Genomic DNA, 66,917 nt, shown 5'->3' on the forward strand with positions numbered 1-66,917 from the left:
AATGCAGTCTACACCATTCCCCAAAATAACCCCCTACACCTTCCATCATGTCAGGTATTCGTCATCATTTCTCAGTGTTGTCATTCTTAATGAACAGATCCGCCATGGATTCCCCAATAACTGCCCAGCTGGATGTGTCTTGTCGTCTCTCCCATAAGATTCCTGTCACACTCACAATGCGACACAAAACACAGTGAACACAAAGCTCAAACCGTCTGATCCACAACAGCCGACAAGTTGTGACCAGTGCGAAGGAGCTTTCATTTTCTATATCCTTCCTATGTTTCCACCTCCTTCACAGATATCAGATTTGATTACTGGAAATCAGCACCTGCTGTGCTTAGATATGTCTTGACGAGTGTCGCTGTTACTGTGCTCGAGCTCGAGTGGATGCGGTAGCTCGTCTTCTACTATCCAGTGATGTACCAGCAAGCATCAGAATGAATACCCGGAGCCAGATGTCTGTCCCCCCTCGCCTGTGTTTGGATACAATGATCCAGTTTTTTTCTCTTGTGAGGTTCTTGGACTGCCTTGTATGTGATTCTCCCTGTCGCTTCTGTCTGTCCACTAACCAGACAAACACCTCTCCTCCTCCTCTGTCCCCTTCCTCCCGCCTCTTTCTCTGTCTCTTATATCATTCGAGCTACCGCAGCCCGATGTGGCTGTCCTGCTTGGCACTCTGTCCTTCTTACATGCGTCTCCTCTGACACTCTGATCCACACCCTTCCACACTTCAACCACCCCATTCATGAACCTCCTTTATCCTGGCCGTTTCACTCGTTGGGCTGGTCTCCTTGGTTCCTCCCGTGTGTCTGTGCTGCGTGGTCGTGTACCCCCGCGTGTCTCCGTGTTCCCGCCCCCCCCTCTGCACTGTTGGCCCCCGCTATGCTTCAGTCTCCTCGCTCCCATGTCTTGTCTCTTTCCTCTTCCCACCCCCGTTTTCCGTATTCCTGGCTCTCACTTCCTTTATGTTTGCCACCTCTCCTCATATTGATTCTTGTCCAACCTTCTTCCTTCTCAGTCTACAAACCACACAGTGAAGTGATGTCACATGTGTTCCATCCACCACAGCTACTAGACATGCAGTCTATTGGCTTTTTTTGACATTGATGCTACAAAGCCGTTAGCTTTCTGAGGCCCAAACATACCCTGGACGTCGTTCATGACCTGACAATGTTTGAATGTGCGCCTCATGTTCCTTCTTTTCATTCATTAGTCAGGGATTATATATGTATAGCGTCTTATATTAGATCATCTATATTCAGGCGCCTGCTGTGCTGTGTTTCACGCTTTCCATTGTGCAAATGTCGCTGTTTGAACCGGTTTGTTATAGCACGCAGTAAGATTTGAGACCTAAGAAGTACCGTATCAGTTGCGCATAACGTTCTTTCTGCAAAACGTCCAGATGAACAGCAATCAACCTTTTGTGGCCAGCCAGCAATGCCCAGCCATCATTGTTGTTCAGGCTTCAGTTAGGTTTTTGCATTGGAATGCAATGCCCCTGACCAGAAACCGCTGCATTATAAGCCCTCCAACGATACCATATACCCAGATGGAGTTCCCAAGCTGCCATTTCTGAAGTTAAATCTCTCAAAGAACAGTAAGGATCGCGTTCATACGGCTCTGACGGTTTTCTTCAAAGAACTGCCACAACACCCGCCCGGTCGCACGCCCCTCATTAGACGACCATCATGTCTCGGACATTTGTTGAGGAACTTCCTTATATCCACTCAAGAACACAAACGTCACACAGATCCAAAACAAGACAGTTCTCCATGACTTGCAGTTGTATAGTGCTAAAAAAGTCTACATTGCCTTATTGCCTCCTTACCACAGGACGTGCGCTGTGGCCACCACTCGATTGTCGATGCAGTGTTCTCTGATGATCTGATTGCTTTACTGTGATGATAACGTGCGTACTCCCATGAATCTGTGATCAGACAGTTGTTGAAGATTTTAACAGAGTCATTTGTTAACTTTCAATTTCTTTTCTCTATGCTTCTGACCTTCGGATCTGCACTCGCTCACACCTGACGAGACCGCCGTGCGTCTACACTCTCTTCTTTCCCCTATTTCTCCCCCCGTGAGGCACAGAAAACCTATCGTTACTCCCATATATCGCTTTGACCGATACTTGGTCTAATCACGCCCCCCTCCTCCCTCCGTGCACCCTTCACTGTCCTCGGAGAACCGCTGCAGCTCTGATGAAGCGTGAGCAAGACATCCCACCGGACCCCCAAGACATGCAGCTGGCACTTATTCTAACAACCTGTAGCAGAGCTGATCTATGTTAGAGGATCTATCACAGCAGCTGAAGCCAAAGTCCAACACTGGATACCAGCTGAGCCTGTGCTGAGTGTAGTGTTACAGGAAAAGGGCAGAAACACTGGTAGCTCCCAGTGATGCTGACTGGGGCACAGAGCTGAATGATGCAGCATCAGGACACTGTTTCAGTCTGACTGACAGAGAAACCTGTAGCTGTATCTACATGTGAGGCAGAGGCCACACAAGCAGCTTTCTATGTTTCACAGTGACTGAGATCTTCAGTGGGGGTGGACATGCTCCTGTACAGACCTCTGAGGAGAACCAAGGTGCAGTCAAAGAGTCCAGTCTGTCCTCACAGATGTGAACATGTGCTTTCATCAGGTCTGCTGTCAGCTAGCAGGCTCACATCAGAATCACTGTTCCTGAAAAACACAGTCTGTGTGACATCATCAGTCAGCTGATGGTCCCAGATCTGAATGGTTTCTGTCTCTACTGAGGAAGTCAGAGAATATCACTGAGGTGTAGATCACGTCTGAGTGAGCTGTGGAGGGACAGCTTTAAACAGTCCACAGGTCTCACGTCCTGCTCAGTCTGGTAGCAGATACCTCGTATTGTTCCAGATGTGCTGACATCAGCAGCAGCACAGCTGTGTGATACCATGAATCTCAGTTATTGATCCAACACACAGTAAATACAAAGATCAGGATTTCTGAGAGTAATCATTATGAGTCTGAACACATGATCACTGAATGTTAGTCTCCACAATAATAAGCTAACACAAGCAAACACAGCTTTCAGCTCTTATTTTGAAACTGGCTTATTTAGAGAGCTGTGATGTGAGCGTGCCTGGCTCTGAGGCACTTGGGTCAGCCTCTGTTGTTTAGAAGTGTTACAGACTGTGAATGACACAGACCTGTCAGTTTCCATGTTTGTCTGTAACACAGCTCAGGGCTCCATGCTGAACGCATCCATCCAGTGTTATTGATCCAGGACTGATACCAGCATTGGGATCAATACTACAACACACAATCACATGTGTCCACGTGATGTGTTTGACCAGCTTTATTCATTTAAATGATCCAACCATGAAAATGACATCAGTCTGTTGCGGGTTCAAATATTGAGAAGGGACACAGAAACAACACTGATCCAGGAGGGTTAGGTCAAACGATGATTTTAATGAACACACACGTGGAGAGATGAACACTGTTAACAATCAGCATCGATCTCTGCCTAGCAATACACAAGCAGATATTTTATACCATCAGGGTTTATTTTCATGACACCCCCTCATACGTCAAACAGATACAATATATGCATAAGTTTCAAAACCACAAACGTTCCGTTAACGACTTTAAAAAAGTTTAAAAGAGCATCTTCTTCGCCTCCGCGCCAGGTGCTTCCGGTTCATCTCGCTCTCGCTTCTCCAAAACCTCGGGCCATGCTCTGCAACAAACTAGCAATTCTGCACGCACAAAAATAACAAAATATGTCTGAACTCTCACCTAGAACATAAGCCTACCTACAGTGTGTGCAGGTGTGTGTGTGCAGGTGTGTGTGTCCTGACCTCAATTGGCACTCTGTGTCACCTCTCACCCACTAACGCTCACAACCAGACAGAGGCCACTCTCAGATGTGTAGCAGTTTACTAAAACTATATATATGTAATATATTGAATAAATGCTGTAAATAAACGCCACTACTCAAAGCTTAATAAAAAGGATATAAATGAATAAAAGATAACAATGAATAACCTGGTTATTCAAATAGCATCCTCCCAACAGCTCCTCAAAGTAACTTAGACTCTGCTTTAGTTTCACTTTCACAAGCACGCTCTGCAAAAGCCTGGGCGTCCTGTCTACTTTGGCACAGAGTGTACTCAGAGTTAGGCCTTTCTTTTATAATGCAATATAATCTGCATATAAACATTTAAGATTATGAAAAGCATTCAAGATTATAGATTTAACTCAACAGTGTAAAGTGGTTATAACTGCACCTGTAATAAAACTTAATTGGGTGCCAATATGTTTAAACATCTGAATACAATATCAATGCTGTAGATTATGTTATTAATGTTATTAATGCAATGGTAATGATGATGACCATGAACAATAGCAGCAAAATATTTTCATGTTTAATCATCTAGTAATGTAACCCCGCCTCCTCCGCCGCGTACTTGGTATTACCCAACCAGCTTTCTTTACCAAACCTTCACTGTTTGCTGTATGTTTGTTAGCACAGTCGCTGGTGCCAGAGACTGCCAGTGTGAGGGTTTGAAGTTTCCATGTCTGTGTGATGTGTGGTGTGAAGGCTGCTGGTTAAACTGGGACTCACTGTTTAAAGCACTGAGTGCTCATAGAGAGATGCTCCATGAGTCCCAGTACAGACTACAAACATGGTGGAAACTTAGCTTTGATATCCACACACTCTGCACGTCTGTGAGTAACTGTGATGAAGATGTGCAGAGATCTGTGTCCAAACAGGAGAAAGACTGTAAAGACTCTGTGCTTCTAACAGCCTCTGTTAACATATGTGAGGCTGTTTGTTGTTGTTGCCATGGAGCTTTTCACTGTTTGTGTCAGCAGGTCATGTGATCAGGTTTGTTCTGTGAAAGCTGGACGATGGTTCAGTGTCAGGGTTTGTTTGCATTCATCAATAAATGTCTAAATCGATCAAAGACTCCATGTTTGTTCTTTCATCATGTGACCTCTGCTCATCCATCTCTGTGTGTATCAGGATACATTTAGTTCATAATACACAGAAAAATCAGAGTTATTACCTGTAATAAATGTGAAAGTAAAGATTCCTGCAGTGATAACCAGGCAGGACTGAAACACATCCAAGCTGTCACCACGGTAACAGCACCGTCCATCCACAGGTGAGGGGAGGAGCAAAAAGAGGGACTTTCACCATACATACATATATACACCACAGTTGACAGGTAACCCTATTGGAGTCGCCAATAGTGACCAGAGATGGCACGATACCGCTTTTTTATGTCCAATACCGATATCATAAATTTGGATATCTGCCGATACCGATATCAATCTTATATAGTGTATTTTAATCAATAAAACTGTTTTTTAATATCTTGCTGCATTTTGTATAAGTTCATACTCAAGTTTAAATAAACAACAACACTAAAGCTATTCTGTTATACCTATATGCAAAAGAATATTTCATAGTTCAGCAACACTGATCAATCTAATAAACTTAAATCTGCACCATCCTCCCTATTCTGGTATTTTAAAGAGTACTTAGCGTAAATATTAAGCAACCTGACTAACAGGCTTCCAACTCCCAGTAACAAAAAAATAAATAAAAATAGGGAACCACCCCCCACCTCATGATGCTTAATCGACGTAATCAACCTTAATTTGATGCAGTGTGGGGAAAAAATGCACAGAAATAAATTATTTTTCAAGAATAATAAAATAGATTCAACATCTTTCTTCAACAGAACTGCAGACTGCACAGATGGTTTGCATATGGTAGTGATAGGATGTGCGATCCTTAATTGTCTGCAAAAGCTTTACGTGCATTCCAGAGTGCTCTGGCATTCACACCCACATCCTGGGAGCATGGGAGAGGTTGTACCTTGTCTTATTGTTTTACGGTAGGATTAACGTAGCTATGTCAGTTTTAGTCTAAGTGCCCTTTGTTACATATAGATGAACTGTTGGATTTTCCAGACCAGCAGGTTAAGGGAAGTCGTTTATGGGGTCACACTCTGACACACACACATACATATTCATCTCCACATTCCAATGTAAGGAACAAACACCCACTGATGTATAAATAAAGACCAGGGCAGTCTCTCAGTGCGAGTCTCTGAGCCTCACTCTTGTGCGTGCGCTCTGGTGACTGCCCTTGCTAGCAAGAAAATGTGTGTTTCTCTGATTCTCAGCTGAAGAAGTGTTTTAGAATACATCTCTTGACATTATTTATTAGTAGGACAGGGATAGCTCAGTAGGTAGAGTGGTGGCCCCATGATCGGAAGGTCGGGGGTTTGACTCCACTGAACGGCTACCCTGAGGTACCCCTGAGCAAGGTACCGTCCCTACACACTGCTCCCCGGGCGCTGCATTGGTGGCTGCCCACTGGGTGAATGGGTTAAATGCAGAGGAGCTATTTCCCTATGGGGACTAACACATACACATTATTATATTGGTCCTTCGTAGCCGGATCAGAAAATATCAGAACTGTTATCTGTGACTCTGGTCCAGGATCCAGCACTGATTCCTGACGCCGTGTGGAGCCAGCACCGAAGCCTGTGCACAGCCCTCTTAGACGAGAGCCCCAGGACGTGAATTCGGGTCTGGGCCGGTGGCATGGTCCACGGCGGTGGGATTCAGTCTGATGATCCGAACCATCAGTGAGATGTCCGAGGGCGAGAAACACTATTTTGGTATATAAAACGGCCGCAAAGGTTTAAAGTAACGTGATAAAATAGGTTTAAGTTTGCCTAGTCTAGAAGCCTCGGTGGGAAAAAGTAAACAAAGCTGGGGCATAGAAGCAGAACCGAGAACGTGTGGACGTAGCCTAAATCTAACTGAGGCTACGTCCACACGTACCCGGGTATTTTTGAAAACGCAGATTTTTCTATGCGTTTGCACCTTTCGTCCACACGTAAACGGCGTTTTCGGTCACTGAAAACTGAGATTTTTAAAAACTCCGGCCAGGGTGGATATTTTTGAAAACTCTGTTTACGTGTGGACGAGAAAAACGGAGAAAACGCAGCGTCAAAGGTGTGCGCCTTTTTTGACGTCACACTGTGCGCCACGTTATTGTTTCGGTGAATGAATTTCTACAATACTGTTACTGTTAATTCTACTCTCTGCAGTGTTTAAATGCTTACATATACACACAGTTACTGTCCGTCCACACATACCACTCGGTTCTGCTTCTACGCCCCATCCTTGTTTACTTTTTCCCACCGAGGCTTCTAGACTTCTGATTGGCCAACATTTCTACAGGTTAGGAATATATCGCCACCTGTTGCTTTGGCATGTTCCTGGCAGCGTTTTCCTTCATTTCTACGTTTATGTGTGGACGGGATTATTTTTTAAAACGAAAACGGAAAATCTCTGTTTTCAAAATTACCCGTGTACGAGTGGACGTAGCCTCAGACCTTCCCAAAGTGTGGGGCCCGTCCCCTGGGGAGCAATTGCAGGGGGCGCGGTAAGAAAAGGAAAAAAACAAAACGCTTGGACACTGCTAGCATGGCGCCCACACAAAGGCAAAGCAGGAGATGAAGCATCGCTGAATATGTTTCCAAACCAACTTCATTCTAAGCCAAAGACTAGAAAATATGATGAAGCAAATCTGCCCTTTGGCTTCACCTGCACAAGTGCCGAGGTAGGTCTCCCTGCAGGATTGGTTTTCCCTCCGTCGGGAGCAGCGCTGGGCTGTTTAAATCACGGACAAACAGGATCCCACATTCTTGATTTTTAGTTCACAAACACTTGTTGTAATGACTAACTACTGCTGACATGTTGGAGATATACATACTATACTGTACTTTATACAGTAAAGTTACAGCGGGATACAAATAACATCAGGCTGATCCTGCCACGATTTGTTCCTCCTGTTCAAATCACAGACAAACAGGATCCCACAGCTGTTTATGTTTTTAAACCCATTTTGCACAGAGAGGCATTTTTTGACTAATGTATTGATGCAATATTGAACATTATTACACAGGAAAAAACAACCACATGTAAAATAATGACACCGTGACGCCTCTGCCTTTGTAAATGGAGGGACAGTAACTGCGTGTAAAACCTGCAGACAGTCAGATTAACAGTATTTTGTCTCTATCTGCCATTCTGCCATTCATCTCATGTAAACAATAACGTGGCCACAGCGTGACGTGAAAAAAGGCACATACCTTTGACATTGCGTGATGAACTCTGGCTGTGTCCCAATTAAGAGACTGCACGCTTGAAGTACGCGCACTACGCGTACTACGTACGGTGCGTACTATAAGTACGAGAAGTGCGGAAGTGAGGGGCTTGTGAAATGGGACGGTATACGCATAGTCGCGCTGTTCAGGTTGCCTAGCAACCATGATACTAACCGCGAGACACGTTACATACAGCTTTGTTTGACAGAAATGAAGGAGAAAAATGTGTTGTTGGTCATTCATTTTTGTCATGACATCACTTTGATTAGTTGAGTATCTGAGGCTGAGACCACAGGACTGTAAACATGATAGTTGGGCTTCATTTCTGTGCTGAACAGTCATTTAAGATTAGTTAGTAAATAACAATTAGTTAATGTTGTTCATGAGACTAAAGTCAATGTAAATATAATATGGCCAATATTATAATATTTGGCCATATAATTTATATATATATATATATATATATATATATATATATATATATATCTAGTACCGTATTTTCACGACCATAAGGCGCACTGTGCTAAAAGGCGCAGTCTCAGTTATGTGTGCCATTACTGTATTTAACACACACATAAGGCGCACTGGATCATAGGGCGCATACAAGTACCGTATGCGTATTTAAAAATAAAGCAGGAGCAAAACAAAGTTTGGTACTCACATTTTTATCACCAATCAAACCCATCGAAGTCCTCATCCTCTGTGTCTGAATTGAACAGCTGCGCTAAATCTCCATCACACATGCCAGGTTCACTGTCTTCACCGTCAGAGTCACTTTCCGTGCCGTGCGGCTCCTCGGAAACGATGCCGGCTTTTGCGAAAGCTCGAACAACAGTGCCAGCAGACATGTTAGCCCAAGCATCTACAATCCATTGGCAAATTGTGGCGTAACTCGCCCGGCGCTGCCTTCCACTCTTAGTGAAACTGTGGTCTCCACCGGTCATCCATCGCTCCCAGGCCGCTCGCAGCCTTACTTTGAACGGGCGGTTCACACCGATGTCCAGCGGTTGGAGTTCCTTTGTCAGGCCTCCCGGAATGACAGCAAGCTCACAGTTCATTTGCTTCACAAGTTTTTTCACATCGGCTGTGAGATGGGCACGCATAGAGTCACAGATCAACAGCGATGGTGATGCGTGGAAAAAACCACCTGGTCTCCTTACATACACCTCCCTCAGCCAGTCTTTCATCATTTCCTCATCCATCCAGCCCTTTTCATTTGCCTTAATGATGATTTCTGCTGGAAACTTCTCTTTAGGCAAAGTCTTTCTCTTAAAAATCACCATAGGCGGCAGTTTCTGTCCATTAGCATGGCAGCCAAGCACAACAGTAAAAGAAGACTTTTCATACCCCGTTGTGCGTATCGCTACCGTGCTGGTCCCCTTCTTCTCCACAGTGTGACTCACCGGGATGTCAAAAGTGAGCGGGACCTCGTCCATGTTTGTGATGTGGCTGGGCTGGATGTTTTTGTCGCCGATGTGTTTGCTGCAGTAGGAGCGGAAGATGGCCAGCTTTTCCTTATAATCCGCTGGAAGTTGCTGCGCTACCGTAGTCCTGGTCCGGATGGAAAAATGGCACCGTTTCATAAAAAGTGAAAGTGAAACTGCTTTTAGCCGAATGGTGACCGTCGAAACGCTTCTCCCGCTCGCTCTTTGCTCGATGATCCACCGCTCGAGTCTTTCCTCCAACTCGGGCCACCTCGCCTTATGTCCGCGGAAACTCAGCTGCGTCTTCTTGACCTGCCGGAGCTTGTTTTCCAGCTTCCTCCATTTGCGAACCATCAATTCGTTAATCTTAAATTCTCTCGCCGCTGCTCGATTTCCATGTTCCTCCGCGTAGCTGATGGCCTTCAGTTTAAACTGCTTCGTAAGCGTGTCTCTTTGCCATTTTCAGGGTTGTTAAAACAACGATGTCCTGCATAATGCACATACCTGTTCTTTTATACAGGTATGTGCGATTGTCCCGGTATATACGATCAACGCCCACACTTCACCCTTTAACGTTCTCATGGTGTTCTCTACTACGTCCTCCTTACAACACATAGGGCGCACCGCGCTATAGGGCGCGCCGCACTTTTTGAAGAAAATCTAAGACTTTTAAGTGCGCCTTATGGTCGTGAAAATACGGTATATATATATATATATATATATATAGATATATTAGGGGTGCAACGATACTCGTATCGATATTGAACCGTTCGATACAGTGCTTTCGGTTCGGTACGCATATGTATCGAACAATACAACATTTGTAATTTATTTTATCAACTTTCCTTCTGACGATGCTGTCTGTGTTGAGCGCTCAGTGGATCTGCGTTCGACTACTCCGCCTAGGCTGCACTGTCGAGCGCAGATCCACTGAGCGCAGCACAAGCTAGCAAGACAGAAGTTAAGCTCTCCTTGCAACATGGCAAACTGAACCTCCCCCACCCTCATTCAGATCTGGCGTTTGGAATTATTTTGGTTTTCATGTGACGTATGACCCTGAAGGTAAGCGCGTCATGGACTAAAGTAAAACAGTATGTTGGATGTGCCACGCAATGCTCAATTACATGGTGGGAACTAGTGTGTTAGCGCAGTTAGCTCGTTAACGTGTTGGCCGTCTAGCCCCACGCACGGGGCGATCAGGGGTAGCTCGGAGATTTGCCGTGTTGTGGCGTTAACGTCATTTCAACGAGATCAACGCTGACAGCACTAGTGGGAACACAACGAATATGACTGCACATTTACGCCGACATCATCCTAGTGCAAAGACAAGTGGAAGCAGACAAAATCAACAAGCACGCATGCTACAAACTTTACCCGAGTCATTTAGACAGCCGTTAGCACATGATTCTCCTTATGGGGACCTGATATGTTTAATATTGTGGCGAGCTCAGACAAGGTGGAGACGGAGGTGTCGTTTGGTCTTGCTTCCCGTGAGCTAGCCAGGGAGCACAGCCGTTCATTGACATCTGCAGAAGAACACTGCCGCTAGCTAACTGCTCAGCGCGGCAACCGCACAGCAACAACAACACCACACAGGGCGCCCTCTGACCCCGGAAGGACACACCGTCGGAGCGAGAGGGCGTCACCCGTCACTATGGCAACATAAACAAAACATAACTGTACAAACAGAACCCCGAACAGCCCTGACCCGCTACATAGCCCCCACCTAAGGGGTCAGTCGTCCCCGACAACCCTATTACCCCACACAAAGTCCTGCAAATGTCCAGGTGCCTTCTTTTGGCGCACCGGCCAGTCACGACCGGCGGGGGGAAAGTCACTCGGGTCAGAACATGGGGTGCCACCATCATCCCACTTCTGACACCAATGTGGCGAGCTCAGACAAGGAGGAGACGGAGGTGTCGTTTGGTCTTGCTTCCCGTGAGCTAGCCAGGGAGCACAGCCATTTATTGACATCTGCAGAAGAACACTGCCGCTAGCTAACTGCTCAGCGCGGCAACCGCACAGCAACAACAACAACACACAGGGCGCCCATGTGGAAATTGTTACGAGTTCAAAATTGGGGATGGAGACAAGAGAAAAAACCACAATAACAACACTGTGGATGAATATCATTCATCCACAATAAATCAGCAGTCTAATGTAATGCAAATCAGTTTAACTAATGCAATAGTTATCAGCTTCTTCTAATTCAGGAGAATAATGCAAACTAAAACTACATAATAATTCACAATCTTTAATTAGGGGTATAACATGGCATAAAATAATATTATAATCTAACAATTCCCCCTGATGAGCTCGTTAGAATAATGAGCTCACCAACACCCTATAATCCAGTGTGGCCGGGTTCATCTCTTCTCATTCCTGAGGTCCTTTGTCCCCCTGATGGGCGAACCATATGTGAAATGACCTCTGTGTTTGCGCAGTTCAGATGCAAGAAAAACTTGATTTGACACATTCCAATGTGTCAAATCAACGGAGCTGGAACATTCAAAGAAAAGATTAGGCAGCTACAAGGTTTCCCAGATTGTTAATGTGATCTGCGTGTAATGTTCTGACTCAGGCATTTGATATTTTAATGAATGTCATTTAATTAACTGCCACTACTTAAACTTAGCGAAAAACCTAATTGAATAAAAGACCACAAAGAATAATATGATATCAGTGTTATGTAAGCGCGTGCGGCCCTCCCCGCTCTAAGTCACTCCAGTCCATAGATCAGCCAAACATCGCGCTGACTGTAGCTTTTAACCCTTATTAACTTGAGCACAACTCTATAATGAGCAACAAACTACAATATGTATAAAGATAATCATGGTTACACCTGCAATAGAAAATCGTATGATTATCCTGACACCTGTGAATATACGATTAAGGAAGAAGATTAACCTGCGGTTATAACAATCACTGGAACACAAACGTTAGTACAATGTCAAAAACTTCAATAAATGTTTAATGCAATGCTTGTTATATGATTCTGATGCAATAATAATGCTGATGCTAAAATAACAGTAAAACACCCCCTTTTATCCCGTTTAACTTGACACATAAATGTTTATAAATGCTTCTTTTACATTTTATTTCCCCCTGTTTTCCCCTTACTGACCACAGCAGGGGAATCTTAGTTTTGAATCAGCCATGAATCCAGCTCACCTGATTCATCACTGAGCCCCCTCGTCACTGGCGTCTGACAGGGTGGCGCTGCATACTCTTCCTTTAATGTCACTACTTTCAACCTGTTAATTAGAGTGCTTAAATATGAAGTAGACTACGTCCACAACAAGTCAATACAGCTGTAAATGTGGCCAATTATCAATGTATTACCAATCAATACCAACAGATAACTTTTATTTTATACATGCTTTTAGTCAACCAGTCACCCAGAGGATCTCCAATCCCAGAAAATTCCTTCTCCTCATTTAATGAGTCTGTCCTCCTTCCATGCCCTGGTAACTGGTCCATCCAGAGCCACATGATCTCAAAATATACATACAACAAGCCAAACCACACCTTGGTCACACCAACCCTTTTCCGCCCTGAAGATGTTCAACGCCATCTTAGTCTGGACTGTCAAAGGTGACTTTAACGCTGACTGTTCCGACAATCCATTTTATAACGTTTCCTGGTCAGATTTGCGAATCTCTGCACCAGGGTTTTAAACTTTTCGCCATTTCCATTAGTTTCTATTTTTATTTAGCTTCGACTCCAGATTTTCAATTTTTTACCAGTTGTAATTAGTTTTTACCAATTCTTTGCTAGTTTAGTCTAGTTTTTATTTTCTGAACATCCTTAGTTTTGATTTTAGTTTTGACCAGTGCCAGTTATAGTTTTAGTTGTGTTTTGCAAAAATTAAGTGTAACAAAATCTCAGTTCCATCATATCAGTCATGCTCTTCTGCTTATCCTTGGGTATTGAGACTATTAACTCTTGTCGCACCGGGTGTTCCTAATTTTGGTTCAAGTTAATTGATAAACTTTTTGAAGGCGATTGACTCACACAATTATGTAGATGTCCCAGTCCTGTTGTCTCGGGATGCATCCCGCTGCCTTATCTAGGGTTAGCTGTTTTCTGGGGATGCGGGTTGAGTGGGGGAGCTCTTTGAGGAGGGGGAGTGTGCTCCCCCTGATGAGCTCTTCAAGATAAGCTAGGTTAACCTTCTTGTGTGAGCTTTTCAAGTGCACTTCAAGGTTTGTGGGATTTTTAGTTTTACAAATGTCCCTCATAACCCCCTGATGGCCCAGTAATTCATTTTTGCGCACTGTAGTACACATTTAATTTTTGCTTGTAGCTCTCATCCTCTACTTGCCACTCATCTAAGTCCTGATGTTTCTTAGAGAGGACAACAGTACCTTTAACCTTATATCACATGTGTGGGGGTGTGGCCTTGCCAATTGTTTTTTCCCACCTTTTCAAAATGGCTGGCATGCCCACCAGCACATTTTATGGAAGAAAGAAAGGTAAGCTTGATATTTACATTTAAAATGTTTTGTTAAACTCAGATTTTTATTTTATTCAAAAATAAACATCTAGTAAATAATTTGAGGGGTCTTTAAGAATTAGGCTTATTTAGTTTCACAGAGAACATGACTAATTTATTAATGTGTACTCTAGTGCACGTTGGGACTTTGTACTTGTATTTATTTCACTTTTTCCTAGTAGACAACTCTTTAACAAAGGCAGAGAGAATTCTTAACAGAATAATTGAGCGAGATTCAAACAGAGATTTTTCAGAAGATGAGAGTCATGTGAGCCAGGTAGGAGAGGGTGAGGGAGGAGCCACACAAAGATTATCGAGATGCAGTGGCAGATGTAATAGAGAAAGACACAGGGCCACCTGAAATCTGTCGTCCTATCTGGTCCAAAACCAACATGTAGGAGAATCTGGAATTTTTGATTTTGAGTTAAAAATAAAATATGGGTAAAATGCAGAAATGTTTTCCAGTAAAGTAAAAAATAAGAGTCGCATTTATAGATGAATCCATGACACCTGATTGTTTCTACAAGATCACGTTGTTGCTGAAAGTTATCCATGATTTCAATGTGCGAAAAGAATTCACCGTATCTGGAGTTCAAGCTTCTCTTGGCTGAGAAACCAGGGACAAACATGTGAACAAGACCTGAATAATACCAGTAATGAAGAGTTCTCTCCAAAGATCAAGAAAAGGAGCCCCAATCAGATGAGAGTGTAGCAAAATATGGTTCACTCCACTTGCCTGAAATGGTTAACAGTCCAAGGCATTTCAGTTGTAGAATAGTTGGGTGCAACAGTAAAACCTATGTGAGATGTGGGAAGTGCCAAATGTTCCTTTGTGTCTCCAAATAAAAATCACAGTACTTCCTCAGATATCATAAATGAATTGACTTTTGTGAAATAGAAAGCCCAGTGCAATCACTTGTTCCTGAACCAATGGCTTACAGCTAGTGAAGTGTCAGTGACTTCTAAGTTGGTCCCTGATCTACATTTTTATGATAATGTTATATAAATAAGTTTTAATATCCTGCTTCCAAAAATTTCAGTGGAACATGTAATCTTCTTAAATAGCACATTCGTGATCAATGAACTCCCCTTGTGCACTGTAGTGCACATGTTGTAAAATTTAAATAAAATTAGTTAAAAACAATGTTTTTGTAATGTATTTATTTTACCGTCCCAACACTTGATTTATCTTAAAAAGAAAAAAGAAAAAGAAAAAAACGAAAATACTTTTTCCCTTTTTTCTTTTTTTTCTTCCTCCCTGAGTCTCAGGGGGACATTGTGTCTCTTTCCACTACAAGACACTTGCTATATCTAAAAAACAGTCATATTCAAAGTAATCCTAAATTGGACTCTGGCGCTTTCTCCCGACTTTTCCTGACAGGATTCTGCGCGTGGACGGAGCAGCAACACAGACGACTCGACAAATTTACTGCGTTGACTTCTATTGTAGGGCACGCACACATCAATGAAACTAAACACATTTTGCTATAAATCCAGTTAATTTTAGTTAGTTTTGTGAACATTCATTACAGTTTTAGTTAGTTTTCCTTTTTGTATTGATTTTATTTCCGTTAACGCAAATGTTTTTCTACTTCTAGTTTTCGTTATTTCGTTTGTTGTCTGTAATAATAATAATAATCTTGCCCTGCACACTGGAATAAACATAATCAACATGATCAACATTTTACTGCGTATCAATTCACCATCTTATCAATTCAAGTGCTCCATCCTTATGTGGTTTGTGACATTATGTTTATCTAAACCTCCACTTTGTCTCTAAATGTTTGAAGAATTTTTTCAAGTTCAGGGTCAAATTTTGAGAATTTGACCATAAGTGAAAGTTATGGCGTTATCACCCCCTTTGGGGCTTACCTTTCCCAGTTTTGATGATATTCCTCCCCATTCTCTATTCTTTGCAAGTACCCCTTTTCGGTGGCGAGAAACTGTTGGTGTGGTCAAGCGGGTGCTGTAAAAACAAAAGCTCAGGACAGAACAGTCACCAATCATGTACTTCATTCAAAATTAGCATATATTGAACTTCATATTGATCCTCTGAGTGTAATGGTACATTTTAATTTGAATTTCTCAAAGCTAAACACAACATTTTTTATTTTTTTTTAAATCTTGTTCTTGTGCAGCACCACCCCTCAGCACATGCCCCTGTCGGTTATATCTTACTTTTAAATTGCTGACTATTTCAAGAAAGCACCCAAAAGACGGGGACCAGTGTTTATCATTACATATCTCTATTTTGAGCGTGGCTGTCTAACATTCCCCTGTCATACATAGACCTCAGTGGAGGGTTGTTTTTGTTTTTTTTTCCCTCTATAAAAGTTGATTGACTCTTTACAGTAACCCGCTATGGTTAATAATAACATGGTCAGTCATGAGTGGAATCAAACCTTTTCTTCACTTTAGCATTTAACATTCCCAACCATATAATATGATACATTAATCGAACTACAGCTACTAAAACACAATTTTCTTAACGCAAACATCAGTAGCTCAAAATTAGCAACCAAAGGGTTAAGTCTGCAGTTCACACTCCTGTGAAGCTACAGCCTCCACCCTTAGTCTCTGTCAACCTTCTGCTCTTGCAAAAACAAAACAAAGCAAGACAAAACATCCACCCTTCTTTTACAGGCTGGGTGAATTGTTTATGGACATTTACTAATCCTAAAGTCGGCACCGTTTTTGTCTCAGTATCAAGTCAATTAAAGCTTTTAGTCGTCAGTCCTTCACAGTCCAGTCACATGCATACATCCACACACATTCATTCCAGAAGTTGCTGATAATGAAGTCTCACGCGCAACCTATCCGAGCCTCCATCACCAGCAAGATGACGTCATCATTTTAAAGGAAACAGTTCCTTGTTTGTTTTTCCTTCTTTGGACTGGATTGACTCGCTGCAATCCTTTTAGGCTCAGGACTTCTCATTCGATCAGTGTCCCATATAAGTGAATTTCTCCCAAGCCCATTATAATCATGGAGAAAAATACTTTGCGACTGTTTTCAGTAAGAATATTTTATAGCGCTTTAAAGTTCACTCTCTCAGACCTGGATTAAGGAGCCGATTTGTTAAATCAGGAACTCACAAAATACCAAAATATCACCACCGGTGGATCACACCTCTCAGATGTTCTTATCTCAGTGCACTGTAACAAAAGCAAAAACAAACGTAACCAATAAAACACTCATATAATAACAGATACTGGGGCCCACTGCAAACATGTCCAAGCATAAAACCATCTTTCTCTCTCCTAGAGAAGGAAAACAATCCAAACCTCACTGATAGAATCAACCTAGTGTCAAACAAAACCCAAAAATCAACCAAAACTTCAAACACTATATTGTGTAGGCATACAGGTACCGTAACTCCTTTTTTTCACTGACAAAAACATGTTGGATTGACTTGATTCAATAGTGGACACTGGTTACACACAAACGCTTTTGCTTTGACAGAAGCTTAAACAACTAAGTTAAATCGACACAACCTTTTTATATTCTCTCCGAACTAAAACTCACACCGTTCATTCATCATTTTCACTCTCTACCACTGCTCCTTGTTAGGCTGTGTGAAGCACAGTAAACAATTCAGTGGAGGCCTTGAGCCATAAACAGACATCACGCACACACATTGTTTTCATAACCACACTGCTTTAGACCCTGTCCCCTAAATCTACACAAATGCCCTCTGTGTAGCATGAAATGCATTTAACCAATAAACAATCAATGGGTTCTTGTTGTTGTAACAGATTCTGTATTTGGATGTTTGTGTGCAGCATTTGTTAGTAAAGCATTCTTCATTGCATCAGCGTGTGTGTATGCGTCATTTCTCACTCAATCAATGAGTGCATATGTGTTCATGTGTGTGTTTCTCTTCGTTCTGAGTCAGTGCATGTAGATGTGTGTGTTTGTGTGGGTGCTTGTGTTCATCACTTTCCTGTTCTGGTGTTCTGGGTGAACCGCGGCCTGAAGCGTGCCCTGGGGTCCTGCCCCCCTCCTTTTCAGTCCGTTTGCATCCATTGGTGCTGCTGCTCAAAGTTCTGTCCATACTGGTTCTGGCCCCAATTGAGGCAGTCCTTTTCTCCAGTGTCCTGCATCTTCTCCTTGTTCAGCTCCTCCTTAACTTGACCCTTTTGCTTCCGTAGCTCCTTCAGGGCTGGCTTCATGCTGCTGGTGGTTTTTCCGTCAGGTTTGGCGACCTCCTGCTCCAGCGAGCTCCGGCCTGATTTCAAGTCCTGTGTCTGGGACTCCAAGCCTGATGGGTTCGATTGTCAGCCAGCTCCTTCTGAGCCATGCTCAGTCTCTGCTCTGATGCCTTGAGCTCTTACTGAGGGCAGAAACCTCAGAGTCTTTTCCGTACACGTCAGATTGAAGTCCATTGATGTTTTCCGTGCTTTGCTCCACGGCCTTCTGCAGCTCTGCTGTCCGGCTCTTCTTAGAGGTCAGCTCCTGGCCGAGCTCTGACACCTGTGCCTTCAGCTTATTTTCTTCTTGTTCTTTTGTCCATTCTGAGGTGCCTCCTGACCTCAGTTACTCCTCCTGTCTCTGGCACGCCCTTTTTGCTGCCCGATCATCCGTGTTGGTTCGTCACTGTCCTGCACAGCTTTAATGCAGAGTTGTTAAGGTCAGCATTCCTTTGCTCGGCCTCACTTTTCCTCCGGGCTTAATGGGCGTCTCGTCACAGCTCTGTCAGCTGAAGCTGTCTTTTTCCATATGGCAGGAGTGTGAAGAGTGTGTGAGAGGGGTGTGTCCGATCAGCCACAATGCTGGTGGCTTTGCGAATGCCTCGTTTTCCAAATTCAGATTTTTATTTGTCATGTACACAGCCATACACAGTACGATATGCAGTGAAATGCTTAGACAACTGCTCGTGACCGTATCGCCTGCGGGAAGAAGTTCCTCCTCAGTCTCTCTGTGTTGGTCTTCCGGGAGCGGAATCGCTTTCCTGACCTCAACAGAGAGAACAGTCTGTTGTTGGGATGGCTGAGGTCCTTCACGATCTTCCTGGCCTTGGTCCAGCACCGCCTGCTGTAGATTGAGTGCAGGTCAGGGTGCTCGGAGCGGATGGTGCGCTCAGCTGACCGCACGACCCTCTGTAGAGCTCGTCTGTCCTGCATGGTCCTGTTCCCGAACCAGGTTAAGATGTTTCCTGTCAGGATGCTCTCTATGGTGCACGAGTAAAAGTTCCTGAGCACCTTGGAGGGCAGTTGGAAGTCTCTCGAGCGTCTGAGGTGGTAGAGACGCTTACGGGCCTTTTTCACCACGGTGTTGATGTGACAGGACCATGACAGGTCCTGGTGTAGATGTCCTCAATAGAGGGGAGAGAGACCCCGAGGATCTTCTCTGCTGTTCCCACTATCCACTGTAGGGACATGCGGTCCGATATGGCACAGTTCCCAAACCAGACAGTGATGCAGCTGCTCAGGATGCTCTCAATAGTTCCTCTATAGAAGGTGGTCAGAATCGGTGGTGGGAGCCGGGCCTTTCTCAGTCTTCTCAGAAAGAAGAGACGCTGACGAAATCTCCCCGTGTAGTGAAATGGGCCTTGGATTTAATGCTCTCCGTCTCCGCTGCATGATATCATTTTCCTGCAGCACTGTTGACATTTTCAAGTTGTTGTTGTGGGTCCAGCTGCTGTAGCATTTGGTCAGGGTCACATCAAAGATGGTAGAGGAGAGAGCAAAGATGGTAGGGGGGGAGAGCAGGAGTCCAGGGTCAGCCTCGGCTTCCCGGGCCGACAAAGCAGCCTGTAATCAAACATAAAGAGAAAAAACAAAACAAAAACAAAACAAAAACGGACGAACGGGTCATGTTGTCATGAAATGTTGTGTTGGCTGTGTTATTCAGAGAGGGGAGAAACACCGGGACCAGGCCCTGTGTCAGCCTTCTCTCCCCCTTTTTTGTTTTTTCTCACCATATAATCAACTCATAACCCACCAAGTTGACAGGACAACACATGTACGTGTTAAAATTCTTAAGATCATGTTTAAAAGCACAAAAATGGGATTTTCTTTCATTTAGTAATCACTTGTATTAATCAATCAGCAGAAAACATGTCACAATTTGACTTTTCTACCCACTAAATTTGTCGTGTCCTCACTGGTTGGTCAGACCAGTGTCTCTTTTTTTTTTTTTTTTTTTGAAGTTAAGTTGTTGTCCTGCAACCCAGAGAGTTTATTTGTTAGTAGTGGACAACCTTTATCATTTAACAACAAGTGTATGCTAAGTTTCGCTGCTTTAACCTTGTTGGAAAGTCTTCACGTGTTCATGAGTGTAAGCTGTTTCTTCATTGCGTGTGTGTGCGTTTGTTTCACCTTTTGTTGTGATGCTCCGGGCGCTTTCCCAACCTCCACAAGTCTGTTGGCCCCAATTTTATGTGTTAAAACTTCTCTTAATTTCTCCTCTAATTCTCTGCTAGCTGCTGTCTTTTCCACAGCTGCTGATTCTTGTTGAGTTTGGTTTCCATTACTATAATTTGCTTCGGCCGCTGTGCTTGTGGGGGCAGTTGGTCCAGGCCCGTAGCCACCTGTATCAACACACTAAGAGATTTATTTAATATCATTTTCATCACAATCTCACTCTGCCGACTGAAGTGCCGGTCTTAATCATGCACGATTTGTCTCTTCTATATCAAAACCCAGCCAAACATCAAACATTCAGCGTAGTCATTCAAAACCTTATTTGTAATATCATAATCAGCAAAATCAGCGTTTTAATTACAGGCGTGTATCATTGTTTGCAAATCATAGTTATAAAACTCAATAACACGCTAAACAGGAAGCAGAAGTCCTCTGTGCGCTTCACAGCAGCCACCTCATTTGCATGTTCACACACCGTCTAAAAATAGCTCGCAGCGCTGCAGCTGCACGTCACACACAGGGTCACACAAAGCTCCGTTATTTTATATTACAAAGACGTCTTATATTTACAATCACTGACAGGCCTGACAGATTCAGCACCTAACAAATTTCGACAAATTTAAATTAACGGGTCTCACCGAAGAAAGTCTCACTTTTTTGTAATCAATCAAACAGTATCTGTTACTTCTGGAACAGTTTCTGACCTAATTTCTAAAATCCCTAACTCAATTTAACTTTGTCCAAAAAAGCACATCACACCGTTTCTGACGGTGAAGTGGTGAAACCACTTAGTTGTTCTGGAGTGCCCCAAACTCCACAGTGACCAACTGACTATCCCTCAAAGAGGACAGGCATTGGGCGTCCCCAACCCCGGCAAGCGTTACCTCTGAGCAATGCGCTTCTTAGCAGCTTCTGGCTGCCGTCCTATAATAATTTATAACAATTTGAAACAACAGTCAACACCCTAAAACAAGAGTCTGACTAAGGCAAGTGCAACCTAGAGGTCAATGGAGCCTTTCCCTCACTTATAATCACACAGGACCACACTTATAACCAATTTGGACTTTAACCAACAACATGACCAATTCCCTACCAAACTACTTGAGCCTTTAACTCAATTCCTTGGGACTCTAACCCAGCATTTCTTTCATACTTTTTCAACTTCATTAAACACTCTTAACCGGCTTTAACTGCATAACACACACACGGGGATCCTCATCAAAATCAAAACTGACCCTCTACCAGTAATTTCAGTGAGTAGACTTTTAATTTAATCATGTCCAATTTGGCACACTTTGGAAATAATTCAACAGGTAGTGCCTTACCTTTAGATAAGCCGGCTTATGCCCACTCACGTCAGACCACTGGCTTGTGCCTGTCCGTTCGACAACCTCGGACCGTCCAAACCTCTAACTTCCACCCCAATACCACAGGACGAGCCCCCAAGCTGTTACGAGTTCAAATTGGGGATGGAGACAAGAGGAAAAACCACAATAACAACACTGGTCCGGCCGGGTTAAGTCAAACGATGATTTTAATGAACACACGCGTGGGAGATGGAAACTGTATGCAGACAGCATCAGATCTCAAAATGGTGGAGCATTGATCAAACTCTTATAGCCTCTAGTGGCCCCCACCTAATCATAAAAGCCTAAACATTCACATGCTTTCTCTCACACAGCGCCTAAGCTACGACCTTGGCTCCCTGTTTATCTGCTCCTGCTGAGATGGGGCAGAAAACTCCAGCATGCTCTGTTCTCTTCTAATCAGACAAATAAGGCGATGACTTTCTGCAAACAGTATTTCTTATAACATCATAAAACAATATCATTCATTCACAATAAATCAGCAGTCTAATGTAATGCAAATCAGTTTAACTAATGCAATAGTTATCAGCTTCTTCTAATTCAGGAGAATAATGCAAAGTAAACTACATAATAATTCACAATCTTTAATTAGGGGTCTAACATGGCATAAAATAATATTATAATCTAACAAAATGTACATACAATCAATATCAGACTCCACCAACAAAAAGGCTCTCAAAACAATATATGTATGTGAATTTTTGCATGTATTCCTATAATTGTTACCTTTTTCTTTTACCCTTGGCTTTTTGTGTTCATGTTCTGTTGTTTTGTATACTTCATCTGTTCGTATGTTGTATACTCATTGTTTGTTAAATAAAGTAAAAAACAAACAAACACACACACAGGGCGCCCTCTGACCCGGAAGGACACACCGTCGCAGCGAGAGGGCGTCACCCGTCACTATGGCAACATAAACAAAACATAACTGTACAAACAGAACCCCGAACAGCCCTGACCCGCTACAATATGCTGCTGAGAATATAGCCCAGAAGAAGCGGATAGTATAGCTTTTTATTTTGGAAAGAGACATTTCTCTGTAATAAACTCTCTTTTCCAAAGATGAGTGATTCCTCAATCAGATACAGGGCTTGCAATATCGCTAGCTCCAGGACGTCGGGCTAGCGATATTGCAAGCCCTGTATCTGATTGAGGAATCACTCATCTTTGGAAAAGAGAGTTTATTACAGAGAAATGTCTCTTTCCAAAATAAAAAGCTATACTATCTGCTTCTTCTGGGCTATATTCTCAGCAGCATATTAAACATATAAGGAGAATCATGTGCTAACGGCTGTCTAAATGACTCGGCTAAAGTTAGTAGCATGCTTGTTGTTTTTGTCTTTGCACTAGGATGATGTCGGCGTAAATGTGCAGTCATATTCGTTGTGTTCCCACTAGTGCTTTCAGGTTAATCTCGTTGAAATGACCTTAACGCCACAACACGGCAAATCTCCGTTAACGAGCTACCGCCGATCGCTCCGTGCATGGGGCTAGACAGCAAACACGTTAACGAGCTAACTGCGCTAACACACTAGTTCACACCAATGTAATTGAGCATTGCATGGCACATCCAACGTACTGTTTTACTTTAGTCCATGACTCGCTTACCTTCAGGGTCATACGTCACATGAAAACCAAAATAATTCCAAACGCCAGATCTGAATGTTGCAAGTAGAGCTTAACTTCTGTCTCGCTAGCTTGCCCTGCGCTCTTCCTTCTGACTATGCTGTCTGTGTTGAGCGCTCAGTGGATCTGCGCTCGACAGTGTAGCCTAGGCGGAGTAGTCGAACGCAGATTCACTGAGCGCTCAACACAGACAGCATCGTCAGAAGGAAAGTTGATAAAATAAATTACAAATGTTGTATTGTTCGATACATATGCGTACCGAACCGAAAGCACTGTATCGAACGGTTCAATATCGATACGAATATCGTTGCACCCCTAATATATATATATATATATATATATGCCTATATATATATATATATGCCTATATATATGCCTATATATATATATATATATATATATATATATATATACATATATATATATATATATATATATATATATATATATATATAGGCATATATATATATATATATATATATATATATATATATATATATATATATATATATATATATATATATAGAGGCAGCACGGTGGTTAGCACTGTTGCCGCACAGCAAGAAGGTCCTGAGTTCAATTCCAACATCAGGCCGGGGTCTTTCTGTGTGGAGTTTGCATGTTCTCCCCGTGTATGCGTGGGTTCCCTCTGGGTACTCCGGCTTCCTCCCACCGTCCAAAGACATGCAGCTTGTGGGGATAGGTTAATTGGATAATTCAAATTGCCACTAGGTGTGAATGTGCGAGTGAATGGTTGTTTGTCCCTGTGTGTTGGCCCTGCGACAGACTGGCGACCTGTCCAGGGTGTACCCCGCCTTTCGCCCCATGACAGCTGGGATAGGCTCCAGCGCCCCCGCGACCCTGAAAAGGATAAGTGGAAGCGAATGGATATATGTATATATATATATATATCACTGACTTTCAGCTTGTTGTGTTTGTGGATATATGACTGACTTTAATTATTAAACATTCGCACATAAATAAGTGACGTCATATTCAGTACTTTTGACAGTTCACTCTTCGGCCGCTCCATCTTATTAGGGAAATTCCACATACATAAATATAAATTTCAAAACTCAACCCCATCATTTAATTTGTTTTTGATTGAAATTGAATATTACTTAAACTCTCTTAAATTAACTTCCAATAAAAAAGGTTTATCATTGATTGAAATTCGTTCAGAAATGTTCAACGAATGAGCTGTCACAACTTTCAAATACAAAGTTTTTATGAAGTCTGTCACATTCCCCCGTTCCTTCTTTTTTTCTCCTTTATTTATTTATCCTTCTTATTTCATTGTACTGTATATTGTTACTCTTATTTGCCTTGTATGTCTACTGTACAAACTGAACTGGAATGACTGACTGTTCGCTTTATGGTCTCAATAAAGTTTGGGGGAAAAAAACAACCTCTTCGGCCGCTCCCCTCTGCCGTATTTTGCGGCAAAATTATCCACACCCACCGCCGCGCTATGAATTGTGGGATATATGGGACCACGAAGCGTGCACCGGACCACGCTTGATATTTGGGGAAATCGACGGCGCATTTGGAGTATGCATTTGAAGCACACTTCGAATTGGGACAGCCGTCGTCGCGTGGCGGTGACGTAACCACACTTAAAATGCGTACTTCAAGCGTGCAGACTCTTAATCGGGACACAGCCTCTGTATTCCTCGTCCACACGTAAAGGCAAAAGGGGTTTTAAAAAATCCCAGTTTTCTGTGAAAACGCCGTTTACGTGGACGAAACAGCTGCGTGTTCAGAAACACCCGTGTAGGTGCGGACGCAGCGTAAAAGAGTTAGTAGTTTATTTTCTTACTACCTGTAATTTATTGCAGATTACTTGTATTTGCGAACATTTTTCTTGTAAAACAAAGGGGGGCGCAGCAGAAAAAGTTTGGGAACCACTGCTGTAACTATGAGACAGATGGCTGACACACGAACCTGTGGGAAGTAACATGTTTGTAGAAATGTGAAAATGTTCATGCCATAATCCCTCCCACGTTTCCGTGTGGCACTGTGGAGTAATGCACAATTCTTCCAAACACGGACAAAATATGTAGAGGGAGATTTGTTACAAGGTGTGTTGTAATCCCAGAACAGTGAAGATTACATAACAGAAGAGCTTCACAGCTCGTCAGGCAGCAAGTGGACACTGAAGAGTGTGTGCGCCTTATCAGAAGGAAAACTGTTCTCTGCACCTGAGATAAAGGATCGTATAAAAGAAGAGCGAGCGCTCCCTGAGGTCTCCGACTTCTTAGACATTTGAACCTAGACAGGAGACGTGTGAGAATGGCAGGAGAGGACAAAAGGAGAGATGAACGAACTGCTGGAGGATCAGAAGGAAAGCAAAACAGGTTGGAGACAAATCAGTTGCTCTTTAATAAAATGGATGAAGCAGCATGTACACTTGTGAGACATGCATGTGTGAGGTCAGGTAAACCTCTACAACATGCTGAAATGCTGCTTCTAACACAGAATAGACCGACGAGCATTAATCGTGTATCCCCACAGGATGGAGCCCGAGGCTGACGACCAGCGAGTGGAGCGAGGTCAAAAGAAGCGTGGCGTGCTGCCCAAACGACTGCTGATAATGTCGTCTGTGGCTGTTGTGCTCATCGTGCTGCTGACTGTCATCGTTGTACCTGTTGTGCTGCTCACTAAGACGCCAGGTACATTTTTACAATATGTACGATATTAATGATAAAACAATGATGCAACTTTGTTTATGATCCAGATGATGAAACATACCTGAGTAAATGTATTTATTACTCATCACCAGAGGTACATTTCACAGTACTTTGTACTTATATACTGTATTATATACAACTGCAGTAATATCAGAGTCCAGCTGGAGCTGGTTGCAGCACCTGTGGCCTTCAAAGCATTTTCTCTGCATTGGATCTGAAGAACAGTCAAATCTGAGCAGACGTGCCAAAGCTTTGTTTCTTGTTTTCTGTTTGCACCATAGTTCTTCCAAATGTTTCAGTTCAGGATTTTTTAACTGCTGTCATGTACACCATCAGTAAACTGTGACATTACTGCTTTTACCTAACCTAATCATCACCACGTTTCACTGTAAAGACCAGGGCGCTGCTTTAGTTGGATGAGCAGGCGACCACGTGCAGCACGGTTTGCGTCCGACCTGCGGCCCTTTGCTGCGTGTGTCCCCCTCCTTCCTCTTCACCGTGTCTGTCTAATAAGGCCAAACACAGACTGTAGGCTTAGCCGTGGTTCTGAAAGTCGAATGGAAGCTCAAAGTGCACGACTGGCAGTGTTGTGACATGCATACCTACTGCATGTAGAGTTCACCTGAGTGTACAGCGACAGTAAGATGTCTTTGCACAGGTGAAACAGCCCACAGTGTTGCAGGGTTTCACAGGGTGCTGCAGCCTCCAGCAGTGTGCCTTCTCCAAACGTAACACTTAAATACTCGCTGTGTCAGCATCACAACTTTATATTGCTGCTGCTAAAATCAGTGATTACAGTGATCAAAGTTCATTTGATATCATACTGCAGCTCATTGCAATGCCATGATGCATGAGTGCTCATCGTCGGCTGTTTGAGTTGAAAGCTCCCAGTTCTGCTGTGACACGGACTACGTACCTATGACTCCGTCACTGTCTTGCTGTCCAATCGTGTTCCTCAGCTCCGTCTTCTGCCTCGTTCTCTGGTGGAGACATGCTGGAGTACTTGGTGCAGACGGGGAACATCAGTGAAGCGGACGGCCTTTTGGCTACGTGGTTTCACCGAGCCAACAGCAAGGAGGACATGTACAAAGCGCTCATGGGTAAAAACACTCACACAGACAACACTGCATTATTTGATGGTGTCGGTGCCTGAACCTGCAGTCAGGTACAGGCAAAACAAGCACCGCCTCCTGTCATCTTTTCAGGTGACACCATGATCTTGGAAGCCGATGTCACTCTCATGGGTTATGGGACCCCTAATGAAAAGCCAGTCCCGATCATGGCACACCCTCCCGACATATATAGTGACAACACTCTCGACGAATGGTTAGATGCTGTACTGGCTTCTGGAAAAGGTACAGATCAGAACTGTCTCCACAGAAAGTCCATCTGATCACAGTTTTTAAAGGCGTGTTCGTTTGCAGGCATCAAGTTGGACTTTAAGGCTCTGGAATCAGTGGGTTTGTCACTGGACCTGCTTAAACAAAAGGAAAGCAACAAGGGAATAAACAGACCTGTGTGGCTGAATGCAGACATCCTCAGAGGCCCCAACGTCCCAAGCTTTGTAGCTCCAGTCAATGGAAGCAGGTATGAAATCCAGCTAGACCGGACACAGACCCTTGGCCAGAGTTCAGAATTAGGAAGGGAAAATGTCTAACATCTAAAGACTGATCGGGAGGTTGGTGGTTCGATCCCTGGATCCTCCAGTCTGCATGCCAAGTGTCCCTGGGCATGATACTAGCCCCAGGTCGCTCTCCGATCTCAGCATGAATGTAGTTAGGAAGCACTAAAAAGCTTAGAAGAAAGTGACTGGGTGAGTGTGGTGTGGAGACTTGGGAGAGCAGGAAAGTGCTACGTAAGAATCAGTCCATGTTTATGTCTCCCTCTTTTTTCAGGTTTTTGGAACTCATTCAGGACAAGTTTCCAGATGTGACTTTGTCTCCTGGATGGAAGGTATGGCACGCTCACAGTAAGAACCCCATTGAACCATTATACCAGGCATGTGACGAGGTTCTGGGAATGTTCCTGTCAGGAACAGGAAGAGACTCAAGGAATCCTGAACTAACATTTATGAGAGAATTCAAAGCTGGAAGAAGAACTTTGAGCTTCAAAAAGATCCTTTGAGCTAAAGTAGACAAAACAGCTTTTATGTTCCTGTGATCCCTAAAATTAAAGACAGTTGAATTAATGTTGACATACATTATGGTAAATGCTTCATAGTGGGAACCATACATTACCCATCAAGAGTTTGGACACCTTCTCATTTCATGGTTCTCTTTATTTCTACTACTTCCTACACTGTAGATACTGAAGATATCAAAGCAAGATATATGGAATTATGTAGCAAAGAAAACAATGATAACTCTAAATGTATTTTAGAGTCCTGTAAGTAGCCGCCCTTTGTTTTGTTGACAGAGCTGCGGCCTTCTCTCAGCTTCATGATGTCGTCACCTGAGATGGTTTCACCTCACAGGTGAGCCTGTCAGGGTTCATTGGTGGTGTTGGGACCATCAGTCGTGTTGTGCAGAAGTCAGGGCTGTTAGCTGTGTACCAACCTATTTGACAACTGTTGAAATTCATATTATGGCAAGAACCAATGAGCTAAGTAAAGAGAAACAACAGCCCATCATTACTGTAAGAACTGAAGGTCAGTCAGTCGGAAACTTTGAATGTGTCCCCAAGTGCAGTCAGAAAAACCATCAAGACTACGATGAAACTGTCTGACATGAGGACGCCCCAGGAAAGGAAGACCAGGAGTCCCTCTGCTGCTGAGGATACAATCATCCGAGTCACCAGCCTCAGAAATCACAAGTTAACAGCAGCTCAGATTAGAGCCCAGATAGATGCCACACAGAGTAGAGACACATCTGAGTAGAGTAGAGACTGTACAAATCAGGCCTTTATGGTCAAACAGCTGCTGAGAAACCACGACTAAGGAAAAGCAACAAGCAGAGATTTGTTTGGGCCAAGAAACACAAGGAGTGGACATTAGACCATCTGTGCTTTGGTCTGATGAGTCCACATCTGAGACCTTTGGTTCCACTTTGTGTGTGGATGGTCTCTACATGCACGGTTCCCACTGTGAAGCATGGGGTTGATGGTTTGCTGGTGTGGGGGGGCTTTACTGGTGACACTGGTGGAGATTTATTTAAACTGAAGGCACACTGACCCAGCATGGCTACCACAGCATCCTGCAGCAACATGCCATCCCATCATGGAGAGTGATGGAGGCCTGGCCTCCACAGTCACCTGGCCTGAACCCAGTGGAGATGGTAAACACATGGTTTATATTTTTGACTGAATAACAGCTGTACCTGCTTTATTTCTTTAGGTACTCTATATTCACCAGCTCACAAACGAAACCTACTCCAGAGCCATGGTGGAAGAAATGTACAACATGATCAAAGACGTACCTCAAAGGGTAAGTGTGAATCCAGGTTTCAGTGGTCCCAGTTCAACACGCTCCCATCCCAACACGCCTGGGACAAATCGCCGGTGTGTTGCGTGCTGGGATGAGAACGCTCTGAGGTGTCGGAGAATGGCAGAGCTGACTGTTCAACGTTTCATCTCTTAGGTGACGTTCCCAGTCCACGCCATGCTGGTTCGCAGCGGCTGGCAGCACCTGAGCTGGCTCCTCAACCAGTCACCACGGTAACAGATAACTTCCACGTTTACTATGGCAATGACTGGAAATCTGCTAATCAAACCAGTAACTGGGGGCTGCTCGCTGTCCATGAGCGCCACAGACTGACTGTTATGTTTTGTGTCTAGGTTCAGCCTGACTTTGTGGCAGGGCTCTGTTAACCCCAGCGTCAGCGACCTGCTGTTTGTCCGTGACAACACCCACCCGTGGCAAGTCTACTATGACATATATGAACCCACGCTGTCAGAATTTAAGCAGGCTGTAGGTGAGGAGCGTTCATATGGAGCAGACTTACACAGACTATGTTTGGGTAAAATAATAATTGTGTGTGTGTGATTTATTCAAATCAGCAGATTTGTTTTCAGTGAGTTCTGACTGTTGTTGAAGAATAAAGAAAAACATTATTAGAAAACTACATGAAAAATCATTGGAAACTGAACCTTTTGCTCATTGTGTGCATTTGTTTAAGCTTCTCCTGAGATGAAGAGTTTGCTTCTGTTTAGTTCTTCCTGGTTCATTGTGTGTGTTCACAGGTAAGCAGGACAGCGTGAGGAGGTTCTATCCTGGAGGAGATCTGATGGAGTTTCTCCACCCAGGTTACAGCTCAGACCTCATGACCTCTGTGCCTTTGCTCCCCGTCTCCGGCCGGGCCTCCCTGCTCCGTCAGCTTTCAGGCAGGGTGACACAAAACGTTTTACACCTCAGGGTTTATAACCTGATTTTAACGTGCCAGACTGAAACGCCCGGGCAAAGCACACTCTCAAAGTTGTACTTTACATATGCTAGCGACATCTGGTGGTAACATCATGAATGACAGCGGGGCACTGTCGCCAGAAACACCAAGAAACTGCCTCATTTGTGCCACGAAGCATTCAGAGATCCCTCGTGAGTTTTTTCTCAAGGTATTTTTAAAGTGAACTTGCTGTATGCACTGAAGTCATGTGGCAGCTGAACCTTTCGTTCACATCGGTCATCAGGATGATGTTCTTAGTGACTCTTGGTGGCAGAAAAGCTGATGTCCTGGGATTTTGACCGTTACAGTAACAATTGTGAAAAGCGAAAACTATCTGTTGTTTTGGTAGAAATGAAAGCGCCAGAAGTGTTCACAGCTGTGCTGAGCAGAGAATACAGAGCACAGCTGCTTGATCAGAAATCAGTGTTTGAAGCCGCAGTGGACCGAGGCGGCGTGTTGGACAACGGGGAAGTGACTGCTGCAGAGGTGCGGCTAACATTTGGCCCTTTGAGTATCAGTCGTGGTCACAGCCTGTCCGTCCCTTCACAGCTGCGGTCTCCTCATCACCTCATGATAATGCAGCATGTCACCGATCAGCTGTTCATCCTGATGATGTCAAACTGTAAACCTGCACATGCTGCTGTCGCACCACCTTAAAGTCACACTGATAGTCTGTTTCACTAACAGGTGGGGGCAGCGGGATGCTGGTCGTTCGTGTGACCTCTGACAGCAGTCGACCTGGAGTCCTTCTGGTAGAAGGTTCTGGAAGGAGCTCAGAGCCCCTCACACTGCAGGTATATCTGTAGATCACCAGCCAAGCACCAGCTTGGTTACATTTTTATTAAGGCCAATCATGTGTGTGTTCTCAGGATGTTATTCAGACCCTTGGGCAGGCTGCTGATACCTCCTGGGGAATTTACCTGAGGGTCCAGAGTCAGCAGCTGCTGGAGGCTTCTCTTAACCTGCTGCAGTCAGCCTACGGGGCCGACGAGCTCCACAGGCCTGTGTGGATCAGCATGGAGGGCTTACAGAGCAGCGACAGCACAGCAGTAAGCACATCTGATCCCCCCTGAAGCAGTGTCTGCAGACAATACGTTAATAAATAACAGAGCAGACGCATGTCACGTTAAACACACCTGGCTGGAAATCCATCAAACTAGAATCGAGCAGGTGTAAATGTTGGAGCCTCCTCGAGGGTCCACCCTGGCTGGGAAACTATCACACCCCCACAGAGAGAACAGTTGTATAAGCTGCATGTTTGTCAGACGGTCCCCAAGCAAATGCAATCCTCTGTTCGTCATGAAGGCTTTTTAGCTGCTCAGGCTTGGTCAGCCAAACTCAAGTTCACTCCAACAATGTCCAGTGCCGATCCAGTTAGACGATGGAAACGTGTCATTTTAGGCTGTTTCATAGTCGTCCTTCTCTTTGCTCCAGGTCTTTGTGTCCACAGTCGAGCGCCTGTTTCCATACGTCACTGTAGTCCTGGCTGAGCACAGATGGCCTCCTCGGATCCCAGCGGCGGTGTCACAGAGGGTGGCTCTACACCTGAATGCAGCCTCGCTGCCCACGGGGCAGGAGCAGCTTTATGCTTTACTGGGAATGATGGACAAATACGACTTTATAATTGAGGTGGACACAAAGAAAGGTGGTGCAGCTGTCACTGTGGTGAAGGAGCTCCATGCACAGCGTGCAGGCAGAGCAAGCAGAAGCCTGTATATTCTACCTCAGTGATCAGAGCACGTGTGGGCTGAGAGCAGGTTTAAATGTGCTTTTATAGTCACCACAGAGTCTCAGTGTGTATATAAATGCTGCTGCTTTGGGTTGCTGAAGTTAACATCATTATACTGTATATATATATATGATTCAATGATTATTATAAAATTCATAATAAATTCTATTAAAGGAACCAAGTCCAAAACCAGAATTAGCCTCTTAGCCTGTGTGAGCCTGTCCGAGGTTTGTGATTCAGCAGCAGCTGAACACAGCGCACACGCATGAAACACTCTCCTGCTGCAGCTAACATTTCACATGCAGCCCGCCTCTCTTACTGACTGCAGCACTGCATTATTTGCATCCATAAATGTGTCTTTAAAGTGTCACAGGTGGCATCAGTGCTCTCAGAGTCTCACTTGGTACTTTTAATGCTGATTTTTGAACGTTTACAACAAAGAAAATCATCCATCACTCGATTAAAACAAGGAAAAATACAACACAGCACTTTATTGTAGTTCAGTGGAAAAAGTGAATATTCATGTTTTAAACCAGCACGTCACGTTGAACTGCAGCAAACAGTTAGTGTTAAAATGAACCTGCATTAAGTACAAGCCCACACCTGTACAGCTGTTACAGTCATGTACCTTTAACCTACAAACATGAACAGCAGCTCAGTCACTGACACAGCGGCTGATTTTACTCACTTAACAAGTCGATTGTTACTGCTGACCTTTGTATCAATCCATGAAATGATCATAAAGTCTTCCCGCCACATAAACCAAGCAGGCTGTCCCCACAGTAGCGTCTGGTGCTGAGGAGAGCCTCGGACAGGCTGCTGCCACTGTCACAGTCTGTTCCTGGTCAAGTACTGGCTGCAGGAGCAGAAGGTGTGGTAGAAAGAGGAGGACAGGCCGGCAATATCTGTGGAGATGTAGGGAAGGACCTCCGGAGACGCCTGGTTAAAGTAGCTGATCTGAAAGAAAGACAACATACTAATAACAGCCAGCTGTGATAAGAGCACATGTACGACTGCTGCTTTCCTCACCAGGGACTTGTTGTCTTTGGTCTCCAGTATGGTGAATCCAGCACACAGAACCTCTCCTCTGTTATAGCCTTCAGTGGGAGGGTGAGTGGGCAGGGACACGGAGCGCAGGGCGATGACATACGGGTCTCTGAAGGAAAACAGAAAGGGAACGCATCAGGAAACCCTGCAGGACACAGGTGGATGGATCTGGCTCTACTGACCCGCTGCCACATGGCTTCCTTTTGGAGGCCAACAGGATGAAGTCCTGGAGAATCCCTTTTGCCTGATTGGCTGCAGTGGGAGATCCCATCGCGCCATGACGCACCGATGGAGTCACCACACGATATATGAAGTCATCGTTGTCGACCAGCTGAATCAGCTCGCACTTCCTGTTTGAGGAAACATACACACTGTTAAAAAGGGGACTGGCAGCACTGTTTAAAGACTAAGCTGCAGTTTACTCCACAGGTATCCACGGCAGAGGCAAACAGCTGCTTCTGTGCTTCACCAGCTGAGGGGTGGAGCTCGTGCATAGGGACACTGAAGGGGAAAACTACATAACAAAGGGCTTGGTGATGACATCACCCAGATCTCCACCCATCTCTGCTGCTTATCCTTCTCAGGGTCGCAGGGGGTGGAGCCTATCCCAGCCGTCTTAGAGGCAGGGTACACACTGGACAGGTCGCCAGTCGGTCGCAGGGCTTAACACGACCATTCACACCTATGTGAGAGTTTCCAGTTAACCTAACCCACTAACTGCATGTCCTTGGACTGTGGAGGAAGCTGGAGGACAGGGGGGAACTCAGGGAGACGCAGGGAGAACCCGGAGGGGCGGAGTCTGCCCCAAGCAAGGGAGTCTGCCCCACTGTGATACCTCAGTGACCGATCCACAACATCCAGTTATTGTTTTAAAACTGGGATTTCCCACAGTGGTCTGCTCCACCAGCACAGGCCCACGGTGTTGACAGCATCGGAGACAAAGCTCCGCCTCCTCCACAGACAAGGGGATTTTGGGTTCAAGAGCTGCTCACCACGTTCTTTCCACCACCTGCTGGTCATGAGATCAATGCAAAGCGTAAGGCTGCAAATCTAAGCAGCTAGGATGAGCTTCATCTGCAGGCTGGCTCGGCTGGGGGAGAGCCACCGTTCCCCTTTTATGTAAACGTGAGAATAAAGAGACAGACAGGCCCTCACAGCTAATGTCACTTTAACCTTAACAGGTCAGCCTCAGTGCAAAGTGAGCAGCATGAACCTAAACCACACGTCGCTTATTTTTAACCCTGAACCTCAGAAAAGTCCATCATTGGAATCGGAGAACAATACCGAGGCAGCGAGTCGAAACAGGCCGCGCACAGAAACCGCTGAACTTGACTCGTAGCAACGGGCAAACAGACGAGTCCCAGAGTCTTACTTGTAATGAGAGTCCCAGCTCGGCCTGTTGCTCAGCTCGGCGAGTAAATCAAAGGCTCTGTGAGCAGGAACGTCCACCTCACATTCAATCTTGAAACTCAGCATGGACTTCTGCTCCAGGGTGTAAAGCTGAACCTGTGAACACAACATAAAGCACCGATGGGCAGACTCACACAAACAAACAGCTCATTAGTGAGACGCACATACCTGGTCCTTCTCACAGCTCAGGCGCCAGCTGCTTCTGGCTGCCAGCATCTTCAGAGCTGAGACGTTGTTAAAGCTCAGATACACCTGGAAGCACAAACACAGGAACCACAAACTCATCTCCAGAGCTCAGCGTTAGCAGGCCGCCTCCCGCCATTCAAATACTACTTATTATATATGAATCAGCGCCGTCTAACAGTGTAAGTATTAAGGGTGCAAAATGAAGACAAACTGCTGCAGCACTATTTCTCATCTGCAGTGAAGGTGAAGCACAGCAGTGCGACACGTCGGCCTGTCAGAGGTTCAGTCGACTAAATCAGTCTGCAGGCACGGCGAGAGTCTGACTGTGGCTCAGGTTTGGAGCTAAGTGGGACGACATGAACACGCTGAGGTCTGCTCGGTCAGATCATACAAACTGCAGCGGAACAAATCACTGAACATCCTTTAAGAAAGAAACAGAAATCATGTCCCACAAGTCGTGACGACGCAGCACCGACACACAGCTGAGACGCTGATGTGGGTGAAGAGACTCAGCTGAGAAAACTATTAAAGGTTTACTGTGTCCAGCTCAAGCACAGGCTGTGACAGGATCATCATCAGCTGACGAGCAGCTGTGGAAATCACCTTATTGGTGCAAAAATACTGTTTTATGTCCCGTATGTCCGGTAGATTCAGCTGCAGAAATGAGAACTAATGATGTGTTTGTGACAAGCTGCTAGTAACAAGGTGCCAAGTTGTCTGTTATTTGTAATACAGTAATACACACATGTATATAAAGAAAGTTTCTCTCCCGTGAGTCCACGTGGACTAACGTGAGCAGTACAGGTGACGGCGTGGAGCTTCTCCTCACCTGGTTGGTGGGATCCCAGGGAACAGACAGAGGCACCTCCCCCTGCGTGCGGGAAATGATGTACTTCCTAAACACAGTTAGAGGAATGCTGCATCAGGATGATGGCACTGTGCACAAAGCTGCACAACAAACGCTGATGTAGCTGCAGAGACGGTGCATTAGGGGCTGTTTGGAGACATGTACCTGTCCAGCCTGATCTTTTTCCTGGCTGTTGCCTCCTGAAACCTCCTTTGTCCTTCCTGTAAATGAGACGGACACACAGGCAGAGGGCACCAGTGTGTAACACAGCGGGCAGATTCCCAGCACCAGTTTATGACCAGTACACCGATCTGTGGCACAAACTGAGTGGAGTGTTATTACTCGGTGTTTGTTCATGCTGATAACGACCTACGACTACAGTGAGCGCCCTTCAGCCTGTAACGACACCACGGCCGCTCCATCAGACGGATTTATGACTGATAACATGATGTGAAGCTCTGATCGCTGCTCAGCCGTCACGGCTTAATCGAGTGTTTCTGCACCTCCTTTATGACACTCGTGTTTTATCCTACAGGACGATCTCCACAAACTGCTTCACCACAGATGAAGCGTGAGTGAAGCTGACACCAACATTATCCTGTCAATCTACTGCTCCACACTTTAACCCCACCAGCACACACTCCCCTGACCGTGCTTTCCTGCAGGTGTATAATGTGTAACAATCATAGTAATACTGTATTTACATGATTTCAACATTTGAATGGAGTTCATAATAACAGCGTTCACAGTGACGGGGCATGTGGACGTGCTCAGGCCTGTGAGCCACGGACGCTGTGACGCTTCCACCAGAAACAAAGGAAGGAAAACGCACGCAGAGGCCATGTTTCCTGCTGCGCAGTCATCCATCCATCAGCACCACGGGCGGTGCAAAAGGCTGACCCAGCTACACTGATGTCACCCACCGCTGTCTCTGAGTTCACGTTGGGTGAAGATCAGCTGTTATCAGGAGTCTGGCTGTGAAACGTTCATAGGCTGATGTCTTGTGACTGACACCTTGTTAGCCAATCAGAGTGCGGTTTCATACCACAAATTCTGAAGCAGATTTCATGTCTTTCAGTCAGTATTAGCCAATCACAGACAGCCGCGTCACATCCACGCTAACGAGCCGTTTGTGAGCGTTAGCTTAACTCACCAGGGGTTCAGGTCGTATCCGTGGTAATGTGCGTGGCTTCCCGCCATCATCGAGCACCTCAAAGGTCATGAAGGCGGAGTTTATGTGTCGGTTAGGCCCCTCCTCGTGGTAGGCCTCCGCGCGCACGCCCACCTCCATGCTGCAGTAAGGACACGTGTCAGTATGCAACCAGTGGTTCTGTCTGCTGCACAGCTGCAGTGCTGCGTCTCTGCCAGCGTTCTGGGATACCTGTTTCTGAAGGCGTTGTTCACTATCGCCTTCAGCAGCAATCTGTCTCCAACCTGAGAAGGTCCTCTGAAGGTGAACATGTCGATGGCTCGAAGGGTGGGATGAGCCTGAGACAGACGGCTGCAAGCAGAGAGCACAGAGACAATAGGCCACGACCTCCCACGTGCTCGCCGTGTTCAGGTTACTCACACAGCTGGACAGATCCTTTAATCTGCCACGAGGACTGAACTACACTGATCAGAATGTGGAGGTCAAAGGTCACAATGGTGCATCCTATTTTTAGGTAAAAATATGAAGGAAAGACGTGTTTGTGACTGTACCTGGCAGCGATTGTAGCTACGTTCACCATCCAGGCCATGATCTGCCCTCCAAATGTATTCACCTGGGATTCAAACACAGCAATGATCTGACAAGTCTCAGCGGTACCATCACACACTGATGAACACTCACATGTAAAACAGCTGGGCCTCATTTACAAACCTGTGTGTAGGATCCATACACACAGTTCACAGTTAGATGTTTAGACACAAGTTCAGCCATTTGTGTTGTTTCAGAAATCGCTCTGCCCGGGGCTGGGCGCTCAGGTATGTAGCAGCTCAGTCCCGGTGGCTACTTGGCGGGGCCTGGCGCCTGTTGCTCGGTCAGGCCTCTTCCGGGGCGTGGGGGGCCCTCGGGCCTCCGGGCCTGCGGCTCGGTTCACTCTGGCACAGCTGGCTGCCGGCAGAGCCGGCGGGCACGCCACTGCAGCCCCCTCTGGCTTCTGCTCCGTGGCTGCTGGGTGACCCCTCATCTGGGGCTCTCCTCAGCTCTTCCCAGGAGGGTGGCACGGATGCCCCTCCGGTGGTCCTCCTTGGGCTCTCGCACTCTGGGGCCTCTGGATGTCTGAGCCTGGATCTCCTCCATACCTGCTTCATGCCCTGGGGGGCGGGGCTATGGCTCTCTACACCCTCTAGCAGACCATCACATGTGGAAACCTTTTGAATACAAGCGCGCTGATCCACACAGGTGTGCACACGGGTGTTCACTGTCCATAGACATAAACTACACCTTTCTTGGCTGCTACCTCAAAGCACATTGTGCGCTGTCGGTCCTGCTTGCTGCACAACAACATTCAGTATTTAGTATTTACTGCTGTTTACACTCAGCTAGATTAACGTGATGCTGTTGTGTTTAGTGTCTTGCTCTGTTGTTTTTGCTTGTTTTCTCTTTTTTTCTCTCAACAGCTGATCCAGGAGATTTTTTTTTCTCTTCTCTCTCTTTTTAAGTCTTTCTCCCTTTCCTATCCCTCACTCATGTCTGTCCCGTCTGTAACAACTGAAAATAAAATAAAATAAATAATAACAACAAAGGTCGATCAAATGGACCAATACGGCAAGGCCGTGATGATCCACTTGGTGAAGTAAATCCATTGGGTCTCCTTGTTGGTCTTCAGACAACAGATCTGGCTAAAGAACCAAATGGGACAGGCAAACGACCAAAACAAAATCGCTCTGACAGCAGCAGTCAGCGCCTCAGTCTACGCTCAGATGTAGTCAGTGTTTGGAGGCCATGAGCTGATGTTTTGAACCAAAAAAGGAGTAAAAGAAATAAAATGCTACTGCATCTCCACTTCAGCGTATTAAATAAAAGCCAAATGTTTTGTTCGTACGAAACGAGGCCACGCAGGTGTTTCTGGTGACAACAGCTTCAAACTCAGTCTCCTTCAAATATTCCACGTTGTAACAGCACGAGACAGACCAGCGACAAACCGCCGCGTCCGCTCCAGTTCAGATGGGAAACACATGAAATGAACTGACCTGATGGTTTGCATGTGGAGGCAGAACCAGCTCCACACTCTCCACCCGAGTCCTCTCTGCTGCCACTGCATTGGGTCCCACTGAGCTGTCAACTGATACAGAAACAAGTCAAGTCGTCCCTCTATGTGAAGAAAGTACTAATTGAAGTTTGATGGTCATTTAGAGCCAGACGGTTGTCTTTGTTAGCGACCACAGCAGACGCCATGGAGCCACAGGCTAAAGTATCAGGTCAGTGCAAATGTTCTTCTCTCAGCTTCGCCGGCTTCTCCTCCTGCCTGAGCTTCCTTTGTCCTCCTCGCGAGTGCCCGGACCATCGCAGCCTTGCCTCCCTACGCTCGTCTTAACTCGAGTCGTTCCTCTCATATCCTCATTTCATGTCCACAGTGGTCACTCCCAGTGGAAACCCCGACATCATAACTCCTCCAGCTCGGCCTCTTGTTTTTGTTAGTGCCACTGCCTCCAAACCATGGCAGCTCTCACTACCATGGTTTCAATCCTCCGTCACATATCAACCCTGAAACCTGTCTCTTTTCTTCCCCTGTCTGTTGCTCTGGATGGTTGAGCCCAGGTATCTAAACTCCTTCCTGTTACCTGCAGCCTCCCTGCTCTCCCTACAGGTCACATCATCTGCAAACCTCACCGTTCACAGAAGGGGCTGAGAGCAGATCCCTGCTGTGATGCCAGACACCTCCCCATGTCATGCACCAGCCTCACACACTTCTCCAGCACTTCTGACATTCTCGTGTAAACCCACAGCTGCTCTCTTGTATCCTGTGCTTTCTACACGCACAACGACGCAGTGAAGTGAAAAGACTTTGCTGTCTGCCGGGACGTGGCCGGGTGCGTCACACTCACCCTGCTGCACCGACTCATTGGAGAGCAAATCCTTGATGATGTCATCGTGCACCATTCGGACCCTCCGCCTTTCAGCGGCCACGCTGTATTCAACCTGCTCCTTCTGCGTGAGAGGAACAATGGGCTTCAAGGTCACCTGTGAGGTTCGGGGTCAGGAGGTACCACACACACACACACACACACAGGTCAGACCACAGCAGCACTAAAAGGCATGACTCTGTTTTACAATGAGAGCTTGTGGTATGATGGTGTCTGTCTGTGGTGCTGCTGCAGTTTGTCTCACAGTCATAAAGATCCCGTATAAGTGCTGAGACTCTGACGCTGGATTTTGACCTTTGGAGCTCTACAAACGTCAGCTATGTGTCCCCAGCACGTCCCCGAGGTCACGTGATCAGCGTGTGCTCGCTGTGCATCATACGATGCTGAAAACTAAAGCAGACACACGAACAGCAGCCCCCAGACTCTGAGCTCTCTCCCCCCCACCCCCCTCCCCGACCAATCACAGCAGATGGCCCCGCCCCTCCCTGAGCCTGGTTCTTCCTGTTCAAAGGGAGTTTTTCCTTCCCACTGTCGCCAAAGTGCTGCTCACAGGGGTCATGTGATTGTTGGGCTCTTCTCTGCATGCATCACTGAGGCTCTACTGTACAGTATAAAGCACCTCGAGGTGGCTGTTGTTGTGATTTGATGCTGTGTAAATAAAACTGAATTGAAAAACAACTACAAACTCTTTTCAGACTTTTGGTCAACCTTTGTTTTTATGTCCTGGCATTGTTGTGAAGCATTTTGTGATGTTTATCTTGAACGGTTACTAGGTTACGCACTAAATTTCCTTTGAGATGCAACAACACATAAACAACATGCTTTTAAACAGTGACATTCATCTAGTTATCAGTAATGTGGCAAACGTCCACACACTCTCCAGCGTGTCGTAATCACGCATCACACTCCCCGCACCTTTTGTCCTGTGCTTGTGCGCTGGGTAACAAAGGTGGCGTAGGCATGACAAACCCTCCAGTGACGATCAGAGAACAGGTCCTCACAGTTTACCTGTATGCCCACCTGAGGGGAAGCACGGGACAGTACGTTAAGGTAAACACACATGGTTGTACCCGTGAGAACAGCACACGCAGCTAACTGAATGGCAGGAAGTTGAATTAGTGTGTTTAGAGCTCACAGTGTTCATTCATGTCACAGCCCCGCACAAAGAAAACGTATTAGGCTTTTTTATCAACTTCTGTGATTGAACATGATGTGGTGGAAATCAGCATGCCCCCCCACAGCCCAGTGGGCAGCTCTGATCCTTGAGTTGGCTTTACAAGTCCACACTCTCAGACTGCTTCACTTTATTCAGCCTGCTGACGATGGAGGGGTGCAAACACCTGCCAGCTCTTACTTTGGGATTTTCAAGCAATGCTTTCATGCCTGATTTCAAAAACAACGAAAGACACAAAGAACAGCAGCGTGAAGTTCACTGACCTCCATGCTGGTGTTAAAGGCTCTGTTGACCTTTGCCCTGATATTCACCACCTGACCCACACTGAAGAAAGATGGAAAGGCGGAGTTACTACCTTCAGCCCAACCCTTCCATACACACTCACACACGCCTCCTCTCACCTGATGGTGTGCTCAAAGTGGATGTCATCCATCGAAGCAGTGACGCAGGGACTGCCAGCGTGCCTCTCAGCTGCACGGTCGAACAGTGAGGTCATTACAACATGCACTACAGGCTTCCAACACACACCTGTGACACACAAAGCTCACCTGAGAGGCAGGCGGCGGAGTCCATCCATTTGAGCAGCTGACCCACGCTGAGCTCCTGCCGATGGTTGCTGTGACAGGGCATCACGATCTGACTCATTTTCACCTCTGTCGGGTTGTAGTTTTCTTCTTCTTCCTCTTCTTCTCCATCCTCTTCCTCCAAACAATCTGATGTCCTGGAACTCATTTGGAAAGCTGGGGAAACAAATGAAAGGAAAGACACTGAAGCTACAGTACTGTGCAAAAGTCTTGAGTCACACCTCATTTTCTTTTGTTTTGCCCCCAAAGAGCCAGACTTTGTAATCATTTTGAAACCTGATACTGAACAATAGTTTTGCTCTAGTCCGATTTCAGATGAATGTCTTTTTGTTTGTTCAGTCACTTAAAACTGACCTATGACTCTTTTTGAAGCATTCAATTCAGCTTTATTTATAAAACACCAAATCACAACAACAGTCGCCTCAAGGTGCTTTATACTGTACAGTAGAGCCTACAGTGATACATGCACAGAAAACCCAACAATCATATGACCCCCTGTGAGCAGCACTTTGGCGACAGTGGGAAGGAAAAACTCCCTTTTAACAGGAAGAAACCTCCAGGAGAACCAGGCTCAGGGAGGGGCGGGGCCATCTGCTGCAAACGGCTGGGGCGAAAAAGGCACCTAACCCAGGAGGTGAACCAGTGCGTCCACACACAACAGACAATTTAGCAAAGAACCAACTAGGGCTGTGCGATATGACCAACATCTCAGATCCTGATATAAGACATCTATCGTCCGATAACGATATAAATCACAAAATTGTAACATTTTCTGTAAAGTCTGTGAATCTCGGGCAGCTCGTCTTGTGTGAAGTGTTTCCTGCTGCGTGTCATGTAGCTGGAGTCGAGTGTTTTAACGATGCATGAAACGACACATTTTTAGACATAAGTTGTAACGGCGCCGTTTTCTTTGTGAGTATTTATCACACGGCGTGCTGCGGGGAAAAGCCTGTTCTAACGTTTGAGTCTAAGGTTTATTTTTTAGCACCTGGCGGCTCTTTTTTGCTTCTCATCTGTAAACAATCTGCATCTTTCACGTGATTCAATTTATTTTGTAAAGTCTCAACAGGATCTTGAGCTTTATTGTGAAAGGTTTATGTGGAACAAGCGGACACGCGGTGGTTTTTACCGTCGTTAAAAACAGGCGCTTGTCCGTCCGTAGTGTCGTTATATTAAATATAAGAGAAAGAGAGAACTTTAAGAACTTAATATAGCCACTACAGTGACATCAGAACGATGAAAAATTATTGCCGTAAACAGTTTATTTTGCGACACCACGAAACAAACGATAGCGTAAAATGAAACTATAGATGTTTTTATATCATCATCCATATATATCGTTATATCGAACAGCCCTAGAACCAACTGTAGACTGATTGAGCTACTGCTCAGCACTCCCAGTCTGCTTCCCACCAAACATTCATCAGGTAACTGACTGCAAGTGTCAGTCGATGGATCCACGTCAGCCCACTATCAGTGGAAAAGAACGTGCAGCACAGCTGAGGCTTGTAAAGATGCACCTAAATAACGCACATAAAGAGTCCTGGAACAAAGTGAACACAAGTTTAGCCGTAACGCACAACGCCACACCAGACCTCCTCATGTGAACGGTCAATGATGGTGATTCTTTACATTTGCTTTGCAGCCACAGGATCCGGGCACACCGTGAACTCCTCTGTACACCAAAGGAGTCCAGAGTCAGCTGTGAGGCCCTCCGACAGCTAAAGCTCGGTGGGATCTATGGTGGAGCTGCATATCACTAAGACTGTCTGACACGTGACAGCTGTGATGGCTGATTGCTTGGTTCTGTTGGTCACTGCATGCCTGCACAGCATCGTCTGCGCTGCATGCTCCAGAACACAGTAGGTTGGTTTTTGTTCTTAATGCATCAGGTTTTATTTTTATTGTATCCTATAGTTCAGGTTCTAATACATAGTTTGATATGTTGTTGATTGTTCTTTGTTTTCGTTGTATTCATTTATGTGCTTATGCACATGTGCATAAATACACAGATACTCTATGTTGTTGTGCTACATGTAGGGTGTACAGCAGTTTGCAATGTTGTTTTGCATACAGACTATACAAACACATTATTAGAATTTTATTATTATATTATTATAAATATTAACCTGTAGTTACTGTGGGATGGTGCCAAAAACAGTATGTTATGTGTACTTAACAGCACTCGTGCCAAAGGCTAACATAGATTGAGCATTTAGAATAAGCTAACAGGAAGCTGAGGTAACCCCAGGTTACTGACTGTACAGACAGTATGTGAAACATGCAGAGCCAGACTTGTTCTCACTTGTTACAACTGATCTTTTGTATCGTTGCTTAAAGTGGAATAAGATAGAGGAGGTGGCACCATTAAAGCACGGTAACGACAACAACAACAACAAAAACCAAACAGAAAACTCCATGAAACTCAAAGTGGATACAAAGCAGAGCACTCAGGGTGTACACGCAGCTGAATGGGAGGTGCTGCTTAAAGCACTTTGAGGGCTCGAGTAAAAGCTCCACATGAGAACCATTTACTACATGAAGACTGGATGAATATAACACTCACAGACATTTCAGGGCCTCCACTATGGGCTCACAATGTGGTCATAAATATTTTGTACTTGTAAATCAGGATTTGTATGTGTAAAAAAAAAAAAAAAATTGTGTGTGCGTAAAAAAGATTTGTGTGTGGACTTAGAAAAAAAAAACCCTGCAAGTTACAAGTCCGAATTTTGACCCTATTTTTCTTCCTTTCATCTGATTGGTCAATGTCATGTCAATCACAAATGTAACAATCCAATCAGAGAACAGATGGGTTTGGCTGTCGGAGGGGCGCTTTTTTTAACTGCAGGTCCTTGAAGGGTAGCAGTTAGGTCCCCTTACTTTCAGCAGCTGTTGAAAGGATAAAGTTGTGGTATATCAGTGGTTAGAAATACATTATTACTTTAGGATTAGTTTAACACAAAGTGAGGGCTGACCCGGGACCATTGCTGTGAGTCACAGTGCGCAGCATAAAAGTCCTTTCACATCGGACGCAGGATGTGCTGCTAATGCTAACTGCTAACTAAAAGCAAAGGATCCAGAATTTGTTGCTGGCTGCTGGGCTCTGTGGGTTTTTGCAGCAGCTCTACCTGTACTAGATGCATCTGCTCCTTGTCGTTTCTATCTCTGACTTTATGTGAACTACAAGAGTTTCTGTTTTTTTTTGCTGGTTCTTCAAATGTTCAATGAAAACATGTATGCTAATTCATAACGAAGAAAGCTTTGTAATGAAGACTGTCATTTCCAAAACACTGCCCCCCCACCCCGCGGTCCGCAGCGCTGTTGAAAAGGCTGTGGAAGTCCTTGTATTAAACACGTAGACCTGTGACACAAAAATCACCAAACGACCACAGACTGTTTTCCTTCGTGGTGAAAGGAAAACGCTGGGTTGGCATGTAAAAGGGCATTTCTTCCCTTCAAAGACCTGCAGTTCAAAAAAAGCGCCCCTCCGACAGCCAAACCCATCTGTTCTCTGATTGGATTGTTACATTTGTGATTGACATGACATTCACCAATCAGATGAAAGGAAGAAAAATAGGGTCAAAATTCGTACTTGTAACAAGTACAAAATATTTATGACCACATTTTGAGCCCATACTCCACAGCCAACACCGGCCTGATAAGTAAAAAGCGTTTCTCTTGGATGCCACCAGGGGGCGATGTCTTTGGCTTTCAGCCATACAAGTCTACGGAAAAACAGCTTTGTGCCTTCAGCGCAGTGAAAACGTTTGTAGCCTCAGTCAATAAGCAACACTGCATTCAACATAAAGTCGCTCCACGTATCAGAAAGGCTGGTCAATGAGGCTCTAACAAACCGTCACTCATCCGCTTTCACAGCACTCACAAACCACGGTGTGTGTTTGTCAGCGTTGATGGAATCAGCTCCAAGCTTTCTGCTCGGTGAAGGGCTCAGCGCACACAGGTGAGGACTGTGCTGCAAGCACGTCGCAGTTTGACACGGAAGCCTCGAGATGAACTTTCACAGACTGTGGCCGTGACTCATGTTTCTGACACAGCTCGTGGTGGCGACACATTAACAGTTTCTTGAACGATCCTTCGTTCAGCTTTGGACCTCAGAGGTTTGTGCCAACAAGCTTCTCACACAGCGACTGGTCTGCTCAGTCCCAGTACAGATGTTGTCCTGGTCTGGACAGGTGGAGCGGGGACCGGTTACGTACCTGTGGTCTGTAGCTCTAAAACAAACAGCAGTGACCGTCGACCGGTGTCCTCCTGCACTGTGCACACAACAGACAGTGACTGACGGTGACGCCCAGTCTAACCACTAGTTTCTGCCCAGCAGCTCCCAGTTCACAGGTTTGTGCGTCCTTCTAGTTCCACAAACTGCGCCTGCGAGCCAGCCTGGTTTCCAGTCCGAGCCGAGCCTAAACCCGCACCGAGACCATTACCTACATGTTAGTGTACATTAGAGGAACAAACCTGAGGGCGGCCACTCACACAGCTCCACAGACTCACGAAACACAACGACCAACACGGATTTCGCCAGTGCCTTTCAAAATAAAAGCCACACACGCACGCCTATGTGCGTCGATTTGCTGATTATACCAACCATGTGCTGTACATGTGCAACATTTAGCTCCTGGATAATAAGCTGAAGAGAACAGCGAATTTTTACAAAGTCAACGGTCAAAAGTTTTAGATCAGCCCAGTTCTTCCAGTTATTTATTGCAATTAGTCCTTCAAGTCCAATGAAGTCTGTCCTTGGAATGGTACAAAGGGAAGAGGCACGCAGCGTGGGTCAACAACTTAAAGCTGAGGCTGAGCAAGCCTTCCTACAGGTAATGATGGCCAAACGAAGCTTGTGTTAGAAACGGCTCATTATTCCAAGCGTTTCACCGTCCTCTGGTGACATCTGGTGGCCAAACTTATGAAGCGCAGCTTGAGTTTAAAGCGCTCTTCTTCATTAAGACTGCCCACAGAGTGGATACTGGGCCACCCTTAGGTTGCTTTCAACTGAAATAATTATGTCTGTTTGATTAATAAATACATTTGATTAATAAAGTTTCGTTCTTTAAACATGCGCCATGGTGTGGTCTTTCTTTGCTTGAAGTTGGTAAATACAATAATGTACAACACAGCGTGGAGTATGTGAGGCCCCGCCTCCACGTACTTATGCAGTTCATCACTGGACAGCTGTGTTTATAAATAATATGATATTAGGCCAATTTTCGTAGACATATTTTTGACCCGGGGGTAGAACTGATTGTGAACTGCAGGGGGTATGAACTTGTAAAGTAACAACATGATGCATTTAAGGTCATCCTGTTTGGTTTTTATTTAAGCAGAGAATTGGTTCCACTGTGTGATGGCCCAGTCTGTGTCTCTGATCATGTGACTCTGGCCAAACGAATCAAGCTTCGACACAGTGCTTCTGAAGCAGTGTGTTCATTTTTGTGACACACGCACCGGAGCGTCAGCTTCAAGCGGCCATCACTATTGTAAGGAGAGCTGTATGGCAAATAAATACTTTCTGTTCCACTACACTTGCCTTGGTCCATCTCACTGTGTTTCCAGCCCTGTTACAGTCGGTCTGTCCTACAGAGAAACTGCAAAGAAAGTCAAAGTGTCAGTGAGTCCAGTTTCCTTCAGCATCAAAGGCTCAGAAACTGTGACAGGAAGACGTCTGCAGACCCAAAGACACGACTGAATCAGAGGACAAGTTTCTGAGAGGTAACAGCTGTGTGATGGCGGCTCGCAGGACAGCAGCTTCAAGCAGCTTCATAGTGGTCGTAGTGAGAAAGTCTCCGTTCCAGCTGTGAAGAGAAAACTTTGAGCTGCAGGTTTGACAGGACGAGTTGCAGAAAGAAAGCCAGACGTCAGAATAAGACAGAGGTTTGTCTGGGCCATGAAACACCGACACTGGACGACTGAAGACTGGAAGAAGGTATTATGGACTGATGGATCATCACGCAGGATCTTTGTACGGCGTTGAGTAGGTAAAGGACGGTTCCACAGTGTGTGGCATCAACTGTCAAACATGCAGGAGGAAGTGTGATGGTCTGGGGCTGTTTGCTGGATCCAGGGTCGGTGACTCGTACAGAGTGAGAGGCTCCCTGAACCAAAACAGCTACCATAGCATCCTGCAGCTCCCTCTGGGGTCAGGGGTTCATCCTACAGCAAGATAATGGCCCAAAACACGAGTTCAAGCTATGCCAGAACTACCTCAGGAAAATAGAACAAGGGAGTGTCCAGCACAGTCTCCAGACTGAAACCCCATCGAGCTGGTTTGAACTGGACAGAAGAGTGAAAGCAAAGCAGCTACAAGGTCCACATTCATGGGAACTTCTGCTACAGATATGGGAGAGGATTCGATTTCTACGTACTGTAGAAAGAAGCCACGAGTCAGACATTTAGAATACACTTTGGTCTATAAATTGATTCCATGATTTCTTCTTTAACTCCAGTTTCTTATTTGTATATGCTTTTATTTCAGAGTGCAACGAAACATTAAACGGCATAATTTTCCATAAAAGACTTTAAAACCTGGGTTGTTCTTGGCAGCGTATTTGGGCATTTATTTTGATGTGCGTTTCAGTAGAAGGACTAGATGTTACAATCCCTGATTATGCACTGCTTTAAATTGAGAAAGGTTTGAGGGATGGCTGTTATGAGGAAAGCCCAGAAACTTTGCCAGCAGCACAGCGTTGTGTGCCTCAACTGTTGGTCTCTTACCCAGGCTAATCTGCCATTTTTCCTTCCTTGGTTAGGTTTAGGGATTAGAGATCTGATCTAAATTATCGTATTAAATTTGGGACACATCATCAGTAGTGGACCTTGGATTCATCGGGTGTTTCAGCCATTATCACCAGACACCCTCATCCAAGGAGGCCCTGCCAGGGTTGATCAGGCCCTGGAGTGTGTCACTGGTTTATGTTAAATTGTTATTTCTCTTCTTCTTTCTTCTGTTTACAGTTTATTTTCTATCTATTCACTGCAACTGAGAAATAATACTTACCTCTTTAGCATTTATGGAGCCTCACTTCTTCAAAGGGATAGAAAAGGTGATCGAGAGAAGAAAGACAAAGGGGACACGATCGGAGAGAGCAGGAAACAGTGCACTGTTTGGTGTTATGAAGCAGGTCACACAACCAGGAAGGAGCAGATTTATGGACACTTGTATGTGAGAAGCAAGATTTTAAAGTAAGAGTAAAATCACAATCCTTGCTGTAGATTTCAGGTCAGCGCTGCCACTTTTAATACTGTTGTGACTTCTATGAGCATTTGTGTCTTTAGCATTTTGTCAGAACGACAATTTTAACACGATCTTCAGATATCTGAAAGTAACATGCTGTGATAAATCCACTGAATTACCCGCTGTTTTTTCTTAGCTCCCCACTGTGTGCTGTGAGTTTCCTCAGACTGCTAAACTCCCATTGCTTGTGAGCTTCATTCAGGATGTATTTGTTCTGTTTAGGATGTGGAAGACTGACTTCTTCAGCCTGAGCCTGGTGTGATTTACCTTGATAAAATGGTATGTTCAACTACAGAAGATAATCCTGCAAACCCACCATATGTGTTATTTGTGGTTGTTCTCTAAGTATTCAGAACGCCCTCGGCCAGAGGCCATGTCCTAACATGAGCATAAACATAGTCACTGAACAGGAAAACCACTCATTTGCTTTTCGATGTGGAAGGAAAAGTATGTCCACACGTTTAACATAGAACAGCAACCCAACGAAACGTGTTGGGTACTGACATGCTTCAGGACGTAGCCTTAGCTTGGAATTTACATATGAACAGCTTGATAACCTTAATGAGAAAGAAAGAATAAACAAAGTGTTGAGAAAAGCAGCCTTTATTCAGAAGTTATCATAAAGATGTAGATGAAGTGTGGGTGCAGCTCCATGAAACACCCGGACGCTGTTACTGACTGAAAGAAAATCAGGAGTTTTGAGAAGATGCTGATTTAGATCCCAGACACACACACACACACACACACAGACACACACAGACACACACAGACACACACAGACACACACAGACTTCACAGGCAACTGACTGCTGGCAGCGCATCGCTCACACAAACACACAACAGATGTATGAGGTCTGCAGTCCTACACAGCTCCATGCAGGTACAGTGCCAGGAACTTGCTGAACACCTCAGGCTTGTATCCGGCCAGACCAGCTGGTATCTGTGGAGACACAAAGCAACCAATCAGAACCATTACATTTTCACTGTGGCTCCTCCCATCACACAGTCAAAAGGAAGCATATGCAATACGTCTGTAACAGTTTCCACCAGTCTGTTTAACTATGCATCAAAAGTGTTGCAGCTAAAAATTCATGCAGACTGCATTACTGCAGAGTAACTGCAGAGCACAGTTACTGCGCAGTACAGTTACTGCGCAGTACAGTTACTGCGCAGTACAGTTACTGCGCAGTACAGTTACTGCGCAGTAACTGTGCTCTGCAGTAACCGTACTCTGCAGTAACCGTACTCTGCAGTAACTGTACTGCGCAGCACAGTTACTGCGCAGCACAGTTACTGCGCAGTTAGAGTACAGCTTCCTGCACACTGACACAGGAAGGCTGACAGCTACACAGATAAGTAAAGTTAGTGAAAGCCACGCCTCCCCTCAAACAGAAACTGTACCTTGACTTGCTTCTTTTTAATGAGCGGTCGAACTTTTGCAAAATCATACAGCTCAACGTCTTCTTCCAGCCACATCTGCAAACAGACAAATGGAACAGCTAAAACAGACTGCTGGGGTTTAACTTGGGACTCATTAGCTGGAGGACAAAGAACAACTTTTGTTGACACATCCATAAGCTTAACGCTGAGTAAGCACACAGGGTTACTGAGGCCATCAGAGACGTAGCCACTGTTCCAGCATCGTCACAGCAGTCTGCTCTTATGTTTGTGGGCTAAACTGGGCTGGTAAGTTGTGGAGTTATTACAAACCCTCAATAACACAAGGAAGCACCAAGACATACATAGCATTTACATACTGGCGAGGAGTGAGCCGTGCCTTTGTGCCACACTGACAGGTTTGGAGTGATACTTAGCACAACATAGCACGAGCTGTAAGAAGGAAATCATGGTGAACAATACAGCGAGCACTGAATCTGCAAATCTGTAGTCAAATCCTTGAATTGTAAATGGACTGCATTTACAGCAGTGATATTTCCCTACTTATCAGGGCGTGATGTCAGCATCCTGTACTTTCTTTTTCCAAGGCTGAATGATGTCACAGCATAAATAATCCACACAGGTTAACAGGCTTAGATCTGACTGGATGCTGGCAGATTATTCTCCGCTCTTCTTTGCTGAGTTGTTCATTTGAAGTGGCTGGTTTGAAAGCTTCACTCGGATTTTTCTCCACGTGAAAACAAAACAAACCATGAAGAAAAGCTACAAGTTTACAAAGTGATCAACTGATTTGAAGCAGAGAGCACACAGTGCAGGTGTGAGGACACACGCAGGTCCCTGGGCTGTGTCCTCTGATGGGGGAGGCGGTCTGGGTCTTCATCCAGCTCATCTGAATAACTTAAACTGTTTGAACTGATGATCGTGGAAACTGCAACATGACACCTTCTGACCAGTACTGGGCAGTAACTGAGTACTATCAAAGGAATCCTTTGTATGCAACAGTGTAAATGGACACTACACCTGACACGCCTCCATGATCACTTATGACAGGTTAATAGGTTTTAGCCTTGATGCTGCAGAGCCATCAGCACCACTGATATGTTGGAATCTGCACATATGTTTAGAGAAAACACATTTTACACACAATTGTTTTTTAAAGTCATTAAAGACGTGCTGTAGCCTCGTCCCAGAGAAACACGAGTGCGTGCAGGCTTCTGACCACACCCCTACAGCCCAGGATTCCTCACATACAGCTCACCTGGTTTTTAATTCCATCGTCTCCTGAGAGGTCCGTGGTATTCAGCTGGAAAACCATGAACTGGAAAATCCTGCCATTGGTCCCGACTGACTGCACGGTCACAGGACGGTCTAAGAGTCGCTGTGGACGAGTCTGACACACATGAAGAGGGATAATTAAGAAACACAACACTGTTCAAACTGAGGTACAGCGTTGCTGTTCGTTTGCACGCATGCTTACCCCGTAGAGCTTGTGTGCACGGGCCAGCGCGTTTCCAAAGGTAAACATGATCATCTTGGTTCTAAACTGCTCTGGGCGGAGCTTACAACGAGGATCAGCTGACTCCAGGAAGTACAGCGTGTGGGCGTGAGGGTAAGGGTAGTCATCTCTGAAACCTGAGTGGACGTGACAGACTTCTGTCACTGAGCGTGAGGAGCAGACACAAGCACACCTGGACCCTGACCTGCGTTACAGAAAGGACGACAGCTGGCTAACCTCTCACCTGTGTGGTTTACCTCCTCTTTGTACACGTGCACTTTCTGGAGGTCGATAGTCGGGGAGACGGGATAGAAGGCGTCCAGGACGTGATCCGCTGTGTCGGCCACCTCCTGTTTACCAGACATCTCTGGGAGAGGATCCATGCTGTTCAGCAGTAAACCGTTCTGACCTCTTATCTGGAGGAGATCCTCACCTGACACGCAAACACGTTGGATCGTATTAGTCACGACTCGCAGTCAAAGCGATCCTGCTGAGCACGAGGGTACGATACCTCTTTTCCACGTGGTTGCCAGCGAGTAGTTCTCTGCAAGCATCCTCCTCCCGACGGCCAGGTGGCTGCACTGCAGCGTTGCACACAGGTGCAGCAGGTTGAGCAGCAGAGTGTTGCTGAGGAACAAGCAACAAAGAGACAGTTAGTTTATACCATTCTGTTTTACATTTAAATAAAAGAAATAATATGAGCATTATCATGACTCCGCCTATCATTACTGCTGCTGTGTGGAACGTCTGGAAACATCAACCCTGCCCAGTCTCTGATGAACGTTAAGCTCATGAAGGGACAGGTCACTGCGTTCATGCGTTAACTCCACTGGACCAAAGCATCGATATGAGCTGTAATGGCAGCTCTAATGTTCAGTCCAGTGGTTCTTAACCTTGTTGGAGGTACCAAACCCACCAGTTTCATATGCGCATTCACTGAACCCCTCTTTAGTGAAAAATAAAATATGATTTTTTTTTCAAATTCAAGACATAGATATGTTTTTTTATTGGTGCACAAAATGAGCCGTGCATGTCATGGTGGAGGCTCTGCCGAACCCCTGAGACCGACTCACCGAACCCCTAGGGTTCGACTGAACCCAGGTTAAGAACCACTGGTTCAGTCTTTATTATGTGGTGAGCTGCAGACAAAAGCCTGATCCTTTGACTCTGTGGCTTGTTTGGAGCAGCTGTCAGCATGTTTGCTTCCCATTCATAAACTCTCTGCATGCGCCGTCACAGAAGGTTTGTGTGTTGGTGTCTCTGTCGGGGACCAGCTTGTTTTCTGAACATACAGAGGCAGCCCCTCGTTTCCAAACAACCCCCCAGGTTGTTTTGGCTGGTCCCACGGTGGTGCCATGGGGACAAAACCATCAACTAAAGCAATGAAAAAATATTGCAGTAAACAGTACACGTGTCACAGCCCTAAACAGACTGTATTCAAATGATGTCAGATCTTCCTTACAAACAGTGGTGAATCATGGGTTTGCAAACACACATCCACATGTGTAGAAGCAGTTATTCCTGTTATCAGAATACTTTATTAATCCCTGAGGAAAAGTTGCATCGTGTCTGTGGAAGTCCACACTGCAGGGACTGATTCTTATAGAGCGCTTTTCTATAACCACATCCCAATCACACCCGAGCACTTTGTCTATACTAACTACATCCACACACATTCATACTCCGATGGACGGAGAGCATCCATGGGGTCCAAGGACACTGTAGACTGGAGGAGCCAGGGATCGAACCACCAGCTTTCCGGTCAGTAGTGACCTGCTCTACCTCCTGAACTACAGCCACCCCACATGTGCAAGTATAGATGTCACCCAACCTGTATTTCTCTTTACGCGGTCGATCCTCTGTCGTGTCCCAGAAGCGTGCGTGTTTGATGGCATTCTGCACACGCTCATCCTGATCTGGGATCTGGTTTTCAGGGTTCTCGGCGAGGGAGAGGAGCTGTGCAGGGAGACCTGGGATCACCTGGGTTTTGGTCAGCCAGGCAGCCTGACGCACACCTGAGACCGACAGGCAAAATTTTATATAAATAAAACTGAAGATTTCAGATAAAAGCTTTTTAAAATGAATGAAATCTGCGTGATCACGTGGGTCTACGTTTAGCTACAAAGACTGTCAAAATAAACCTCTCTCAGAGTAAAGCTCCTTTTGCGCCTATTTATTAAAGTCTTGATTATGTTGCACATAAACAAGCATCATATGAGTGATTTCTGATGAGGCCTGTCAGTCAGCCGAGCGTCCCTTGCACTCCCGTGAACTAATAATGCTCATGTGTGTCTAATGAACCCCGGGCAGCGGCCACCGGGCAGCGGCGTGCTCAGCGTGACACAGCCGTTACCTTCCAGCGCGCTGGTCCTCTGGTTGAACATATAACACGGCTTGTCCTTGTACAGCCGCATCTCGTGGGCAGGGGGAGACTTGTAATATCGCGGGTCCTTGTAGTCCCTCTCCCAGTGCTGGGGAGCAGGTTTCGCCAGCCCCGGGACATAGTGCATCCTCTCTCCGTATGTGACCATCTCCAGTCCTGGGATTTCGACCCTCTCCCTAGGTTTCCGCGGAGGGGGGACCTTGGCTGTAAGGCAGCGGCCGACAGTGAGGTGTCTCCGGGCCCCTCCATGTGCCGACAACCGCTTCAAATCCGTCAAAAAGGCGGCGTGAGAGAAGAGCGGAGCCGCCGTTTTTAAACGCTGAGCCGTTTCAGGAAACATTTCTCCTCCCGTTGTTCTTCTCGTTGAGCCTTTAACAACAAACTCCGACCTGAATCACTGCTTGTCTGTAACCGTGCTGTGGGACAGCGCCATGACACTTCTTCTTCTTCTCCTTTTAATTTGTGTTGAGCTGTAAACGAGGGAGCATAGCGCCGCCTGCTGTTACGTGTTTATAATCTTAATCCCGCATGTTGGAGATTATGAAGCCGTTGTTTTAAAACAGCATTGTGATTTCTGTATATGTTGAAACAGGCCGTTCCTGTATCTGATGGCCGCTGACTTCTTCTCTGACTGTTTGGCAGTAAAAGTGCAAAGTCGGCTACTCGTGACAGGATAAAGAGACTGGCGAAAAGACGGATGCAGTTCTGGACCATAGTAGATGACGTGCTCTACCACCTGAGCCATCCCAGCTACAGACGCCCGTCACGTCTTTCTCAGCTTGGTTACTACAATAGTTGAGAGGCAGGTAATTAGCCGGGAGTTTAAGGGTGTTGTCCCATTGTAGGGATTGTTTGCATTCAGAACTGGTCTATTCAATTCAGTTTTATTTATACAGCACCAAATCACAACAGTCGCCTCAAGGCGCTTTGTTTTATAAGGCAGACCCTATACATACAGAGAGTAACCCAACAATCATATGAGCAATGACTTTGGCGACAGTGGGAAGCAGTAGCGGTTTTAGATACGGGCGACACGGGCGGTTGCCCGGGGCGGCATCGTAGTGGGGGGCGGATCACGGCCAGCGCATACTGGGAATGGCACAGGCACCGATCGGTTTTCTATCGCCCGTTTGCTGGGAGTAAGGGCGCCCTCCGCCTGCGAGCTGCGCCTGCTGCTTGCGGCACAGGGAGGAGAGGGCGGGGCGGCGGGGAGTCTCTGGCTGGAGCAGCGCCTAATAACCAACTCGCAAAATAAAACAAAATAAAAACAAAACAACAAACACGAGAACACCAGACATTATGATACAGACTTATAATTCGCACCGATGTTTTTTCGAAATTCTGTACGCGAAAAGTGAGCGCGCGAGCCCTCGGTGCGCCTGCGCGCTGCTGAAGTCAACGACGAGGCTCCAGCTACAGCAGTGCAAGTAAACAAACAATAAATATAAGAGGAGTAAGAAATAAATATACACTTTAGGACTCGGGGTCTGTGACACAGGACCCACACACACGGGTTCCGCTTAGTGTCTTTTTAATTTGGAAATAATCTGCGGTTTTTTGGCAGCCGCCTCGGACGCAGCCACTCCCTCTCTCTGCCAGCATCATCTGCTCCATCTCACTGTGGGCACACAAAAAGACATCTCCCTCATTAACACTGTCCCGTACACCTGTTGCCTCCCCGCCTCCGTGCCGCCCAGGGAGCTCAGTGTGTCACCCCTCCTCTGCAGCAGGCCAGCAAACCACGCCCCTGCCACAGCTTCCCCACCGAGGCCGGGGACCAGGGATAAAGGGATCAATAACAATTTAAAATTTCTAATTTACAGTTTGATGATTTAAAGTCTCACACACAACCCGTCGAAAGGGGAGGGGGGCCGGCTGCTTCCAAATAGAGCACATTTCATTCATAATGATGTAAATTATGTATTCATGATTTGAATCCTGGGTTGTGCGAAATCCTAGAAATACACCTTAGACAAAGTGAATCTGTGAACTAAGGTGTAGGTCTGTTAGGTTATGTTGTGGTGATCCTCGGGTTGGGGGATTTGTGTTCATACTGGAGTGCAAAATTAAAACCAATGGAAGATGGACAAGAAAAGTTCAAAGCCATCAGGTGCTCAGGTTAGAAAAAAGAGAAAAGAAGAGGAGGAGAAACGAGCAAAGATGCAGGTAAGCAGATGTGTGATTGGATCATGGCAGGTCATCCTGAACCAATCAGAATTAGAATACTTTATTAATCCCTAAGGAAATGATGTGGGTTACAGTTGCTCCAAGAAGAAATGGTAAACATAGCAACAGTAACAGACTAAACTCCAAACATTGTGTTACAGATTTTAATATAATATTAATTAGTCGTTGTCAATTGTTGATTTGTCCTGTTCTCATTGTATGATGACTTATGATGGCTGTTTGGTAGCTGTTTGTATACAATGCATACTCTCTCTCTTCATATGGGGGGGCAGAGGGAGTGTTCGCCCGGGGCCCCAAACAGGCTAAGACCGCCACTGGTGGGAAGGAAAACTCCTTTTTAACAGGAAGAAACCTCTGGCAGGACCAGGCTCAGGGAGGGGCGGGGCCATCTGCAATGACCGAAGGCAGGAAGGTCTGCCCCGTGTTAGCTAGCTCTGAGTACCTGCTGTTAGCAGCACCCATATTTGTGCAGCCAGCTGATCACTGAGGGCCATTGGCCTCTTCAGCCAGTAGGCACAGATAATGTCAGGTCTTGGCACCGTCCAACTCTTCATTCTGAAGGCACATTATTAGATGTCTGCCTTTGAGATGTTGACTGGCTCTTGCTCTGTGAGATTGTTGTGGTCTTCAGTTCACCGGCTACCTTATGTGACGCTGCTTTCTCCACGATGTTCTTTCAGTATTGCTCAATTTCAGCTGGGTCTGTCTTTGTGCTATTTCCCCTTTCCCCTCACAGCATGGAGCTCTGGAGAACAAGCCATTTTTTTCTGGACCTCTTCTTTCCTACTAGATCTCTTCAGTGTACTGGGCCGAGCTGTGAGCCATCTTGTAGTGCTTCTTTTTCACCCAGGATATGTTTCTCATGGTGTCTATCTGCACCGCTGTTCACTGACTTCACTGATTTTGGCTTCCTGCCTTCTCCTCTGTGTGGAGCTTACTCTTTACAGTCTTATACCCAAGTGCTTTTAGTATTACTGTGGCATTTGCATATATGACCTCATTGTTTTTAGTGATACTGGCAGTGGGGATCATGTGTAGAGCACATCTGCAACCATCCTCTGACGAGACGTTTTCAGTGAGCCAGTGGAGTCGTGTGTTTGGTCGGGTGGGTACTGTGATTGCAGCCGTTCCCCAGCTCTCTGTAAACGGCCATTGATCAGTGGTTATAATAATTAAGGACCAGTAAACTGAACTCACAGTCCATTCTTAGTAATGGTGCTATTGTTGACCAGTATCCAGATGTACTGTTTAAAAGCTTCAGTCAGACTCAGGAGGTCACATGTATGGATGAGGACATGTGACCTCCACTGAAAACCCAGCACCAGCAGAACCAACTCTCTGGGAGGTCCTTGTGAGTTTACACGACTCAGTAATGCACTACAACATTGTTATTGTTAATTGTGATTCATTACCCTGTTAATCACTGAGCTGAGCTAAAGTAAATCAATAATAAAAGATAAATAATATAAATATTAGAATAAAACCCCAGAGAGTAAATTTGACACCCCTACCGGTTAGGAAGGAACAAGCCCCGCCTTCCCCTGCTCCGTACCGTTGTTGTGCCAAAACCTGATTTCCAATGTTTCCGTGTGTGTTTTATGTGTAACATCATTACGTATGTTGCTAAATAGACTTTGGTGAACAGGTATTACAAAGGGGTTATATATAAAATTAAAAAATTACCTGTTTCTCAAGTATCTTTGTAACTGTGTTATTGTACTTACATTATAATCAATCAGCTCCCTTTTGTCCACTTAAAATATGTTTACAGAACTATTTTTGCATTTGTTGCAATTGCAGCTGTCCTCTTGGCCAGACTACTCTTAAAAGAGACATTTTTAAAGTCAACAAGAATTTTTTACATACATAAAAGTCACTGCCAAAAACTGATTGCGGCTTCTACCTTGTTACAGGAATGTTGTTTGTTGCTCAAGATGACTTGATATCATTCATGAGGGATACATTTGACATATGTTTCACATATTATAGACCAACAAGTTATTTATAGCAGTTTAAATACAAGCAATCAGTTTTTGCCAGACAATCACTTTTTGGCACAACATGTGCTCAGACACAGAGAGAGACGGATGTGCACGGGACCAGCTTGTTGCTGGAAAATAACTATAAACTTGAGAAACTGAGCAGATATCCATAGCGGAGATCTGCATGGACCTTGGAGAAACGGACCTGATTTGTTGTGAACACTTTGGAACCATCGTGATCTGCACGGGCGCGGAGGAAGCGGACAATATCCTCTCTGAGAGTTGAACATTAGAAGCGTGCTGGCTTTTTTTTTTGTGGCATCGTGAGACCTGGATTTCTTCCTGACGAGGAAGATGGCGAGCTGTTCCCTTTGAACCGAACCACAGCCATTCCGAGTTGGCCCAGAAGGGCAGGTTGCTCTTCTCTCAAGAAGAATTGCAGCAGAGCGGTTGGACAAAATCACTGAACACTGACTATTAAGCCGGCAAGACTGACATATCTGAGCTCAGATAGGATTCTGGTTACTATTATTATTGCTGTTGTTGTATCTTATTTAATGCTTCATTCCTGTTTATGAAGTGCTGTTTAATTGTTGCTATATAATTCAGTACAATTCAAAGCAACTTTACCTGTGGCTCCACTCATTCTTCTGCACGCCACTCACCATGACCCTCCTGCGAGTCGAGCTATTGGCCCATTCTCTCCATCCTACTTTAACTTCCCCTGCCCTGTCCTGTACTTGGCTACTCTTGCCTGGATGGTTGAGCAGTACATATGATAATACAGATAAACCTGGACGATATTCCAAACTGTCATCATCTCTGTCAGCCGGGATCAGGAACACAGTTACATTACTGTTATTTTAGGCCCTGTGCTATGATCTTAATAAAGCTATGTTTAAACAAGCTCTCTCTAAATTTTTTCCAAAATAATATCTAAAACTGTACACTGAGCACACAAGACCATTTTTTTATTTGTTGCATTTATTTAGCAGCATGACAGTGAAGAGAACAGAAGAAAGCTGGGACAAAGAGGAGCAGCGAGCAGCTCAGGGCCTCTGCATCATTAACCTTTCAGGATGTAGATCACAACAGTGACCTAAACCAATGTTCATCTAGCCCTCTCTATGTGCAGACAATAATACTGAGGAATACTATCGTGTTCCCGTCCATCCACTCAAGGAGTCGACATAATCTGGTGTTGGTTATGCAGCCTCAGAGCAAACTATTGGAGAGTTCATAAGGGAATTATTTACTGTTTTAATGTCTCGAGTTCTTTTAAAAACACCTTTGTCATGTTTTCATTATTTTAAGCAAATCATGATGAAAATAATTAGCAAAATCATGGATCCTGGTGTTAATTTAAAGAGCAAAGCTTCAGCAAATCAGACACCACAAATAAACAAATTTACTGCAAATGAGTGAGCCCCAGTATAAACTGATTGTTCCTTGCAGTGGGTATTTAGTCAAATGTGTGTGTGCATGCGTGTTAATTGCGGACTAAATAATGCAGAGCTTACATTTAAAAGAAGACAGAATAAAAGAGGCTACATCTTAAAACTGAATAATACAAACAAAGCAATGCTGAGAGGAGATAAGGGTGTCCGTCTGATCTCATTCTGTCTTGTGTTTTACAGCCAGCGAGGCCAGGCTCAGGAGCAGGATGGTAGTTTTTCCCAGAAGCACCAGAACCACATCTGACCCTTCAGACCTGCGTGGACACAGATGAATGTACACTGGGTTACATAAAATCCCTCAGAAGCTAAGGAGCGCACGCAGAGACGAGCCGCATTAGAGGGGAGCGATAGATTAGCATGTATAGCACACAGACATGAAGGAAACATTTGACTTTCTCCTCATCTCTCAGTCTGAGTGTGTTTTCCTGTGCAGGGGTTGGAATGGATAGTGAAGTGTGAACCCCCAGGGAGGGAGAGGGGGAAAAGCCAACACATACTGGGAGAGAAGTCTGAGCCTCTGCACTGCTCTTTGGAAACTGTAGAAAACTGAAAGACTGAAAAAATGAGCACTAAAAGTAAAGAAACAGCAGCTACTGTGGAAATCCTGCTCTGTGTGAGACTTTCAATCATACGTTATAACATATTAGTCCTGACTCTGCTGAGCACAATCAGTGACATCAAACTGATAACATGCTTGTGAGCGCTCACCTGTTGCATTGTGGGTCTGCTGGGTGCAGTTACACTTTGGGCTGCTGGTGGTCAAGGAAGGTGGTTTTTCTGTGAAGTTATCTGGACAGAGGAGTGTTAATCAGACCAGGAATAAGTCATGATAGCCTAAAAACAGTAATACACACTGTTCACATGTTCCAAACTGGGTTTTCTGGAAAGCTGGAATGTGAATGCACTTTCCTGGAAAACACTTTGGATCACCTCTGTTGTTCTAAATGGGATCAATAAATAAATTCACTTTACAGTTCACACAAAAGTGTTATTACAGTCTGCCTTTTTCAATGATCATTTAATAAAATATTAATATTAATCTAACATGCTTCAGTGGGCTGAAGCCCCCGTGGCTCAGGGGGTTGGGAAGCGTATCTGTAACCGGAAGGTCGCCGGTTCGATCCCCGGGCTCTCTGTCCTGGTCGTTGTGTCCTTGGGCAAGACACTTCACCCTACCGCCTACTGGTGTTGGCCAGAGGGGCCGATGGCGCGATATGGCAGCCTCGCTTCTGTCAGTCTGCCCCAGGGCAGCTGTGGCTACAACTGTAGCTGCCTCCACCAGTGTGTGGATGTGAGAGTGAATGAATAGTGGCATTGTAAAGCGCTTTAGGTGCCTTGAAAAGCGCTATATAAATCCAATCCATTATTGTTCTATCTGCATTTTTTGTCCTTCTCAGCTGTCATCCTCTCTATCCAATTTTGAACTTCCCACAATAACTCAGCTATCTTCCATATTTACTAACTTAAAGTCATCATCATGTAAACTTGATCCACTGTCGACAAATCTTGTTAAACTCTTATTGCCGTCTCTTGCCCCACTGATTGCTAATATCGTACACTCCTCTCTTATATCTGGTTCTGTTCCTTCTTCTCTTAAAACTTGCAATAATAACTCCAATACTGAAAAAGAAACGGTTCAAGGGTGTGGCTGAAGACGTCATTTGAAGGCATGAAAAATAAAAGTGTCATCTGGAAAATTCGACAATGAAATACAAGCCAATAAAGATGTAATAATAATAATAATTAGTCCTTACTTGCTATTTGAATACTAAAAGCAGGACTAATGGTATGGGGTGGGTAGGTCTTGCATGGTATTGACCAGTGTGTGCCTTTGTAAAAGACTGGACATTCAGGACCAGGGTCACATTGGGTAATGCAGAGGAAATGTTGACAAGAGACTCGTTGTTCTGGAAGATAAAACAGTTACTGCAGTTATGTTAACCTGACAAACATCACAGCCATGTGACAATGTTAGCCTATCATATGAATGCTTCAGACAATGAGGTAAACATAGCCATGTTAGTCAGCAGCTCATGCATCAAATTGCTATGAGTATCAGTATTTTAATACATGATATCAAAGTATAATACAGAGGTGTCCAACGCCAGGCCTGGAGGGCCGGTGTCCTGCAGGTTTCAGATGTGTCCTTGATCCAACACAGCTGATTTAAATGGCTAAATGACCTCAACATGTCCTGAAGTTCTCCAGAGGCCTGGGAATGAAGTCATGTGATTCAGGTGGGCTGACTGCCAGGGTCAGATCTAAACCTGCAGGACACCCGGGCCTCGAGGCCTGGAGTTGGACACCCCTGGTATAATACTAAATGTATACTAATATCTGAGACTTGTATACCTTCCACAGCTGTGCAACGTGGCTGTTTTTTAAACATAGAAAGTACAGTTCAGCCTGAAGGCTTCTCCAGGGAGATCACCATGTCCCAGCAGCGGGACACGGCGCAGTCGCAGCGGGACACAGTCACATCGGACCACGGCGCAGTCGCAGCGGGACACAGTCACAGCGGGGCACACGACGCGATCGCAGCGGGCACAGTCGCAGCGGGGCACAGTCGCAGCGGGGCACAGTCGCAGCGGGGCACAGTCGCAGCGGGGCACACGGCGCAGTCGCAGCGGGACACAGTCACATCGGGACACACGGCGCAGTCGCAGCGGGACACAGTCACATCGGGGCACACGACGCAGTCGCAGCGGGACAGTCACAGCGGGGCACAGTCGCAGCGGGACAGTCACAGCGGGGCACAGTCGCAGCGGGACACAGTCGCAGCGGGACACAGTCGCAGCGGGGCACAGTCGCAGCGGGACACACGGCGCAGTCGCAGCAGGCCACACGACGCAGTCGCAACGGGACACAGTCGCAGCGGGACACAGTCGCAGCGGGACACAGTCGCAGCGGGACACACGGCGCAGTCAGTCCGACTGTTTTAAAAGAAAACGTTATAATAAGTCAGCTTTGTATAATTCAGTAGAAATAAGCAGTGCTGTTGCAGACAGCTGAGCTGGACACTGTGTTCAGCTTGTTTCCAGAGACACAGTGACAGTGGAGGAGAGTGTTTTTACCTCTCCAAGCAGTTCAACTCTTTTTATAAACTTTGTTTGTTTTAACGTACTCGGGGGTGCAGCTCAGTGCCCTATTTTTTGCAGCTGTTCTCACTGAAAATTGCTGTTGGCTTTCAGTTGTTCCAACACATATTATGGGATATCACACTCCACGTGCCCTGGCTGGAGACACCTCTAGTCAAGCATTCAAACTGGATCACCAGTGATATCTGAGGCCCCGCCTGCACGTATACAGCCCTGTAATCACAGTCATCCCTTAGTTTAAACCCTTTTCACTAAGATGTGAACACCCTGCTGCCCACAGAGCCCACACACTGTTGCTCTCTGCGGTCACCAACTGCAAACAGCTTAAATACTGCTGCTGGTCCCGCGGCTCCGTTGGTGTGTAGTCTGCCTGCAGAGGGAGTCCGTCCCCTGTTAAAGGTGGCTCCCTCTCTTCTGTTATGGTGCAGTTCTGTTTCTAATAACACCCATGTCAGGGCCATCAGAACCTGTGGCCTGACCCGTGGTGACAGACTGTACGGGCACCCTTTGGTTTGTGATTTCTGGCACCCCGCTCCAGCCGTTCAATAAAATGCTGCATAACGAAGAATAAATGAGGAACTGCGTCTGTGCGGACGACAGGATCTAAACTGATGCAGTTTCAGTTCCTGTAAACACAGCCCATCAATCAGTACATGAGCTAAGGTTGGCTCATGTACTGGGGCCAGCCTTAGCTCTGAGCCTGCAACAAGCCCAACGTGCGTTCAAGACACACACACGCACACTCTGCACACGCACACACACTAACCAGTGGCTTCCCAGTCCAGTCGTACTGGTAATCAAAGACGTATCCATTTCTGTCAAAGAGGTCTGTGAAGAGTTTCCTCAGATAGTCGTAGTCCGGCTTCTCAAAGAAGTCAAGCCGACGCACATACCGCAAGTAGGTGGCCACTCGTGTCTGTTACATACACAGACAGGGTGAGACCACCCAACCCACACAGGCGCACACATGAAAATAGGCTTTTCTAACGAGTCAATACAAACCTGGGAAGTTCTCACAGAGGACCTCTATTGGGGTGTCTCGTTTTGTGTCCTCCTATCTTCTGATAACGTTCTTTCAGAGTTCAGCCTAATGAAGAGACACACAGTGAGCCATCTGTATGCAAGAGTGACTGAAGACAAGTCCGAACATGAGAGGCAGGCGAAGAAAACAAGAAGGGGCTGGACCGATGGAAAGCTGCCCGTCCCTCCACTTGAGTCCCTGCCAGGGCAAGCTGCCTCGAGGAAGTACATGAACATGTGGCCCAGAGCTTCCAGGTCATCCCGCCGGCTTTGCCTGAAACAACACAGAGAACAGCTTAGACGGCATGGCTGGACCAAACACATGAACAGTCTCTACAGACAGCCCCAGGATGGTAACGGTGTCATAACAGTCTTTGACCACATCATCATCGTTCGTTACAAAGTCAGGCTGAACACGTGACGCTCAGCTCCTCTTCAGAGTTCACGTGTTGAGCACCACGCTGCGATTTCAGTCCTCACCAGCACTTAGTACTGGGTCTGAATGCATCTTGTCTAACAAGGCCGAGGCGAATACTGTAAATCACATGTGTTAAAATAAGTTAGGTGAATATCAGCTGGCACAGTGGGCACACAATGCAAGAGCTCGGCCATATGTGGGCACCTGCCATGTGTGAATATAGGACCGGATGAAGACGCCACCTTTCCTAGATGTGTAGTTATGCTCATGTATCTAGCAGTGCCAGTTAGACCTTGTGTTCTCTGTAAGGGATGTGCTCTTGGTCACGGGTCAATGTATTCTTTCGCCAGGCCAAAGTCGATGAGTGGGATCGTGTGCTGCCTCTTGGAACCCGGTCGGCCAACCAGGAAGTTCTCGGGTTCACATCTCTATAGATCAGGCTTCTGGTGTGGAACAAACTCCATGCGAGTTATCTAGGGAACAAGACGAGAGCAGAACCGATTCAGAGGCTCGGTAAACTACGGTGGTTAACGTCTGAAACATTAAATGTGAACACGACTACCAGCTGTATGGCTATCATAAGTACAGTCTTTAGAGAGAAAGTCCTGTCACAGAGGTCAAACAGATATTCTAAGCTGGGTCCCAGTATGCTCCAGAACCATAGCATTGTATTTACCACATGGTCCAAAGTAAAACACCTGGGGTACACCCTCTGGGTGTCCAATGGAAGAACAAAGCATAGTTGATGGACTGTGATCACTCCTCATTTTAACAGATAAAACATGTAGGGCTGTGCGATATGAAGAAACATCTATCGTCTCATATTAGACGCCATCGTTTGTTTGGTGGTTTCACAAAATCCACTGTTTACGATACTTTCTCACGGTTTGGAGGCAGGACGCGGGGAATCCCAGCATGGCCGTGAAGACAAACCGAGGACCTTATTCCTAAATGAGGGGCAGCGCGCTGCAGCACGGACACGGTTTGGTCATGGGAGGCTGACACGCACCGAAAACTGACATATTCAAGTTATAGTGCAAACTAAGAGAGGGCGATATAGACAGAAAATGTCATCACATATCATCCCCCACATGTGAAAATTTGATAACGAATATACTGACGACCATAATTGACACTAGACAAAATACTTTACAAACTCCTCAACTTATTAGTGCAAAAACCCATCAATGTATTTTCACTTAAACAAGCAGGTTTTTTATGTGCATTAAAGTTATATAAAAATGTAACAGTGCAAATCTGCTGGCATTTCCAGTGGAAAACGGGCACACATCCTCAAATAACCATGTAATATCCCAAAACTTAAAGAGGTTAAAACCCACACGTATGGTAACATTATGTTGAAGCACAGCACGTCATCCGCGAGGCTCCGCCTACGACAGCCGTAATGCTCCGACAATCCATCAAGCGGTGGCGGCTTCGTAGCTTAGCAAGCGTACTGAAACATTGAGCAACTTCGGCGCCGGTGCAAATAAATCGTTTCGAGGTCAGTAAACACAACCAGAGTTCATACATAAGGCACAACGGGATTATAAGGGGCTCTGTCGACTTTCAGAAAGATCAAGGATTGATTTTAAGTGCGCCGTATTTTCCAAACAACAGGGTAATAACGACGGCCCGCTAGCATGCTCACCAAAAATAGTGCTTTGTTGTGTATCTGACGGAACGAAAGCTAAAACCAGTTCCACACGCAGTGAAAGCGGCAGCATTTTTACAAACCGTAAAACTAGTGCTGCAAAAGGCAGCAGTACCACAAATTATTCCACCAGCCTGAAAGGTCGTCCACGGCAAAACAAAGTGTTTTAAACTCAGCAGTGTCAACGTCCCCCACGCCCCAAAGAACAACCTGTTCTTTGGGGATCATCATTTAGCCTGGAGAAATAGTTTTGCTGCTTTAAAAGAAAGCCCCCGCAAAGCCAGAACATCATTACTATCACATGATTGAAGTAAATAAGAACAACCCACAGGTTTCTCTTCACTCTGTAGCCAGGCTGACAAACGTCAGAGCTCTTTTGAGCCAACCGAATCCTTTTAACGTTAACTAGTAATGACTTCATGAACTTCTTCACAAATAACATTTTAACCATTAGGAAAAAAATTACCAGATAACATCCCACAGATGTAATATATTCTACAGCTACGCTCTAGTACGCAGGTGATGTTAAGTTAGACTCTTTTCCTAATTGATCTTCTTGAGTTTTAACGCAAATATTACTTCCTCCAAACACCAACGGTGTCTAGACCCGCATTCCTACAAACCGCTCAAAGAAGTCCTGCCATTAATTAATGCTTCGATCTTAAATATGATCAACTATCTCTAATAACAGCTTGTACCACAGGCCTTCAAGCTGGCTGGTAGTTAAACCTTTACTCAAAAAGCATCGTCAGACCCCAGTCCTTAGCATATTAAGGCCAATCCCAACTCCTTTATATCAAACATCCTTGAAAGAGTAGTTGTCAAACAGCTACAGATCATCTGCAGAGGTTTTATGTGAAGAGTTTCAGTCAGGTTTCAGAGCCTCATCACAGCACAGAACAGCTTTAGTGAAGGTTACAAATGATCTTCTTATGCCTCTGACAGTGGACTCATCTGTGCTTGTCCTGCTAGACCTCAGTGCAGCGGTTCGAACTGTCGACCATAATATCCA

At 45.4% G+C, this 66,917-nt stretch overlaps 3 protein-coding genes and 1 pseudogene across 9 annotated transcripts; 1 reads left to right on the top strand and 3 right to left on the bottom strand.

The window, feature by feature from the left end:
- Positions 1-25,251: 25,251 nt before the first annotated feature.
- Positions 25,252-32,712, top strand: LOC120736696 (protein FAM151A-like). The gene is made up of 14 exons (XM_040036974.1): positions 25,252-25,804; positions 25,962-26,119; positions 27,097-27,237; positions 27,343-27,492; positions 27,562-27,724; positions 28,033-28,090; positions 29,469-29,558; positions 29,712-29,788; positions 29,909-30,045; positions 30,314-30,442; positions 30,863-30,999; positions 31,185-31,307; positions 31,383-31,562; positions 31,948-32,712. Exons 1-14 carry the CDS (start codon positions 25,740-25,742, stop codon positions 32,242-32,244), a joined length of 1,905 nt encoding a protein of 634 aa, XP_039892908.1. The 5' UTR covers positions 25,252-25,739; the 3' UTR covers positions 32,245-32,712.
- Position 32,713: 1 nt separating this feature from the next.
- On the bottom strand, positions 32,714-48,661 carry LOC120736686 (acyl-coenzyme A thioesterase 11-like). Of its 5 annotated transcripts, none has more exons than XM_040036953.1 (18): positions 48,654-48,661; positions 46,041-46,053; positions 41,526-41,717; positions 41,379-41,448; positions 41,241-41,301; positions 40,719-40,823; positions 39,765-39,900; positions 38,910-39,001; positions 37,434-37,495; positions 37,114-37,233; positions 36,886-37,024; positions 35,898-35,953; positions 35,715-35,781; positions 34,868-34,951; positions 34,662-34,795; positions 33,472-33,639; positions 33,272-33,398; positions 32,719-33,199 (listed from the first exon to the last, which is right to left on the bottom strand). In XM_040036953.1, exons 3-18 carry the CDS (start codon positions 41,707-41,709, stop codon positions 33,071-33,073), a joined length of 1,734 nt encoding a protein of 577 aa, XP_039892887.1. In that variant the 5' UTR covers positions 41,710-41,717; positions 46,041-46,053; positions 48,654-48,661; the 3' UTR covers positions 32,719-33,070. The 5 variants fall into 5 exon arrangements, with proteins under 5 accessions (XP_039892888.1, XP_039892887.1, XP_039892885.1 ...); XM_040036951.1 differs by having other exon boundaries at positions 46,041-46,071; XM_040036952.1 differs by lacking the exons at positions 46,041-46,053; positions 48,654-48,661 and adding an exon at positions 45,782-46,031.
- Positions 48,662-49,398: 737 nt separating this feature from the next.
- On the bottom strand, positions 49,399-54,571 carry LOC120736687 (39S ribosomal protein L37, mitochondrial-like). 3 transcript variants are annotated; one of them, XM_040036959.1, is made up of 9 exons: positions 54,060-54,571; positions 53,538-53,721; positions 52,218-52,333; positions 51,951-52,139; positions 51,689-51,843; positions 51,470-51,601; positions 50,215-50,289; positions 49,602-49,753; positions 49,399-49,547 (listed from the first exon to the last, which is right to left on the bottom strand). In XM_040036959.1, the coding sequence occupies exons 1-8, from the start codon at positions 54,427-54,429 to the stop codon at positions 49,676-49,678; spliced, it is 1,299 nt and encodes a 432-aa protein (XP_039892893.1). In that variant the 5' UTR covers positions 54,430-54,571; the 3' UTR covers positions 49,399-49,547; positions 49,602-49,675. The 3 variants fall into 3 exon arrangements, with proteins under 3 accessions (XP_039892893.1, XP_039892892.1, XP_039892891.1); XM_040036958.1 differs by having other exon boundaries at positions 49,592-49,753; XM_040036957.1 differs by having other exon boundaries at positions 49,582-49,753; positions 54,060-54,570.
- Positions 54,572-63,501: 8,930 nt separating this feature from the next.
- LOC120736697 lies at positions 63,502-65,144 on the bottom strand (annotated as a pseudogene).
- Positions 65,145-66,917: the final 1,773 nt, after the last annotated feature.

Source organism: Simochromis diagramma, unplaced genomic scaffold (genome assembly GCF_900408965.1).
Source record: "Simochromis diagramma unplaced genomic scaffold, fSimDia1.1 OVJJ01000630.1, whole genome shotgun sequence".
NCBI classification, from domain to species: Eukaryota; Metazoa; Chordata; class Actinopteri; order Cichliformes; family Cichlidae; genus Simochromis; species Simochromis diagramma.

Bases quoted from the DNA above. Each gene is read 5' to 3' on its own strand.
- LOC120736687 (XM_040036959.1), bottom strand. From the start codon at position 54,429: ATGTTTCCTGAAACGGCTCAGCGTTTAAAAACGGCGGCTCCGCTCTTC. The intron at 53,722-54,059 runs GTAACGGCTGTG...TGTCGGTCTCAG, and splicing joins GAGGACCAGCGCGCTGGAAG to GTGTGCGTCAGGCTGCCTGG. The intron at 52,140-52,217 runs GTATCGTACCCT...TTTGCGTGTCAG, and splicing joins GGCAACCACGTGGAAAAGAG to GTGAGGATCTCCTCCAGATA.
- LOC120736696 (XM_040036974.1), top strand. From the start codon at position 25,740: ATGGCAGGAGAGGACAAAAGGAGAGATGAACGAACTGCTGGAGGATCA. The intron at 26,120-27,096 runs GTACATTTTTAC...CGTGTTCCTCAG, and splicing joins GCTGCTCACTAAGACGCCAG to CTCCGTCTTCTGCCTCGTTC. The intron at 28,091-29,468 runs GTATGGCACGCT...TTATTTCTTTAG, and splicing joins CTTTGTCTCCTGGATGGAAG to GTACTCTATATTCACCAGCT.
- LOC120736686 (XM_040036950.1), bottom strand. The intron at 35,954-36,885 runs GTGAGTTAAGCT...TCTCATTTACAG, and splicing joins GGATACGACCTGAACCCCTG to GAAGGACAAAGGAGGTTTCA. The intron at 33,640-34,661 runs GTAAGACTCTGG...TTCCTCAAACAG, and splicing joins AGCTGGGACTCTCATTACAA to GAAGTGCGAGCTGATTCAGC.